The sequence below is a fragment of the Setaria italica genome, chromosome I, assembly GCF_000263155.2.
Source record: "Setaria italica strain Yugu1 chromosome I, Setaria_italica_v2.0, whole genome shotgun sequence".
Taxonomy (NCBI): Eukaryota; Viridiplantae; Streptophyta; class Magnoliopsida; order Poales; family Poaceae; genus Setaria; species Setaria italica.
The window spans coordinates 7542063-7612272 of record NC_028450.1 but is presented as its reverse complement, the minus strand read 5'-3'; the positions used below and the strand labels follow the sequence as shown (position 1 = coordinate 7612272).

The window sequence follows — 70210 nt, the reverse complement described above, 5'->3', positions numbered from 1 at the left end:
TTTCTAGCCAACTACATAATTCAAGGTCCAAGGCTGTGGTTGACGCACGTGTTTACAAAACTGCAATTTTCCGTTGCGTCGACGCACTGCAGACAACGACTTGCATGATAGCAAGTGATCTTCAGAGTACAAGTGTACGTCGGACTCAACTAGTGATTGCAGGCCGGCTTGTGTTTTGGACTCGGTAAATATCTCCGGAACATACATTTTCTTTCTTTCTTTTGTAAAGCTCCTTTTATTGTGGCCAATTGAATTTGTAAGTCTTGTGCAATTACGGTGGACATATAAAGATCCTTTTCACTCCAAATCTTCAATGTGTCTGCTCTGATAGAATGGTTTGGGCAGTCTGCAAAAATTACTTGTGATGTCAACAGCTCTTCTACCTCTTAATGCGTGCTGCGTGCAGTACCAGGTCGAAAGGTACTTGCCTCCCTCAGTCCCTCCATGGCTCCACCACAACTACATAATTTTTTGGATTGTTTGGATTGCTAAATCACACTCTGAGCATATTTACTCCTCCCACACTCGAATTTTGCCGGTCACCATTCTTGGCCATGAGAGCTTCTTCCTCAACTCCGGTAGGGGTTCGGGGTTAGGGCTCGGGTTGGGTTCAGGGTGGGGTTACCTATCACCTGCGGGCGTAGAGGGAGCTTCGGGTGGCTTGATGGCCGGCAGTGGTGGTGGTGGTGGTTGAGACGGCGGCGGAGCGGAGGCGGCGAGGCGCTGCCTGAGCCGGACGGTGGAGGATCCCCGGTTGGGTGGTGGAGGCGGCGGGGGCGTTGGGCTTCAATTTTTTAGCGTTAGCGGCAGCGGGGGTGAGACGCGCCTCGCGAGTCTGCGCTACGGGATAAGGTTTCACGTGGGGGAAGAGATAAGGGATGGAAGGCTTCATCACGGCCATCCGTTTTGGGTCCTGTGGTAAAAAAAATCGAGTGCTAGGAGGCTCTCCAACACTCGAGTATTCCATAGATAGCCTTTTTTCCCTACATGATGGAGATTGCTAAAAATTTCAAAGGAAAAGGTCTATAGTCCCCTCAAGTATAGTGAAATTTCGAATACCCTCTAAACTATTTATTGGTTCAATTTACCCTCTAAACTATATCATTAGGTTCAATTTATCTCTTAATATGATTTATATTTTTTATTTTCTCCATGTGCAAGTGGAATCTCAGGCAATTCATGATATAAGGGAGAGGGATTACAAAAACGTGGCCGGTTAAGCTGTGAAAAAAGAAGTACCACGATCAGTTAGTGGAAGTAGTTCTTGTGAAAACCATACATCTACTCTGTACTAAAGTAAAATTATAATGTACTTTACTCTATGTTGACTGAATTTTGTATCCTCAGGTTGGTGTCTATGCTGTCCAGGCAAGAAACTACTTCCTGTATAGTTGGCCTCATGGAAGGATTACGGTTGACACACTGGCAAGCAGTTTCAAGCATCTTCAGCATTTGCTCCTCGTACCCTGTGCCCCGGAGTGCTGGATCCAGAACTTCAATCTGCTTTCCTTTGGATCTCATCTCCCATACCCACTGGACGAGTTCTTTTGACACAAATGAGATTGGAACAGGCCGCTGGCCTGTGAGCAGTTCAAGCAGTACTACCCCAAAACTGTACATATCACCTCTCAAAGTAGCCACCCACCCTTGGCCATACTCAGGGGGGACGTAACCGAGTGTACCAACCAACTCGATCGTGACATGAGTTTTGTTGGGAAGGATCAATCTAGATAGCCCAAAATCTGCAACATAGGCTTTGAATTCTTTGTCCAGTAGGATATTGCTGGATTTGATGTCACGGTGAACAATGTGAGGCTTGCAGACATTATGGATATAGGACAGACCCTGGCTTGCTCCTTGCGCGATCTTTAGCCTCATTGGCCAGCCAAGAAATGAGCTGGCGCCATCATCCCTGTTGTGAAGCCAATCATCCAGGCTGCCATTCTCCATGTAGGAATATATGAGGAACCTTGAATTTCCCTGGATGGAGTAACCCCAGAGTGGCACAAGATTGTCATGCTGCGCCATGGATAGTGCATGAACTTCTGCAGTGAATTCTCTATCCATTAGGAACATTTCACTACTTAGCTTCTTGATGGCGACCTTGGAGCCATCAGGTAGAAAAGCCTTGTAGACTAGCCCATACCCTCCACAGCCTATGATATTCTCTTTGTCAAAGTTATTTGTAGCCTTCACAAGATCAGTGAATGTGATCTTATCCTTTTCTCCCTTGCCTGGAACCATTACCAAGGATTGTTCCAATCTGAAGCTGGATGGTATTTCTTCTATCATATCCTTGCTGTTACTCCTGTGTCTAGTCATGAAACTAGTACTCCTGAAGAAAATGATGAAACAAGATACCAAGAATAGGATAGCGATCCCTCCAAAAAATACACCAATTGCAAGTGCAAAGATGGCTGTCTTTTTGCGTTGTTTCTTTGAGGTCGATGGTGCTTCAGCTGAACTGCAATGGTTTACAAGCATAGGACCACATAATTTCAGGTTGCCATCAAAGCTAGAATTTGTAAAAGTGCTAAGCTGGCCTCCAGTTGGAATTGTCCCTTCTAGGTCATTATTAGAAACATTGAATCGAGACAGGAAATGTAGATCATTCAGTGCAGCTGGAATTGTACCAGTGATATCATTGCTTGACAAGTCGAGCACCTGCAGGTTTGTGATGTTGCAAATCGCTTCTGGGATCTCTCCTGATAATTTGTTGAAGCTCAAATTCAGTGAAAGGAGCACCTTCAACTGACCAATCTCTGCGGGGATCACACCAGTGAAATTATTAGCAGCCAGATTCAGTAGTTTAGGAATAGCACTGGGCATGCGATATTGAAGTGCTGGAGCTGCATAAATAGGGAGCTCAAATATCTTTGGGGCTACATTATCAGTCTTTAGCATCGGCATCTCCATCAAGGCTGTTGGAATTTCCCCTGTAAGGCTGTTGTTTGATATGTCTAAACAGAAGAGGGACTTTAGGTTATTCATCCAGTCAGGTATTAGCCCGGTTAGCTTATTACTATGTAAGTCTAACACCTCCAAATTTGTGAGCTTGGATAACCAAGGAGGCACTCTTCCAAGCAAAGAACACTCATACATAGAAAGAACCTGAAGATTCTCAAAACCATCAATTCTGTCATCCTGTGGCATGATCTCATGCTTGAAGTTGAGTCCAATTAGCAAGGTGGTCAGGTTATTGCAACTCCTAAGGATCTGAAATGCACTTGTGATATTTGTAAGAGAGATGTCAACAAGTGATAGGAATGAGAGGAACTTCAAATTGCCGATTTTTTCTGACAACTGACCGTGGAAACTATTGAAGGATAGTCGCAGTGCAGTTAGGTTGTTGCATGAGTAGATGCTTTCTGGAATCGCGCCACTGAATTTGTTCCCCATAAGATCTATGGTTTTTAGATTGGGAAGGTTGGAGAAATTGACCTTGGTGAGTTGTCCGCTGAAACTGTTGCTGTTGAGGTCGATAGTTATGATCTTTGTGCAGTTGCTCAGAGTTGATGGGATTTCCCCAGACATCTGGTTATGATCCAAACTAATCTCCTGCAGTCTCTTGAGTTCACCTATAGAATCTGGGATATTGCCATCAAAAAAATTCCCTCCAAGATTAAGGGTGACCAGATTTTTGAGCTTGCTGATGTTGTTGAGTGATCCTTGCAACTGGTTATTTGGAAAAGAGAGGTGTTCCAATGAGGTAATATCCAAGAGGCCATCTGGAAGAGTCCCGTTGAGGTTGTTGTGTCCAGCACTTAGATATTTTAAATTGGAGCAATCACCAAGCTCTGGAGGTATACTTCCACTTATTTGGTTGTAGCTGAGTTCAAGCAGAGTAAAGGATGGTGCATTGACACAGAGTGTTGTTGGTACCTGCCCGGTAAAGCTGTTATTGCTTACATTAAGGGCAACCAGACTCTTCATCACTTCCCATGTAGTGGACGGAATCTGCCCTGAAAACAAGTTGCTTGAGATGTTCAGTACCTTGAGAGGCCGGGCAGGGGTTGAAGATGGCAGCTCTTGCAGATTTCCATTGAGTTGGTTGAAGCTGACATCAAGGACGATGATACTGTTGGACGACACCAATTCGAGTGGTAGGCCGCCAGACAGCAAATTGTAGGATAAATTGAGGCGCAATAGGCCAGTGAGATTGCCAAGGAACGGTGAGATGAATCCCTGAAGGCTCCTAGAACTCAAGAAGACATCAGTGACCGTCCTGTCTGGACTGCAGGTGATCCCTTCCCAAGTGCAGCAGTCTGTGCCATTCTTCCATGTCAAGGTGAGATTTCCACCCTGCGATAGCCCACCAAGGAACTGAAGGAGTGAGTTGCGCTCCTGCTCAGTGCAAGCGCTTGTGGGAGAGGCCAAGAAGAGGAGCAGAACAAGAGCAAGGCTAAGGAAAGTTGTGGGAAATCTGTTGCTGTATTTCATGTGTGAGAAATGGAGTGCCCGCATGGCTTCTCTCCAGAAATCACTATGGAATGAGAGGCATAAATTGTGTCTTGAGAGTAGGGGCCAGACAGGGTCTGATCTAGAAAGAGCACGAGGACAAACAGGACAAGCTGCTGCCTCCGTTTTGTTTGATCCTTTCGGCCTTTCCGGTCCTAGTTGCCAAAAGAAAAACTGGGTCAAGGGTTAGCTGCTACAGCGTTTTCTCAGTCCACACCACGATGTTTTGTCTGAGCCACCTGCTACAGTATATTTGGTAAGCCTGACAACCATGCGTGAAACAGTTCAATGATACGTGTAACAATCATCCACTATCATTTTTCTTTGCAAATTGTTACAGCCTGCATTATTTTACTTCATCTGACATCACTTCACCATTTAATTCAGACAAAATTTGAGCCAAGGATGTGCTCCCTCTGACGACCAGGAAAAGGCATGATTTCTCAGGAAAGAACTAACACCACAGATTTGCAAGTCTTGAATTGGTGACGACGATGCAAAGCATCCATTAAGAAAAGACGAGTGAAATTCAAAGCAGCCATCGATGCCGCGATCGACTCAGGCTGCAGAAGGGCAAGTGGTGTACAAGAAGATTGCGGATTAATGGAGGAATGGTCGCTGAGTGCTCTTTGCTTCTTCCTGACCCGAGGCGTTTACTTTCTTGCCGTTGTCATCGTGCAGGAGCGGCTGGGGCTGTCTGGCTGATGTATGCGTCTGCAAATTGCAATTTTCCTTTCTCCCTGTCCCAGTGGTTTATTGTGGACATTGGACAAGGACCTGTTGCTAGGAGCAGAGGCGTGTAAACTACAGTATGAGGGAACCAGCTGATGTTTTAGACTAGGCCAACAGCTCGGAAGAAAAAAATATTGCATGGATTTGTTTTTTGGCGGCTATGTTTTTGTCATTATGGATGGTTTTTGTTTGGAAGCTGATGGAATAACTGATACTGTACCTTTTTATTTTGTTCTTGTTTCTGTTGCTATCGCCTTTCGGTGCTAGTGGCTGATATTCTCCGAAATTTGCTGAGCTGGCATTTCCCTTTTGTTTATCTATGTTTCATTTATTTACTTTGCACTTGCAGTTCCTGGACCAATCAGAAAATGATTTCTGCGAAATTAAAGAATGACCCTAAGTCCCTAACGATGGTTCCATATTAGGGGCAACTAAAAATTGGAGAAACTTCAAAGATATCGAGTCCTGTGAGAAGAAATTTACCCTTTAGACAGGCCTAAATTCTTGTAGAATTTTCTATCAAGGGACTTTTGCAAATATATTTCAAAGGAATTTTATAGGAAAACTGAAAAAGGAGAGAAAAAGCGGTGAAAGGAAAAATGGTAACAGCGGAAACCCTTTATTATATAACCTGGGCTAAGCGGGCCTACTTCTCGCCTATGTTCTGGGCCCAATGGTGCCGGACCATGAGCCCATGATGTACTGGGCTCTCTCCAACCCGTCCTCTCCGCTAAAAAAAGGAAAAAGAAAAAAGAAAACTCCTGGCCGGAGCCGGCGACGGCGAACGGCGGCGCCGTGGTCTCTCCGCCGAGCACCCGGCCGCAGCTGCAAGGGTCAGTCTGGTCTCCGCAGCTTATCCGTTCACTACTTGAACCAGTATCCATGTGTGTTCTTAGCTTCGTAGTTCGTACTACTGAATTTGTTCGCCCATCTCTTCTCCATTTTCTAGTTGCGGATTTTAGGGCCTGTTTTCTTCCACTTGCTAAACTTTAGCACCCGTCACATCGAATGTTTAGATACTAATTAGGAGTATTAAACGTAGACTATTTACAAAACCCATTACATAAGACGAATCTAAACGGCGAGACGAATCTATTAAGCCTAATTAGTCCATGATTTGACAATGTATTGCTACAGTAAATATTTGCTAATGATGGATTAATTAGGCTTAATTAGGCTTAATAGATTCGTCTCGCCGTTTAGATTCCACTTATGTAATTGGTTTTGTAAATAGTCTACGTTTACTACTCCTAATTAGTATCTAAACATTCGATGTGACACGTGCTAAAAATAAGACACGGGAAGAAAACGCCCCCTTAGTTCTCCTAGAATTCCTGAAGGGTTAGCTCGAATCGAACTCCCATGCGGGCATTGAGTTTTAAGCATAAAACCCAACACAGATGTGGTCCCTGCAGAAATGCGGCAGAAAAGGGCTATATTAGAACTTGGAAGCTAGCTTCAGATTTTAGTGCCTCTATCGATGCCGTCTGTTTTCTGTAAAGAAAAATCTATGTTGACGTAGCTGGCTAGTCCTTGTTTTCCTTCCCTTTTCACTATCTGTTGCATGATATTTACATATGATAATACTGGTGATATAGCTGTCTTTTCCTCATTTTAATGACTTGTGTTGAGATAGCATTAGCACAGCAGTTTTATGTGATTGGGCATTTGGCCATGCAATTAACTCCTGAGAGTATGTCAGGTCTCACTCTTCAAGCCAATTCTTCTTTGCCATGGTTTTCCCAACATATCATGCTGCCATGGTCTTCTTTGTTTCTCATGCTACAGAATAATTTGGGGAAATGAAAAAAAGGCAATCACTGAATTACAGAAAATTTGCCTAAAATAACAATATGTCAGAAACTGTACAAAAATAACGGACTACAAGCGTATCATGTTTAACTGCGTTCTATCCTAACTGAATTTTGCATCTGCAGGTTGGGGTCAATACTGTCGAGGCAGGAGATCACTTCCTGTATGGTCGGCCTCATGCATGCATTGTAGTCGACACACTTGCAAGCAATTTCAAGGACCTTCAGCATTTGCTTGTCATGCCCCATGCCTCGTAGATCTGGATCGAGGACCTCGATCTGCTTTCCTTCTGATGTCATCTCCTGCACCCACTTCACAAGTTCTTTCGATGAAGTCAAGGCCGTAACAGGCCGTCTTCCTGTGAGCAGCTCAAGCAGGACAACTCCAAAACTGTACATATCGCCTCTCAATGTTGCAACCCACCCTTGCCCATACTCAGGTGGGATGTAGCCGAGAGTGCCAACTAGCTCAGTTGTGACATGAGTTTTGTTGGCATGGACTAATCTTGAGAGCCCAAAATCTGCAACATAAGCCTTGAATTCTTTGTCAAGTAGGATGTTACTGGACTTTATGTCACGGTGGACGATGTGAGGCTTGCAGACATCATGGATATAAGAAAGGCCTCGGCTTGCTCCATGTGCAATTTTGAGCCGCATTGGCCAATCAAGAATTGAGCTGGCATCGTCGTCTCTGTTGTGAAGCCAATCATCCAGGCTGCCATTCTCCATATAGGAATATATGAGGAGCCTTGAATCTCCCTGTATGCAGTAACCCCACAGTGGCACAAGATTCTCATGCTGTGCCATGGAGAGCGCTTCAACCTCTGCTGTGAATTCCCTCTCCATTGGGCACATTTCACCATTAAGCTTCTTGATGGCCAACTTGGTCCCATCAGGTAAAGTAGCCTTGTAGACTAGCCCACAGCCTCCACAGCCAACAATGTTTTCCTGGTGGAAGTTATTTGTGGCCTTCACAATGTCAGCAAATTTGATCTTGTTTTTTTCGCCTTTTCCTCTTGGCACTATTACTAAAGACTGTTCTGAATCAGACATCTGTGAAGTTGCTTCTAAATCTTCATTGTTGGAGGCCTTGATTTTGATTATCAAACTTCTACCCTTGAACGAGGTGAGGAGATATACCAGAAGCAAAAGAAGAACAACTCCAAAGAACGAACCAAATGCAATCCCAAAAATGGCTTTCCTGCTAGGTTGCTTTGTCGAGATTGTTGGTGCTTCTGCTGGGCCACAACTGCGAAGGAGGATAGGACCGCATAACTTTGGATTCCCTTCAAAGCTGTTATTCGAGAATGTACTAAGTTGGCCTCCATTAGGAATAGGCCCTTCCAGGTTATTATAAGAAATATTCAATGCAGAGAGAAAGTGCAGGTTGTTCAATGCTGATGGGATTGCACCTGTGAGATGGTTGCTAGACAAGTCTAGCACTTGCAGATTTGTTAAGTTGCAGAGTTGCACTGGTATATCTCCTGACAAGCTGTTGGAGCTGAAATTGAGTACACTGAGTGATTTCAACTGACCGATCTCTTTGGGGATCTTGCCAGTGAAGTTATTGTAACCAAGTTTCAGCAATTTTGGGAGAGCACTGGTTATCCGGTACTGGAGTGATGGATTTTTATAAACAGGTAGCTCAAATACCCTTGGATCCAAATGGGTTGCAGTCTTTTCTGTTGTTAGCATTGGCATCTCCATTAAGGCTGTTGGAATTTCCCCTGTGAGCTTGTTACTTGATATGTCTAGATGGAAAAGTGACTTTAAGCTTTTGATCCAGGCAGGTATTGGTCCACTGAGTTGATTCGTGTGCAAAAGCAGCACCTGTAGTTTTTTGATTTTTGATAGCCAAAGAGGTATTTTTCCAGACAATGAGCAATTAGATATCGAAAGAACCTGAAGATTCTGAAAACCATCAATTGTTTCATCTTCTGGCATGGCCTCACCCTTGAAGTTGGTCCCAATAAGTAGTGAGGTGAGATTCCTACAGTTCTTTAGGATCTGAAGCGTATTTGTGATATTTGTAAAATTGTTGGAAACAAGTGACAGGAAAACAAGATCCTTCAAATTGCCTATTCTTGGTGAAAGCTGCCCATGTAAGTTGTTGTTAGATAGCCGCAAAGCAATCAGTTTGCTACATGAATAGATGCTTTCTGGAATTGTGCCAATGAAGTTGTTGTACAGAAGATCTAATGTTCTTAGATTGCGCAGGTTGAAGAAGTTGACCTTATGCAGCTCTCCGCTGAAGTTGTTGCCCTTGAGGTCAATAGTTATGAGATTTGTGCAATTACCCAGAGTTGATGGCAGCTCCCCATACATGTTGTTGTGGTTCAAATGGAGCTCCTCTATTCTCTTGAGCTCACCTATTGAGTCTGGGATCTTTCCATTTAGCCTATTACCTCCAAGATCAAGATGAACCAGATTTCTGAAGTTGACAATTTGTCCACTATCAAGTATTCCCTCCAAACCATTGTTGGGAAAAGAGAGGTACTCTAGTGATGTAGCATTGAAGAGTTCATCTGGAAGTGGCCCACTGAGGGCATTGTGACCAGCCTTGAGCACTTTGAGCATGGAGCAATTACCAAGCCCAGGAGGAATGTGGCCACTGAGTTGGTTATAACAGAGTGCAATCACAGCTAAGGCTGGCGAGCTTCTGCAGAGATGGCTGGGTATCTGCCCAGTAAAGCTGTTGTTGCTGGCATTGAGTGCAACCAGACTGTTCATCACCTCCCATGTAGTTGATGGAAACTGCCCTGTAAATAAGTTGGTCGAGATGTTCAATACCTGCAGAGGCCGGCTAGGGGTCGACGATGGCAGTTCATGCACTTCTCCATTGAGGCGGTTGAAGCTGATGTCGAGGACAATGATGCTGTTGGACGACATCAGTTCTGACGGCATTCCACCGGACAGCAAGTTGTGGGACAGGTTGAGGCGCAGCAGGCCCCTGAGCATGCCCAGGGATGCTGAGATTTGCCCTTCAAGGGCCTTCGATGTCACGGAGACATCAGTGACGGTCCCATCTGTGCCACAGGCAACTCCTTCCCATGTGCAGCAATCCGTGCCGTTCTTCCATGACAAACCAAGTCCGCCATCCTGCGAGAGCCCAGCGAGGAACTGGAGGAGGGAGCTCCTCTCCTGCTCGGAGCAGGAGCTTGCTGGTGGGAGAAAGGCGGCAAGGAAAAGCGCAACTGCAAGGCCTAAGAAAGGAACGGGAAATCCATTGCTGAACTTCTTGTATGAGGAATGGAGCTTCTCCTGCATGGCTTCCTGATGAAAGAAACCAGCATGAAAACAGATGCTTGAACCTGATGCTGACCAGATAGACAATGGCCCAATCAGGAAAGAGCGCGAGGAGGAGGAAGAGGAAGGGGACAGTAAGCAGCCCCCAGTTTGATTCTGCCTGCTTATCTATTGCAGCCGTAGGAAAAGAAAATTGGGTCAAGTACTGCATGGCTGCTGCGGGCACACATCCACACCATTTTTCGGCACATTTGCCACAGCAGGTAGCAGCTTCCTAGCTCGTTCACACGGTCAGACCTTCACGTTTGGGTTGAGCCAGCCTGGTATAATAAACCATGAAAAAGTCCAACCCTTTTGCGCAAACAAATGGCTGCTTTGGTACCCACCCACCCATTGATTTTGTGATTATTGAGTCGTTAGATGCTAAATTACTTTAGATAATGATTGCGATTTCATATCATCACCTGTGTTATTATCTTTATTATTTCAGTCTCTACTTATTGCAGCTACTAATCTTGAGTGCTAATGTGGCCACATTTTGGGCCCCCCAATCAGCCTGATGGCTGATACTTTCTTTTCTGGTTCTCATTTTCTCTCATCGATTGTTTTGCTGAATAAAATGTGGTGTGCATGAAGCCATGAATCCATTTAATTATTTCTTCCCCTGTGAGGACCTGGTTACACATTGTTCTCCTTGGATTGACATCAGGTGTCGGCTGCCAGTTTTGAAACGTATGATATCTACTTGTTAGGCTGTTATAACGTACGATGTCTACCAATTGTACAATGGAAAAAAAAATCAAAATGGTGTAAATCCGAGCAATCCTGTTCTCTTGTTAGGTTGCTATAATCTATTGAAAAGTTCAACTCCTTTGTGAAAAAAAGTCTGCTTATGCAAGCACCATTGGTTATGCGACTATTGAGTTCTTAAAAGATACTTTTTTTTAATGATGATATTGATATACCTGCCTGTTTTGTACTTATTGCAGCAGTGCATTTTGGTTTCGATGTGCATGCCTTGTTAGTAATTCCTCGCTAATAATTTTTTTTGTAGAGTTGAATATTGATACTGCGTGCTGGATGGAGATGCCGTTGTTTCTTACTTTTGCATGGTTGGTACAACTCGTGTGATCGTATGGATCGTTCAAAAATGCAAAGCATTTCCAGGTTGAAATTGAAATTCCGGTCAGCATTTCGCGCAGTTTTATCCCCAATTGACAGCAAAACATCCCTATTGCTTTCTGAAGTCCATGCTTGGACCGGACATCTTGTTCCGTTCTCTGTACTTTGAACAAGACTCTTATCCGCTTTTCAGCGGATAACTCATTTTCCTCCTTAATTGGGCGGCGGAGCTCGCCTTTTGATTTGAACGAAAAACAAAAATTTGAAGCAGATATCATTGGCATTCCAAAGAATGGTTTCTGAATTCTGTTGTTCAGAGTCAAAGAGCTGAATGGCAATTGAAAATACCTGAATGGCATTTTACTCTCTTTATGATGAAGGGAGGTTTGCAGGACAGGAGGAAGAAGAAATTGGAGCATATCAGAGGCTGGACAAACACCAGAGCGGAGGACCTGCAAATGCCAGGCATGCGGAATCCCGCGCCGTCGCCGCCGGCAGGCACGACGCGGCAGCCGGAGGCCGCGTCTCGCCCCCACGAGAGCGGCGGATTGGCTACGCGTGCATCGGAGCTGCCGCCGGATCGCGAGTCTCCGGAGCTTGACACGGGAGTAGAAGAGTATCGGTTGGACGTCGCTCTTGCGCTGGACGGATGGGGTGGTGCGGCGGCCGGCGGGACCTCGAGAGAAGGAGAGCGAGGGGTCAAATGACGGAGGAGGAAGAGGGCTCATCTGCAAAATATTGGATCGCGATTAATAGTCGCGATACAGGGGGTATTTTGTAAAATATCGGATCGCGGTTAATAATCGCGATCAAAGGGGGCATTTTGAAAAATATCGGATCCGGTGTACAGGGGTCGTTTTAAAAATCACTGGACACGGTTAAATCTCCTGGCCGGCGACCGCCGCGCTGCCATCGGCGACCGCCGGCAGCCCCATCGCCACACGCCTCGCGCAACCTTCCGCAGATTGGACACACCCAGCCGCCTCTGCTCTGCCCCATGCTTTGATCAACGGTCGGGCCACAAGCATCCCAAGTGAACTCGGCAGCAACCCCTCCCTCCTCCCTCGCCGATGAGTCCACCACCACCACCTCTTGTTCCGCGCTCATGCCGCGCGCGTGCCTCCGCGGCGTCCTGGGGCGGCTCGACGCAATGCTGGTCTCGGAGCTGCCGTCTCGGAGCTTGAGCAGCGCGCTCAAGCTGCTCGATGAAATGCCAGTGGCGGGGCTCGTCACTTGGGCAGTTGGGCTCCATGCCTTGGACGGAGATGATGTCTGTCGTCCTGTCGAAACGCTCGTGTGGCCGGGTGCGCGCGCCGAGCGGGTCGTCGACGACGGGCGCACAGTCGCGTATGCTGCGATGGCATGGTTTGGTTTCCCCACCGTGTCAAACTTCTCCTGCATGGTTGGTACTCGTGTACTTTGGATTATCTAGATTCATGTCCAGATTCATTCGGCGATCATTCTGGTCAGCTCGCGCAGCTTTTCTCCAGCCGCAAAACCAATCATCATACTGCATTGCCATTTCATTTCATACTTGATCCAGACATTTTTTTTATAAGGATACTTGAGCCAGACATTTTTTTTATAAGGATACTTGAGCCAGCCATTATTGGCATTTACTCATTCCGCATCCTAATTTTAAGCTCCAGTGGTTCTTAATTATGTGGGTTAGAGCCAAAGAACTCGGTGACAGCTCCTAAATGCATTAGTGTCACTATATCAGTACTTAAGCTAGTAAGGAACTCAACGAAGATGACTATTATTTTCTCTTGCTTTTGCTTTGTCATGATGCTTCATGATCTAATCAGAGAATATGTTACATACTAATTCTAGAAAAACCAGAGGAGGGGGAGGGGGTAATGGATATTTCTCTTGGAAAAAGAACTTTAAAATGTGCAAGAAACTGTACATGATGCGCTATGTCTGATTCAAACTTATAGTCAAAACTGGTAACTTTACTGAAAATACATCTACTGTATGTCTATATGCACTGAACTACAATATTATCATTTGTAGACAGACTTTTGTGTTGCAGGCCACCATCAATGCTTTCTAGATATGAGACTACTTCCATGACAGGTGGCCTCTTAGATGGGATATGGTTCACACACTTACAAGCAACTTCAAGCATCTTCAGCATTTGCTCTTCTTGCCCTGTGCCTCGTAATGCTGGATCTAGGACCTCAATCTGCTTTCCCTGAGACCTCATCTCCAGCACCCATGGGACAAGTTCTTGTGATGTGGACAGGACTGAAACAGGTCGTCTTCCTGTGAGGAGCTCAAGCAGGACAACTCCAAAACTGTATATGTCACCTTTCAAAGTAGCTACCCATCCTTGGCCATACTCAGGTGGAATGTAACCAAGAGTGCCGACCAACTCGGTCGTAACATGAGTTTTGTTTGGAAGGATCAGTCTTGACAGCCCAAAATCTGCAACATAAGCTTTGAATTCTTTGTCAAGTAGGATGTTGCTGGATTTTATGTCACGATGGACAATGTGCGGCTTGCAGACATCATGGATGTAAGAAAGGCCACGGCTAGCTCCTTGTGCAATTTTGAGTCTCACCGGCCAGTCAAGAAATGTTCCAGGATTATCATCTCTGTTGTGAAGCCAATCATCCAAACTGCCATTCTCCAAGAAAGAATATATGAGGAAGCTTGAGTTTCCATAGATGCAATAACCCCACAGTGGCACAAGATTTTCATGCTGGGCCATGGAGAGTGCTTCAACCTCTGCAGTGAACTCCCTTTCCATCAGGCACATCTCGCTGTTGAGCTTCTTGATTGCAAGCTTGGATCCATCGGGTAGCTCGGCCTTGAATACTAGTCCATAGCCTCCACAACCGATGATGTTCTCCTTGCCAAAGTTATTTGTTGCCTTCACAATGTCAGTTAATGTGAGCTTGTTTTCGTTTCCCTTGCTTCCTGGCATCATCACCAATGAATGCTCTGAATTGGAGTTGAATGATAGCGTTCCTATGTCGTTATCATCGGTGCTCCTGTTTTTGGTCCTGAAACTTGTACCCCGGAACAAGACAAGGAGACGAACTAGAAGGAATAGGATGGCAATGCCTCCGAAAATTATAGCAAATGCAAGCACAAACATGAGCTTCTTGTTATGTTGTTTCTTGGAGGTGAAATGCTCTCCCACTGAATTGCAATGGTGAACAAGTGTAGGACCACAGAGCTTTGGGTTGCCATCAAAGCTAGCATTTGTGAATGTACTAAACTGGCCTGTGGTCGGCACAGGCCCTTCTAGGTCATTGAAAGAAACGTTAAACTTAGAAAGGAAGTGTAGATTGTTCAGCATGGTTGGAATTCTGCCAGTTAGATGGTTGCTTGATAAGTCGAGCACCAGCAAGTTTGTGAGGTTGCAGATTGATTGGGGGATATCTCCATGTAATGTGTTGAAGCTCAAATTTAGCAAAAGGAGCTCTTTTAAGAGACCTATCTCTGGAGGGATCACACCAATGAAGTTATTGTTTCCTAGATTGAGCACTTTTTGAAAAGCATTGGCCTTGCGGTATTGAAATGACGTATCGACATAAATTGGTAGTTGAAAGACTCTTGGATCCAAACTTGCAGCAGTCTTCTCTGATTTTAGCATTGGCATATCTGTTAACGCTGTAGGAATTTCCCCAGTCAGATTGTTATTTGATATGTCAACATAGAACAGGAAGTTTAGGCTACTGATCCAGTCAGGTATTGTTCCAGTTAGTTGATTGCTGTGTAAAAATAACATCTCCAAATTTCTGAGCTTCGATAGCCAATGAGGTATTTTCCCCAACAATGAGCATTCACTTATGGAAAGAACCTGAAGATTCACAAAACCATCAATGCCATCATCGTCCGGCATGGTCTCATGCATGAAATTATTTCCAATAAGAAGAGTGGTGAGGTTCTTGGAGCTCTTTAGTATTTGAAGTGCATTTGTTAAATTTGTAAAACTGTTGCCAGTAAGTGAAAGGAAGGAGAGTGACTTCAGATGGCTTAGTTCCTTCGATAACTGGCCATGGAAATTGTTTGATGATAGACGCAGTGCAGTTAGTTTGTGGCAAGAGTATATGCTTTCTGGAATTTCGCCACTGAATTTGTTCCGCATAACATCTAAGGTTTTTAGATTGGGGAAGTTTGAGAAATTGACCTTGGTGAGTTCTCCACTGAAATTGTTGTTCTTGAGGTCAATGGTTATGAGATTTGCGCAGCTGCCCAGTGATGATGGCAGCTCTCCTGACATGTTGTTGTAGTCCAAATGAAGCTCCTCCAATCCCTTGAGCTGACCTATATAATCTGGGATATCACCAATGAAGTTGTTGCCTCCAAGATCAAGTGTAGACAGATTCCTGACATTTATTATGCGTGTACCATCAAGTACTCCTTGTAAATTATTATTAGGAAAAGACAGGTACTCTAGCGAGGTAGCATTGAAGAGTTCATCAGGGAGTGTCCCGGTGAGGTTGTTGTGGCCAGCCTTGAGCACTCTCAGCATGGAGCAGTTACCAAGCCCTGGGGGAACTGTGCCACTGAATTGGTTGTAGCAGAGATCAAGCACAGCAAAAGATGGAGATATGTTACAGATATGTGTTGGTATCTGCCCAGTAAAGCTGTTGTTGCTGGCATTGAGTGCAACCAGATTCTCCATCGCCTTCCACGTTGTGGACGTAAACTGTCCTGTAAACATGTTACTTGAGATGTTAATTACCTGTAGAGGCTGGCCAGGGGTTGAAGACGGCAGCTTGTGCAGCTCTCCATTGAGTTGGTTAAAACTGACGTCGAGGATAACGATGCTGCTGGATGATAACAATTCCCGCGGCAGGCCACCGGACAGCAAGTTGTAGGACAAGTTAAGATGCTGAAGGCCAGTGAGGTTGCTGAGAGATGGCGTGATACGCCCTTCAAGGCCCCTAGATGCCAGAGAAACCTCAATGACTGTCCTGTTTCTGTTGCAGGTGACGCCTTCCCATTTGCAGCAATCTGTGCCTCCCTGCCATGACTTGGCTAGGCCGGCATCATTCGAGAGCCCTGCAAGGAACTGCAGGAGAGAGGCCTTCTCCTGCTCTGTGCAGGAACTTGTGGGTGTGGCCATGCAGATCAGCAGCAAAAGAGCAAGGCCAAGGAAAGGTATGGGTAATCTTCTGCTGCATTTCTTGTATGGAAAATGGAGTGATTGCATGGCTTCTTTTTGGAACTAGCACGGAAACCAGATGCTTAAGCTTTGTCCTGTCTAGACAAAGTAACAATGGTCGAATCAAGGAAGAGCATCTGGTAGAAGGAGGCTCTTGCTTCCATCTTGCAGATCTCTTCCTAGTCGTGGTTAGCACAAAGAAAAAATGGGAGTCAATGATAAGATGATATATGATTGTATTTTATGCAATAGATAAATCCAGCTTGTTTGTTCACACTTTGACATTTGATAGTTGCAGCAATCATCCATCAAGAAGTCCAACTGACAAAGCTTCCTGACCATATGATTTTTTTTGGGCTATCCTTGTATCAGTAATAATCCTTGTTGAATTTCTTACAGCCTGCTGTGATTTACCTGAACTGAGATCATTTCATTCTCTTACCAGCTTCACACTTGCACTTCACGAAGGCGTAATATATAATCTTACCCTTAATACGGTTATTAAGTACTGACAAAAAAAATCTGAGATACAATAAAAATCACTGCTTGATGCACCTTTTGTTTTTGTAGGATGACGATGCACCCTTTTTTTTCCGTGAGCAGGAAAAGGCGTGTATCAGGTCAAGAGCTGGATTTTCCGTCGGAACAGTGATCTGCGCATTTGCCACGTAAGGTCGCAAGCTTCTTCCTAGCTAGTTCACACGGTCAGGACCTCCACGATTAGGTTGATGCAGCTTGGTATATTATATTGAGACGGAGCCCAACCCTTCAACGCTAAGAACACGGTTGCTTGGTGTAACCAGCGTTCTTACATGTGATTATTTAGTTGTCCAGGACCAGGATACATTTCTTCAAATGGTGATGTGGGGTATCACATGGCACATTTGCTTCTACCTGCTTCGCAATGTCAGCGCTTACAATGCTACCGTCTCCAGTCGATACTTATGACTTGTGACTTGCGGTGCGAGTTTTGAGTTTTTTTTAACTGCTGCTTTTTTGGACTAACTAATGTGCGTGGTGTTTTTATGGGTTGCGAGGAACCCATTGAAAAGTCTTCGTTTTGTTGTTGCTGTTCAACCGATGTGTTTTTTTTTCCTCCTTAAATTTGCATCAGGCGCTACGTATACGCCTGTGTCTGAATTATTCTGCTGCAACTGGAACGGTGTAAAACTGGAGTAAAATGGAGCAGACTAGTAAACCTGCGTGGCTAATGAACTCCAACAGGAACGGGGATACAGCGTGCTGTAGAGGTTGACACTGCGTTCAGGTCTCCTGGGATGCCGTGGTTTCTTGTTGCCTGGTTGGTACATCTCGTATGCCCTACTATGGATCATCCAAAATTGCATCTACACATTTTCAGGTTCAAACTGGCCGTATAACAATGTTCAATTCAATCCAGTGGTTTCTAAAGTCTGTTGTTTTCTACTAGTTCTTAATTGTGTTAGTGAAGTCAGATAATTCAACTTGATTCTGCATTTTCACGGTGCTTTATCAACCTGATGAAGCGATTGTAACCTGAAAAGGATTTCGAAACTTGAGCGTGCAGCCTGTCCTGATTTCTGAAGTGCATGCAGAATATTCACAGGGAAGCTGGAAGGGCAGCGCTACAAGAGGAAGCAGGCTGCAAATCACACGAGAGAGTTTGCCCAAATTCACGAGACATTTGAAAAAAATAATCAGCTGATGATTCTTAGGACACACGAACTATGATGCGCTTCTCTGGAGTCCGGATCATTTGATTAATTCAAACAGCACGCCATTATTGAAGTCGGAGAGAAGAAGAAAGCGCGAATTTTCGGCAGTGCAAACTGCTACACACCGAGCAGAAGATGCTTGGTCTTCGGAGGCCCACACCTCCGCAGCCGCCGCCGTACGTCGCCGGCACGCACGACGATGCCGGTCGGACTTCGGAGGCCCCGGCCCATCGATCGAGTCCGGGGAGGGCGGCGGATTGGCGACGCGTACGTCGGAGGAGACGGCGGATCGCGCGTTTCCGGCACTCGTTGCAGGAGCCTGAGAGTTTCCTTTGGACATCGCGCCTGTGCTGGACGGGAGGTGAGGCGGCCGGCGGCGCCGCCGCGCCGTCGAGAGCAGGGGAGGCCGGAGAGCCGGATGACGGAGGTGGACGGGGGTTTCTTTGCAAAATATTGGATCGCGATTAATAGTCGCAATCTAAACGAGGGGTATTCTGAAAAGTATATGGGTTTATTTGCAACTAATCGGATCATGATCATTAATCGTATCCAAATTAGGGGGTTATTTGTAATATTAAGGGGTCTTTTTTTAAAGTATCAGATTGCGACTAATAACCGCGATCCAAATCAAGGGGCTATTTGTAAATGAATGGTTATTTGTAAAAATCTATCCTCTCCGGCGGTGTGGCGGCCGACGAGGCCGCGCTGCCATCGGCGACCGCCGATAACCCAATGCCGCACGTCTCGCCTCGACCGTCCGGCGACCAAGCGCACGCGGCTCTAGCGCCGGCACCGTCGGTCCCATGCTTTGGTTGCCGGGCGGGGCGCAGGTGTTTTTTTTTAGGGTCAATGGGGGGAGATCCCCACCTGAATTTTCCATTAGGGTCTTTTGAAGGCTAAAATTCTTATACAATAGTTTGTTTAGCAAGAAAAACTAGGGGAGGGGGAGGTTTTACAGATACAACATGAGGTTTACATTGAAGAAAACAAGGAGCACCATGCGTCGGCTACATACTGTTCTTCCTGCTTGAGGTGCAAACTCCAGAGCCGGGCCTCATCCCTACATTGCACCCAGAAACTTGGATGGCTTGGTTGTACGTGCGGAAAAACCAGGGCGTTCCTTTGTTTCCAAAGCAACCAGTAGAAGCAGGAACCCCGAATAGTGACGAGCGGGGACTGTTGTCGGGCGAGCTACACTCCAGCCCGACAACAGTCCAAAGAGCGGTGACAGTTGCGTTACCCATTTGAAAGCCCAGCGAATTCCAAACATGTGACGTGAACTGAAAGTGGAAGATGATGTGATCATAGTTTTCCTCTTGCCCACAGAGGTCACACGATGGACAGGTCAGGATGTTTTTCTTGACGAGATTTAATCGGCACTGGATCCTTTCCTGCACAAGAAGCCAACCAAAGAACTGCACTCGTGGTGGAGCGCGATTGTGCCAGACGAAGGCGGCGAAGTTGGACGGAGAGGAGCCAGCCGCAACTTTGAGCTTGACATAGATATCTGCTGTGGTTATTTGGGGGCCTCGGCTAGCGGGGTAAAGGCGTTGATCATCTGTGTTGCCAAGCAACACTTGTTGCAGCAGGCTGTTTACCTTTGCGAGCTCTGAAGTTGCCTGGGTGGATAAGCGTGCGGCAAGGTGCGGTTCCAAGCCCTCCGTTATCACTTCGGCCATGCTCACGTTATCATTTAGTGCATGACTGAACAATAGGGGAAACAGATCACTGAGGCGCCCTACACTTAGCCAGCGATCGTGCCAGAAACATGTACTAGTCCCACTAGAAACTGCTAAGCAAGTGAGGGCCTGATACATAGGTAGCAGCTCTTGCATCCCCTTCCAGTGGGGGCCTCTGATGTCGCCCTGAAGATCGCAGAGATTAACCATGCTTCGTGCCCAGCGAGCCCACGAGGATCCCTCTGGATGATGGAGCCGGTGCAGTAATTTCAGCAGTAGGCTTTTGTTTTGAGCTGCTAGATCTTTCAGGCCAAGTCCGCCATGTTCTTTTGATTGGCAAGTATTTTCCCACGCTACCAGGCATTGAGCACCACTTACTTTCTCTTCACCCGACCATAGGAACCTACGGCGTTTACTGTCAAGAGCATCAATGGTGCCGGCAGGGAGGAGAAGCACAGACATAGCATACGTGAAGTTGCTATCCACCACGCTGTTGATGAGTACTGTCCTTCTCGTCGCGTTGAGCAGCGAGGCTTTCCAGCCACTTAGCTGCCTGTCCACTCTTGCAATCAGTGGGCTGAACGCGGCGAGCCGGAGTTTCTCATGTGAGAGCGGTAGCCCCAGGTAGGTTTGGGGGAACTTGTCAAGTTTACAGCTGAGGATTCCTTGAAAGAGTGCTGCTAATGAGCTGGGCACATGCATGGGGACCATGGTGCTTTTGTGATAGTTGGTTGATCAGCAGCCCTGTAGCAGCCGAGAACCTATCCAGAACATCCTTGAGTGCTAGCAGACCCCCTGGTCAACGTGGAGCAATATCAGTGTGTCGACGGCATATTGAAGTACTGGACAAGCTTGATCTGCAGCAGCTGGGTGTCTGATCCTAGAGTCGGCCTGGATCATCTGTTGTAGGATGTCAGCTACCAGGAGGAAAAGGTAAGGCAACAAAGGATCACCTTGACGGAGGCCTCTTCCACAAGCAAACCAGGGCCTGGGACCCCATTCACTAGAACTGATAGCTTCGAGGTGGTCAGCAGATCAGAGGTCCAGGTGATCCATTCCTGCGGGAAGCCTCGTGCTTTCAGCACCGCAGCAAGACTTGCCCAATTTACAGAATCAAAAGCTTTAGCAAAATCCAACTTAAGCACCGGTGTAGGTAGTTTACGTCGGTGACAATACTGAACCAACTCCATTGCATAAACAAAGTTTTCAGAGATAGATCTCCCTTTGATAAAACCTGTCTGGTTTGGGTCGACCAGACGCGGTATCTGGCGCTGAAGTCTTGTGGTTAACATCTTAGACACGATCTTGAGCGAGCAGTTTTGAAGGCAGATGGGTCGGTAGTCGTTGGCTTCAAGGGGGGTTGTTTTCTTGGGTATCATGACGATGTATGATCTGTTCAGGCGCTCAAGCTCAGCTGCCCCGGACTGAAACTCCCATGCCAACTGCACGACAGCCGGCGTGACAGTTTGCCATGTCGCTGCGTAGAACGCCGGGCCGAACCCATCTGGTCCGGGGGAGCTCGAACGGTTCATGGCCTTGACAGCAGCGTGTGCTTCAGCCAAGGTGAACGTGGAGATGAGCGGGGCGCAGGTGTTACAAGCGAACTCTACCGTCCGCCGCAGCTTCCGGCAAGGCGGCAAGTTCCTCGCGTTGGGCGCTCATGCCCCTGCGCGCGAGCGCTTCCGCGAAGCTCTGGGCTGTCCGACGCAATGCGCCAATGCCGATCCTGGGGGGGCGCGGAACGAGACGCCGCCGTCTGGAAAGTTTCGCGCTCAAGCTGTTCGACGAAATGCCGCCGGAGGTACCCGTCATTCGGGCTCATGCCTTGGACAGAGACAGTGTCTGTCGAAAGGCTCGTGCGAGTTGGCTAGCCGAGCAGGTCGAGGTTGTGAACAATGTAAGTATTGCACTGCCGCTCCATTTCATAGAAGTATAGAACCAGACATTGTTGGCATACTTGCTCTGCATCTCTACTCTTAATCTCCAATGGTTTCTGAAGCATGTCGATCAGAGGCAAGATCTGGGCTAAATCACCTAAATGCATTAGTATCACTACCTGAGTTAGTAACGAACTGAACAATCGAACCTATTTTTCACTTGTTTTTGCTTGGTCACTGTGCTCCAGAAACTGATCACCGATCACTGTACATGTTACATAGTACTTCAAGGAAAAAGAAAAGGGGTGGAGGATGGATACTTTTCTCAAAAGTAGTTTCAAAATGTTCAAGAAACTGTACAATATGCACGGTAACACTAGCGAAACGCAAAACTAGTACCTCTACTGAAAAATACATCTATTTTATGCACTGAACTACGATATTATCATGTTTAATTGGCTAGCTGCAGCCTGCAGTGCTGAACCATGTCTTGACTGACTTTTATGTCTGCAGGCTATCATCCACACTTTCCAGACATGACACAACTTGCGTGATAGGTGGCCTCATAGAAGGGTTATGGTTCACACACTTGCAAGCAACCTCAAGCACCTTCAGCATTTGCTCTTCATGCCCTGTGCCACATAATATTGGATCCAGGACTTCAATCTGCTTTCCCTGAGACCTCATCTCTAGCACCCACGGGACAAGTTCTTTTGATGTCGACAGGAATGAAACAGGCCGCAATCCTGTGAGCATCTCAAGCAGGACAACTCCGAAGCTGTATATATCACCTCTCAGAGTGGCCATCGACCCTTGCCCATACTCAGGCGGGATGTAGCCGAGAGTACCAACCAACTCGGTCGTAACATGTGTTTTGTTGGGAAGGATCAATCTTGATAGCCCAAAATCTGCAACATGAGCTTTGAATTCTTTGTCAAGTAGAATGTTGCTTGATTTGATATCCCGATGGACAATGTGAGGTTTGCAGACATTATGGATGTAAGAAAGGCCGTGACATGCTCCTTTTGCTATCTTTAGCCGTGTTGGCCAGTCAAGAAATGTGCTGGCATCATCATCCCTGTTGTGAAGCCAGTCATCAAGACTGCCATTCTCCATGAAAGAATATATGAGGAACCACGAGTCTCCCTGAATACAGTATCCCCACAATGGCACTAGATGGTCATGCTGAGCCATGGACAGCGCTTCAACCTCCGCACTGAACTCCCTTTCCATTAGGCACATTTCACCATTGAGCTTCTTGATGGCAAGCTTGCAGCCATCAGGTAGCTCAGCTTTGTACACTAGCCCATAACTACCGCATCCGATGATGTGGTCCTTGTCAAAATTATTTGTAGCCTTCATGATTTCAGAGAACGTGAGCTTGTTTTCTTCAGCCTTACTTCCCAGCATCATGACCAATGCGTGCACTTGACTCGAGTTATATGAAGTTGTTTCGACATCTCCATTTACATCTATTGTACTTCTGGCTGTTAACCTCTTTACTTTAATAGAGACAAGAAGACACCCCAGGAGCAAAAGAATGGAAATAGCTGCGAAGAACGTGCCAAATGCAATTGCAAAAATGGCCTTCTTATTTCTTCCTTTTGTGGGTACCAGAGGTGCATCAGCTGAACTGCATCGACGACCGAGCATAGGGCCACCACACAGCTTTGGATTCCCATCAAAGCTAGAATTCTGAAATGTACTAAATTGGCCACGAGTTGGAATAGGCCCTTCCAGGTTATTGTTAGAAACATTGATTCTGGAAAGGAAGTGCAGGTTCTCCAATTCAGATGGGATTGCACCTGTGAGATTGTTGTTGGATAAGTCTAGCACCTGCAGGTTTGTGAGATTGCAGATGGATGTGGGGATTGGTCCTGTTAAGTTGTTGAAGCTGATATTGAGTGAAACGAGGGCCTTCAACTGACCAATCTCCGGGGGAATCGCACCGGTCAGTTTGTTGCTGCTTAAATCTAGCGTTTTAGGGAAAGCAACCTGTATGCGGTACTGACGTGCTGGACCATTATAAACTGGCAGGTTGAAGATCCTTGGGTCCAAATGGGCTGCGGCCTTTTCTGAAGTTAGCATTGACATATTCATTAATGCTGTTGGAATTTCCCCTGTAAGGCTGTTGTTTGATAAGGCTAAATAGAAAAGGTAGTTTAGGGTGTTGATCCAGGTTGGTATTGGTCCACTGAGTCGATTGCCACCTAGGAGCAACATCTCTAAATTTGCTAGCTTTGATATCCAAAGAGGCATTTCCCCAGACAATAGGCAATCTTCAATATCCAAGACCTGAATATTCTCAAAACCATTAAATGTGTCATACTGTGGCATGAACTCTCCCCTGAAGTTGGCCCCGATAAGCAGGGTCGTAAGGTTTGTGCAGCTCTTAAGGATCTGAAGTGTATTTGTGATGTTTGTAAAATTGTTCTGACCTAGGGATAGGAAAGTGAGGGACTTCAGATTACCTATTCTTGGTGAAAGTTGCCCACCCAAGTTGTTGCCAGATAACCTCAATGCAACCAAATTTCTGCAAGAGTATATGCTTTCTGGAACTGTGCCAATGAAGTTGTTGTACAGAAGGTCTAAAGTTTCTAGATTGTGCAGGGTAGAGAAATTGACCTTCACAAGCTCGCCACTGAAGTTGTTGCTCTTGAGTTCAATGGTTCTGAGATTTGTGCAGTTTCCTAGTGAAGCCGGCAGCTCCTCTGACATGTTGTTATTGTCCAAACGGAGCTCCTCTAACCTCTTGAGCTGTCCTATAGAATCAGGGATATTGCCGGTGAAATTGTTCCTCCCAAGATCAAGGGTTGCCAGATCTCTGAGGTTGACTATGCGTGCACCATCGAGGGCACCATCCAAATCATTGTTAGGAAAAGACAGGTGCTCCAATGAGGTAGCATTGAACAGTTCATCTGGAATTGACCCATTGAGGTTGTTGTCGCCAGCCTTGAGCACTCTGAGCTGGGAGCAATTACCGAGCCCTGGCGGGATACGGCCACTGAATTTGTTGCAACAGAATTCAAGCACAGCAAAGGATGGTGATATGTTGCAGAAATGACCTGGAAGTTCTCCAGTGAAGCTGTTGTTGCTGGCATTGATTGCAACCAAATTCTTCATCCCCATCCATGTTGTGGAGGTAAACTGCCCTGTGAACATGTTGCTTGAGATGTTCAGTACCTCTAGAGGCTGATCAGCGGTTGAAGATGGCAGCTCATGCAGGTCTCCCTTGAGTTGGTTGTAGCTGACATCGAGGACGATGATGCTGCTGGACGACACTAATCCTGGCGGCAGGCTACCGGACAGCGAGTTGTAGGACAAGTTCAGATGCTCCAGGCCGGTGAGGTTGCCAAGAGACGGTGAGATGCGCCCTTCAAGCCCCCTAGAAGCCAGTGAGACCTTTGTGACCATCCTGTTTCTGTTGCAGGCGATGCCTTCCCATTTGCAGCAGTCTGTGCCTTCCTGCCATGGCTTGGCAAGGCCGGCATCCCGGGAGAGTCCGGCGAGGAACTGGAGGAGGGAGGTCTTCTCCAGCTCTGTGCAGGAACTGGTGGGAGACGCCAACGAGATCAGGAGCACAATAGCAAGGCCAAGGGAAGGTATGGGTAATCTTCTGCTGGACTTATTGTATGAAAAATGGTTTAGCTGCATGGCTTCCTATTTAAACTAGAATGGAAACTAGATGATTAACTTGTGTCCTGTCTAGATGAAAGTACAAATGATCTAATCAGGGAAGAGCATGAGGTAGAAGAAAGAAGAGGCTCTCTTGCTTTCATCTTGGTTATCGGGTTCCTAGTCGTAGCCACCTTAAAGAAAAATGAAGTCAACTATTAGATGCTATAGGAAATCATCTTATTCTGAGTGTATTTAACGTAACGGACATAGCATCTAACTTGTTCAACGTTTCATTGATGGCTGCATGATATGATCCATTAAGATGTCCAACTGACCAAGCTTCCTGATCGTACAAAATATATGCCTTTTTTTTTGTCATCCTTGAATCAGTAAAGGTGCTGTACCCAACACTGAAAACTCCCGCCTAACGTGGGGAGATCTGCCGTGATTTCTTGGATCAGGCATCACAGATAATTACGGCCTGCCTTGATTTCCCTGATCTCAGGATCAGGCATCACTTGGCCTACCAGCTTCACTTAACCATCCTGTTTTCTTAACCTTAGCAGTTAGTACATGACAAAATCTGTAGAACACATTCATATATGGTGATATGAGAATTAGATGGGCACATAGGAAAATGAAGGCATCACGATACACGTGTTTTCCCCAAATTCACTAGACATTTCCTGGGAAAACATACGCTGGATTTGCGAAATCAAGTAGTTGATGATTCTTAGGGCACAAGAACAATGCGCTGCTCCAGATCATTTGATTAATCCTTGCAGCATGCAACAAGCACAGGTTTGGGCTGTACACTACAAACGATGTAGAGCATATTACACGCTGGGCACAGAGAGCGCAGGTCTTGCAAATTGTAAATTCTTGTTCAGAGCTCGAAAATGGTTAGTCTTCATAGGCCGACACCGCCGCCGCACGTCGCCGGCAAACACGACGCGGTTGGACCCCGGACGAGGCCCCATCTCGTCCCACGCGGGCGGCGAATTGGCAATCGGAGCCGCCAGCGAATTGCCCATTTCTGGCCCTCATCGCAGGAGTCTTAAAGAGTTTCCTTTGAATGTCGCGCTTGTGCTGGACTGGTGGTGCGGCGGCGGCGGCGGCGCGCCGTCGAGAGGAGCGGGGGAACGGAGAGCCAAATGACGCGGAGGTGGAAGACGGCTTATCCGCATGAATTCGACGAGATCGTGATTATAATCGCGATCCGGATTAGGGGTACTTTTGCAAAGTTTAGGGGGTCTTTTCGAAAATATCGGATCGCGATTAATAATCGCGATCCGAAACAGGGGGGCTTTTGAAAAATAGTATTATTTGTTAAATCTCCTGTCCGGCGGCACGGCACGGCGGTTGCCGAGGTCCCGGCGTCCCGCTGGCATCGGCGGCCGCCGGCAACGCCATCGCTACACGCCTCGCGCAACTTTCCGTAGACCGAGCACACCCAATTGTTGTGCCGGCGCCCGCAACATTGGCTCCATGCTCCGATCACCGGCCGCCCGGCCGGGCCACCACATCTCACAAGGGAATTATGCAGTAGCTCCTCCTTCCTCTGATCACCACCAGCACCCACGCGCCGTGCCCTTGCATTCCGAGCTCGTTCCCTAGATCCAGCCATCATCGACGTCCTCGGGCTCGTCGGTGGAATGCCGATCCTGGGGCCAGGAAAAAGGCGCCGCGGAAGCAGCGCGCTCAGGCTGTTCGACGAAATGCTGCCTGCGGACTTTGACACCCAAGTGGCACTACGTTGACAACAAGGGGGTTGTCCTCAGGTTCGTATTTGTACGGCCAGGCGCATCAAGATCGAGCAGGCTGAGGGACACGTCAGGCTTAGTCATGTGCAGCCGGTTGAGGCTGCGTTCTGCAATTGATTGGATTCTTCACCGTGCTCTACTCCACTTGCATGGTTTGTTCTCTTACTTTGGACCGTTGAAATGCATCTTCATGTTCAGCATGTCATCCTACAATGTTCTACTACACCCTGTTCAGCATGTGGCAGCTTTATCCCAATTAACGACCAGGCACCGTATTATGCTCATTGGCAGCTATACATTCCACGTCCTACTTTAAGCTCCAGTGGTTTGTGAATTCGGTGGATCAGAGCCATAAAGCTGATTAGCACTTAACGCACTTAGGAGAATTAGTGCCAGTACTTGGGTTAGGAAGGTACTCAATGAAAATGGTCGATTTTTTGCTTGCTTCTTTTTTCACAATGACCCAGAAACTGAGCAGGGCTTACATGTTACATACCACCTCAAGAACAGAAGGGGATGGGGGATGTTCCATTTGAATACTTTCTTCAAAAAGTTACATAGGTCTCATATGTGCCAGAAACTGTACAAGATGCACTATAACATTAGCCGAACTCAAAACTATTACCCCTAGTGAAAGGTACATCTACATTCTACTGTATGCATTTAGCTACAATATTCTCTGGTTAACTGCATTGTGTCTTGAGTGACTTTTGTGTCTGCAGGCCAGTATTGATGCTTTCGAGGCATGAGACTACTTCCATGATAGGTGGCCTCATGCTAGGGTTATAGTTCACACATTTGCAAGCAATCTCAAGGACCTTAAGCATCTGGTCTTCATGCCCTGTGCCACGGAGTGTTGGATCCAGGACCTCAATCTGCTTTCCCTGAGACCTCATCTCCAGCACCCACGGGACAAGTTCTTTTGATGACGACAGGACTGGGACAGGTCGCAATCCTGTGAGCAGCTCAAGCAGGACAACTCCAAAACTGTATATATCACCTCTCAGAGTAGCCACCCACCCATGCGCATACTCAGGGGGGATGTAACCAAGAGTGCCAACCAACTCGGTTGTGACATGAGTTTTATTGGGAAGGATCAACCTTGACAGCCCAAAATCTGCAACATAAGCTTTGAATTCTTTGTCCAGTAGGATGTTGCTGGATTTGATATCACGATGGATGATGTGAGGCTTGCAGACATTATGGATATAAGAAAGGCCACTGCTTGATCCTTGTGCAATCCTGAGCCTCGTTGGCCAGTCAAGCATTGTGCTGGCATCATCATCCATGTTGTGAAGCCAATCATCCAGGCTGCCATTCTCCATGAAAGAATATATGAGGAACCTCGAGTTTCCCTGGATGCAGTAACCCCAGAGTGGCACAAGATTTTCATGCTGGGCCATGGAGAGTGCTTCAACCTCTGCAGTGAACTCCCTTTCCATCAAGCACATTTCACCATTAAGCTTCTTGATGGCGAGCTTATAGCCATCAGGTAGCTCAGCTTTGTAGACTAGGCCATAACCACCGCACCCAATGATGTGCTCCTTGTCAAAGCTATTTGTAGCTTTCACGATGTCAGAGAATTTGAGCTTGTTTTTGTCTCCCTTACCTTGTGACATCATGATCAGTTCGTGCTCAGAGCTGGAGTCGAATGAAGTTGTTTCAACATCACCATTATCCTCCCTTCTATTTTTGGATGTTAAACTCTTTACCCTGATTAGGACAAGAAGACGCCCCAGCAACAGAAGAATAGCAATTCCTGCAAAGAACACGCCAAATGCAATTGCAAAAATTGCCTTCCTTTTTCCTTTTTTTGTGGAGACTGGAGGTGCATGAGCTGAACTGCATCGACGAAGTAGCATAGAGCCACACAACTCTGGGTTCCCATTAAAGCTAGAATTCTGAAATGTATTAAATTGCCTGCCAGTTGGAATAGGCCCTTCGAGGTTATTATTAGAAACGTTGAATACGGCAAGGAAGTACAGGTTCTCCAATACAGCTGGGATTTCACCTGTGAGATTGTTGTTGGATAAATCTAGCACCTGCAGGTTTGTGAGATTGCAGATGGATGGGGGGATCGGTCCTGTCAAGTTGTTGAAGCTGATATCAAGTGAAATGAGGGCTTTCAACTGACCAATCTCTGGAGGAATCACACCCGTAAATTTGTTTCCGCTTAGGTCTAGAGCTTTAGGATAAGCAATTGGTATGCGGCGTTGAAGTGATGGACCTTCATAAACTGGCAGATCAAAGACCCTTGGGTCCAAATGAGCTGCAGTCTTCTCGGAAGTTAGCATTGGCATAGCCATTAATGTTGTCGGAATTTCTCCTGTAAGGCTGTTGTTTGATATGTCTAAATAGAAAAGGTATTCCAATGTGTTGATCCAGGCTGGTATTGGTCCACTGAGTTGATTACCTTGCAAAAACAATATCTCCAAATTCGCTAGCTCTGATATCCAAAAAGGTATTTGCCCCGACAATAGGCAATCGTCAATGGCCAAAACCCGAAGATTCTCAAAACCATCAATTCTGGCATTGTGTGGCATGGTCTCGTTCATGAAATTCATCCCAAGAAGAAGGGTGGTGAGGTTCTTGGAGCTTCTTAATATCTGAAGTGCATTTGTTATATTTGAAAAACTGTTGTTTGCGAGCGACAGGAAGGAGAGGGATTTCAGATTGCCGAGTCCTTTTGATAACTGTCCATGGAACTTATTTGAAGACAGCCGTAGTGCAATCAGGTTTCTGCATGAGTATATGCTTTCTGGAATTGTGCCACTGAAGTTGTTCCGCATAAGATCTAAGGTTTTTAGAGTGGGGAAGTTGGAGAAACCGACCTTGTTGAGTTCACCACTGAAATTGTTGCTCTTAAGGTCAAGTGTTATGAGATTTGTGCAGTTGCTCAAGGTTGATGGCAGCTCCCCAGACATGCTGTTGTAGTCCAAATGGAGTTCCTGCAATCTCGTGAGCTGACCTATGGAGTCCGGAATCATTCCGCTGAATTTGTTTTCTCCAAGATCAAGGATGGCCATTTTTCCGAGTTTGACTATATGTGTGCTATCAAGTATCCCTTGTAAACCATTGCTGGAAAAAGAAAGATGCTCCAACAAGGTAGCCTTGAAGAGTTCTTCAGGGAGCGTCCCACTGAGGTAATTGTGCCCAGCCTTGAGCACTCTGAGTTTGGAGCAATTACCGAGTCCTGGGGGGATACTACCACTGAGTTTGTTGTAAGAGAGTTCAAGCACACTAAAGGATGGTGATATGTTACAGAAATGACTTGGAATATGCCCAGTAAAGCTATTGTTGCTGGCATTGAGTGCAATCAAATTCTGCATCCCCTTCCATGTAGTGGATGCAAACTGCCCAGTAAACAAGTTGCTTGAGATATTAAGTACCTGTAGAGGCCGTCCAGGGATTGAAGAAGGCAACTCGTGCAGGTCTCCGTTGAGCTGGTTGAAGCTCACATCGAGGACAATGATGCTGCTGGATGACACCAATCCCAGCGGCAGGCCACCAGACAGCGAATTGTAGGACAAGTTAACCTGCTGCAGTCCGGTGAGGTTCCCAAGGGATTGTGATATGTGCCCCTCAAGGCCTCTAGATGCTAGAGAGACATCAATAACTGTTTTGTTTCCGTTGCAGGTGATGCCTTCCCAATTGCAGCAATCTGTGTCTTCCTGCCATAACTTTGCAAGGCCAGCATCCTGTGAGAGCCCAGAGACGAACTGGAGGAGGGAGTTCTTCTCCTGCTCTGTGCAAGAGCTGGTGAGGGTGGCCAAAGAGATCAGCAGCAGAGCAGCAAAGCCAAGGGAAGGTATGGGTAACCTACTGCTGTAGTTCTTGTATGGAAATTGGAGTGGCTGCATGGCTTCCTGTTGAAAGTAGCATGGAAACCAGACGCTTAACTTGTTTCCTGTCTAGATGAGATACCAATGTTCTGAGTCTAATCAGGGAAGAGCATAAGGTAGAAGAAGGAGGTGGCTCCTGCCTCCATCTTGCTGATCCCTTCTAGTCGTGGTCACTACAAAGAAAAAATGAAGTCAAGGATCATATGCTACTATAGGAGAATCCTCAGTATCATTGTACGTTTTTAATGCAGTATAGAATAGACAAAGCAGCAGTTTGTTGTTCACACTTGTATTGCTTCACTGGTGGCTACCTGCTGTAATCCATAAAAGAAGTCCAACTGACCCTACGAAATATTTGCTTTTTCTAGTCATCCTTGAATCAATCCTTGTTGAATCACTGCCGTGATTTGCCTGATCTGATATAGTGACGTCACTTGTCCTACCATGTTCACACATAACGCACAGCCTGCCTTATTTTACCTGATCACATGATCTGCCATCACTTGTCCTACCAGCTTCACTTAACGAACCTGTTGTCTTAACCATAGTATTAGTACTGACAAAGGATCACTCTGTGATGCACTATTTATTTTGTAGGATGATGCACCCTTTTTGGTGAACAGGAAAAGGAGCGAATTTTTCGAAAGAAACTGAAGATCTGCAAGATTCAGTACACGGAGAGCATCATTTCCAGGAGGCACGTACAATACTTTAGAGCAATCATCGGCGTCGCGGTCAAGGTGTGGACATTGCTTGGAAAATGAAAGGCCCAGGTGGAGGCAAGAAAATAAGAAAAAGGCGCAGGGTAATAGTAGGTGGTGGGTGAGGGTGACCTGGCGCCCCTATTCTTGGTCGTCTGATTCAATTCGTCGACTTTGCCTTGGCCCGAGGCGTTTGCTTTGTGCTTAATCCTTGCTGCTGATGCAGTGACGCGTACGCTCGCAGCTGCCTTCCATGGCCCCGGTTCTTCCACAGGTGCGTGATGGACCTTGGCTCTTCTTGCTGACCGGGAATTCAAGAGTCGATCGAAGAGCGTACTGGACAGCGTGTGATTTCTGGTGGATTGGGAAAGATAAAGATGATTGTGATTTGAAGAGTGGTGTGGATAGCCTGAATGTCTGATCCTGTGAAGATGGCATATCAATCAGATTTATTCAGGTAGTGATGCTAAAAATCTCTCTGTTTCCTTCTTTTTGGTGTGTAGTCATATTCTAGTTATTAGTCGAGTGATTATGTTGATGGTGCTTACTACTTGCTTAGTGGGCGCAGTTGCGCATTTCATATTGGTTTTTAGTGGTGGTTATATGATAGCCTGCCATCACGGGTGTCTGTGTAAGCAATAGAGATTGCATATAATGCGGGGGATATGTTGCCTCTTGGGCTGATTATATAGGAGTACATGGTTTGGAGGGCAAGTAGCCTCTCTAGAGATAAGAAAGGTTATCCCAGCATTACAATCAATCCTAAACTAACCATATCTGGAGTTGTCTAATATACTCTAACATCCCCTCGCAGTCACAACGGGAGCACGCAGACGATGAGACTAGAGAATAAGCCGAAGAGATGACATCCCCTCGCAATCGCAACCGTTAATGCGCCACAAATGTTGTGGCTGGAATAGGAGCTGAAGAGGCTTCTCAAGCAGATGGTAGCCCCTTAGTGCTGAAGTAGCCGAGATCGAGGTGGACGTGGTCGAAGCCGTGGAGAAGGGCACGGGTCCGAAGCATCAGTGAAGGCGCCCAAATACACAAAAGCAGCAGCTTCTTGTCGACAGTGTCAGCAGGACGATGAGCCGAGCGCGATGGTAGATGGTGCAGCTAAAGAGCGCAATTGCATCTTCCTTCAGCAACGTCGGCGGCGGTGTCCGTGAGCGTGTGGCAATAGGTGCGGACTCGGACCGAGAGTCAGCGTGATGAGGACTACCAGCATGGGTGGCGCCACCGTCTAAAAAGGCGGCGTTGCCGACGAGGATGGCTTGATCACGAGCGTTGCCGTAGCAGCCTGAAGGGCGCAACGACAACCTCATCTTCGGGAGTGTCGACGACGGGACAGTAGGCGACGCACCTGATCTTGATCGGGAAAAAAGAAAAGCAGCAGCAGGAAGAGGTCCACGGAGAACCGTCTGACTGGCGGAGAACAGGTCGGATCTGGCGTCTCCGATCCATGCTGGTCGGTGCAGTCGGATGTGTCGGTCGGAGGTGCCGACGGAGCGGTCGGGAGAGGTCGGGGCCGCGGGATGCGCCGGTCGAGGGTGCCGACGGAGCGTTGGGGGAGGGGGCGGTCGGGGGTGGCGCTAGGATGCGACTAGAGGGGCGCCCGCTACCGCCGGGTGCCGCTGAGGCCTGGAGGAGTAGAGGACCGCCCGCCGCTACCGGGGGCCGCCACGGCCTGGAGGAGTAGAGGGCCGCCCGCCGCCGTCGCCAGGGGCCGTCGTTGGGGCGCGGCCTGGAGGGACGCCCGCCGTAGCCGGGGGCCGCCATGGCCAGGAGGAGTGGAGGGGCGATCTACTTGCTGCTTGACCATGATCGGCACGGCGAATCAGAGGGATCGGCCGCGCATCCTACGAGGGTGCTGCTCCCGGCGGAGATTGATCTCCCCGGGGGCGGCGCGAGGGCAGCGAAAGCTGGAGGCCTAGGTTTTGTAACCTAGACTCGTGATACCATGTAAAATTGTGTATAATGCGTGGGATATGTTGCTTGAGCCTTTTGAACGATTATATAGGAGTACATAGCTTGGAGGGTAAGTAGCCTCTCCTAGAGATAAAGGAAGATTATCCTGGGATTGCAATCAATCCTAAACTAATGGAGTTGCCTAATATACTCCTTGAGGTGTTGATCGCAGAACAGCAAAGTGGGTGGCACTAAGCACTGTCCAGGCTCTGAAGAACGAAATCGCAAAAGTTTGATACACTGGGACGAAGCTGCTGAGCTGGCGTTGTATCCCTCTCTGTTTGTTTCTGCACAGTAGGACTCGGTTTGTTTCTTCTCTTCGCACTTGTTTGTTTATTTCTCTCATAATAATATTCGTAATCTATATGTCTTTCACAATTTTATATCAGGTTCGGAGCCAACGGGAGCATAGCAAAAACATGGAAGAGTCGAAGAGACAAGAGACAGTGTGAGGGCGTGTGGGCTTGGGCTTCTGCTTCCTGCAGCCAGCCAGAGCCAGCAGGTCAGTCAGTCGCAGCGTGTGCCGTACGCGTCCGGACCCGACGAGGAGAACGCGAGGCGGCGGGCGGGTAGCAGCCACGGCAACGGCAACGGCGTGCGCGTGTGCGTGGACGCGGGCCCCGCACTCCACGTGGCCAGCGCCTAGCCGCCTGCCTCGGTCTTGGTTCACACCGCCAACCGGCGACGCCAAACCGACGGCGACGAGGAGGGACGGACGGACGGACGGACGCGTTGTCCGTGTCGCGTTCGGGGTTCCCGTCGTGTTCGTCGTCGATTCAGGATTCCAGGAAAGGAAAATAAAAAGGAGAAAAGGCGTTCTCCCTTTCCGTCTCGTATCTTCAAAGTTATCTTCAAAGTCTGAGCTCTGAAAACGGGCTGCAAACGGGGAAGAGCGAGGTGGCGACGTCCATAATTGCGGGTTCAGACTTCGAGGCTTGACCCCCACCGCAACGCAACAGCACGACTCGAGAACAACGCAAGACTTTTGACCCCACCACAACGCAAAAACACGAAGGCGTGCAAATTCAAATACCGTTCCGGGAAAAGTGCAATTCTAAATACGTAGTTAGAATTGCATTATTTAGAATTGCATTCACGGTTGGACAGAGGAATATTACACTGCTTTATCCGTCCGGTCCCGTGGGCGGCCGGAACGGAACGGACAGCTGTTGTACTGACGTGCGGGCAAGTACCGCAGCTCTGGTTTGGTCCAGTGAAAATCGACAGTCATTGCACGAATACAATAGTGTACTCAACTTCCATCAGGCCACGTGTTGGAACGCGTGATCGACGTGTTGTACCGGTGTGCGCGGTTTTCTGTGTTTTCGCGACCGGTTGCTATTTTGGCCATTTGAGCTCACTCTTCCTCATGTTGTTTGAACTTTCCAGAAAGAGCTTTTGGCTTTTGCTCTCTGTAAAGGTGGCTTTCTGAAAGCTGGCAACCTAACTTTTGGAATGGTGGGATAGAGTGTCTATTCTGTAGGGTTTATATGTTAGGCTTTTCTTCAACCTTGTATGGTGGCTGGATTTGTTGGCCTTTGCCATTGCTCGACGGTCGAAAGGCAAGATCAACAGGGAGAGGGAAGGACGGGAGCGGCTGGAGGTGAGACCGACAGAGGAGGGGACGTCGGGGAGCTTCACGCTCCTACGGCGGTGCAGCGCCGGATGTCGAAGGGGCTGAGGAGGGGCGGTGGCGGGCGAGATTTGGCAGGGAGGAGGGGTGTTGCGCCGGTGGGGGAGATTTGGAGTGGAGGAGCTCCCCTGCGGCCCCACCCCCGCCCCCGCGCTCCTTTGCGTCGGTTGGGAGCCGCGGTCAAGCTTGCCCCATCCCCTCCCTGCGCTCCTCCACGCCAGTAGGAAGCCGCCGGGCGGAGCAGATGGGCGTCGCCCAGGCGGAGCAGAGGGGTGTGTCATCAGGGCGGAGTAGAGGCGCACGCCGGTCATGGCTCGGGCGCCACAAAACCGGAGGAGAAGGAGACAGTGCAGATGGAGATGGAGCTGAGGGCGCCACAGTTAGCTCTCTTGCTAGTTCATTTGAACTAAAACGTGTTGTTTTGGTTTTCTCCCGCTAATTCATTTTAATATCGTGCACGATAGTGTATTTTATGTTCTTTTTTCGTGAATACGCAGGAGAGCTGTGTATCTTTGTATTAAGAAGAAAAAGTTTTGTACATCACGGGCCTATCCGGGCGCACGCACACGGGTTTAGGCATGTTTTAGCTTACATTACACCACCGCAACGACAACACAAATGGCACAGAAAGGCCGAAATCAGAAATGCTGATCTAAAACACCTGATGGTATCGGCCAGCCTATGGCAGCTAGGTGTTTTGCACCAGAGTTGCCCTTCCTGAATGATCTCCTGCAGCAGTTGTGAGGCATCCTTTGGTGGTGATCTTGCAAACACCCTTTCATTGCGTTCCTTCCATATTTTCCATGAAACAAGCATAAACGCTGAATCGAAGCCTTTTGTTTGCCCGGAATGGACACCGCTTCTCTTGCTGAGCCACCAGTCTAGCAGTTCGACTTCATTGCCGGGATGGCGTTGTGCAGGTTCAGTACTGCACTGACTTGATGCCACAGTTGCATAGAGAATGGGCACCTGGAGAAGAGGTGATCTGCAGTCTTTGATTCCTGGTCACACAGGCCACAGCACGCATGATCTTGCAATCCTCGCCTCTGCCTCCTAGCAGCTGTCCAGAGCCGATTCTTGACAGCTAACCACATGAATACCTTCACTTTCAATGGTGCCCAAGCCTTCCAAATCGGTTCTGCTGCAGCAAACTTGACGGAGGTGCTGTAGAAGAACTTGCATAACGATTTAGAGGAGTAAGAACCAGAGATATCCCATTTCCAAGTCACCGAATCTTCAACCCCGGGCGTTAACTGAACCTGCTGTAAGTGATGCCATAAGGTGACGTATTCAGTTAACGCAGTTACGGTTAGGTGTCCGACAATATCATGAATCCATTGCTTTTGGTGCATCCCCTGCGCTACTGTCCGTCGATTCTTGATTCATGGCCTGATCAAGTTGCACAATTCCGGAGCCAAGGTACACGACGAGGCCTGACCCATCCAGTTATCGACCCAAAACAACGCTAAGTTGCCATCTCCTACTTGTACCTGAATCGAAGCTTGTAACAGTTTTTTCAGATCATTATCCTGTTCGAAGTCGAGCTGCATATGTTTCCATGGACGACCAGGATCCGTTTTCTTCAGCCATAGCCACCTCATTCTCAAGGCTAGCGATGCGATGCGCAAGTCGGGGATGCCCAACCCTCCATAAGCGAGCGGTCTGCAGACATATGGCCAGGCCACCAGGCAATGGCCACCATACGCTGCAGGCTTGTCGGCCCAGAGGAAGCCCCGACGTCTCTTGTCAATTTCCTGCAATACCCATTCTGGAACTTTCAAAGAGATGAAGGTATGGACTGTGATTGAGCTCATTACCGCCTTCACTGTGGTAAGCCTTCCGGCTTTATTCATTAAAGGTGCCTTCCAAGCTGGCATGCTTGCTGAAACCTTGTCAATCAAAGGTTGAAAGTGACATTTCTTCAGTTTCGTGACTGATAGAGGCAGCCCCAGATAAAGGATGGGAAAATCTAAGATGGGGATCGGTAGGATAGGCTGAATTCTATCGAGCTGTTCCTGTGAACATGAGATGGGGGTTATCAAGCTCTTGCCTAGGTTAGTATGAAGTCCAGATGCTCGTCCAAAGAACCTGAGCACCTCCTGGATAGTGGTGACATCCTGAACACTTGGTGCTGCGAAGAGAATCACATCATCAGCATAGATAGAGCATTGGTAATGTATGGCATTGTCAGCTGGTGGGGCAAGGACACCATCCTGGGCAGCTTTCTTCAGTAGCCGGTTGAGGACTTCCATGGTGAGAATAAAGAGCATTGGCGATAGTGGGTCACCTTGTCTTAAACCTCTAGCATTATGAATTATGGGTCTTGGTCTTCCATTGAGTTGTACCCTCGTAGAGGCTGATGAGATAAGGACTGATATCCAATTCCTCCACCTAAGCCCAAAACCCATGGATTCTAACACTTGCAGCAAGAAGGGTCAGCTTACTGTGTCGAATGCCTTTGCAATATCCAGTTTGATCAGCAAGGAGGGTTTCTTTTTCCTGTGCAAAGTCCTAGCAGCCTGTTCAACAAATTTGAAATTATCGTGAATAGACCGTTGCTTGATGAAAGCAGTTTGGTTAACGTCCACCAGCTTACTGAGTTCAGGGGCTAATCTGTTAGCTAGGAGTTTAGCAACCAGCTTAGCAAAACTGTGTATGAGGCTTATAGGCCTGTACTCTCTTGGTTTTCTAGCATCCTCAGGGCCCCGTTTAACTTGTGAAGTTGTGCACAGGAAGTCCTATAGAAGGCGTTGAAAGCAGCCAGAACGTCAGCCTTTACCACAGACCAAGCAGACTTATAGAATTCTGAAATGAACCCATCAGGCCCCGGTGCTCTCTCATTAGGCATCATTTTAATTGTGCTCCAGATTTCAGATTCAGTGAAAGGAACCTCTAGGTGATGAAGGTCTGTTGGTAGGAAACCCAGGGCAGGCAAGTTGACGAAGTCTGTTCTTTGCACATGGGAACCCAATATTTCGGAAAAATATTTGTGGAACATTAGTTCCTTTTCATCATGTGTGAGTGCCAGGACACCATTGTATTCCAGTCGGGGGATGAACTTTTTCTTAGCTCTGTGGCCACACTGCATATGGAACAACTTGGTATTAGCGTCCCCATCTCTCAGGTAGATCATTCTTGATCTTAATCTTGCCATTGTCCTCTCGAGGGAAGACAGACCGAGGATTTTGCATTTTAGTTCATTCCTCAGATTCGCTTCACTAGTTGTGAGTTGGCGCCCCTCCTGCGCCCTGTCCAACCAGGAGACCAAGGTTCTGGCTAGTAAGAGTTGTGATTTGATTTGGCCGACACAACATTGGCTCCAACTTTGCAACTCGCGCGCCGTGCTTTTCAGCTTAAGGTCAAGAATGGTGAAGGGGTCTGAAACTGTATGGGGGCACTTCCAACCACGTTGCACCGCATCCAAGTACCCTGGTAGCTTGATCCACCAGGCTTCAAAGTGGAATCGAGGCTTGGCACTGAAGGAGGCATTTGTCGCTAGGAGGAGAGGGCAGTGATCAGACATATCTGAAGATAGCGCTTGTAAAAAAGCACCAGGAAACTTCATCTCCCACTCTACTGACGCTAGGACTCTGTCAAGTTTAGCCATGGTTGGGTTCGAACGCTCGTTGCTCCACGTAAAGCGTCGTCCGTGTAGGTACAAATCCTTCAGCTGCATCTCATCCACAAACCTCCTGAAATGGCCCATATTTCTTCGGTTAAGGTTTTCGTTATTTTTATCGGCAGCATTTAGGATCAGGTTAAAGTCTCCTGTTATAACCCATAGCGGCGTAACGAGGTTGCGAACGGATCGAAGTTCGTCGAGGAACTCGATCTTGTCAGCTTCCGGTTGCGGCCCATATACTGTGGTGAGACTCCATTGTTCATCCGTCACTCCCAGGGTGAGGTTAACCGTGACAGAGAACCGGCCAATGTGCACGGTGGTGCAGGAGATTTCCGGGCCTCTACACGCGACGAGGATGCCACCACTTGCACCAGAAGACGGTAGATGGGCGAATTGTGTAAAACGTTGTCCTAGCAGTACTATTGAGGCAGTACTATATTATTTCAAATGTGGAGTTCCGTGGGAGGCAGTACTATTTTAGTTTCTTGATCACGGTGCATTGCATGGTAGAAGAATAGTTTCTTGGCGCTAGTATAATCGCTGAAGTCACGCTTCAAATAATTTATACTCATGAAGGCTTGATGGCCAATGGTCCCAGAAAAAGGAAAAAGAATATGAAAGAAAGAAAAGCTCCTCATGACCAAACTGCTCCGCAAGCGGCCCAGTCCGTAACGAGAGACCACCAGCAGCCCAAAATACTCGCCTCGCAGGCCGAACAAAGATGCTATCTAAAACGGCCCAGTCTGGGTCCCCCCGCCCCGATCGTGGTCCGGCACAAGTTCATCATCGTCTCCCAAGTCCCAACACACAGGCGCCTCCCAAGTCCCAAAGCGGAGCAGCAGCATCGGCGGGGGACGGCGCGGTGAAGAAATGCGCACTCGCGCCGGCGTACGATGGCCGGGGCTGAGGGGGCGCGCGGGGGGTGGGGGGTGGGGGGGGGGGGGGGGGGGTGCTGGGCTCTTGCAGGGCGCCCGATGGCGTGGTACGTTCGGCGACCTCTCCGCTCTGCTCCCTCCCAAGGTAAAGGATTGCAATCGCTCACCGGCAAGATCCTAGCTTAAGTTTTACGTACGGAGATTTACGGTTTGGTACTTGTCTGCGCGATGCTTCCGACCGTTTGTTGAAATTCTCGAGCCAAATGGAAGAATTTGGTTTTATGTCAATTTCCATCTTGCTCGCCCTGCCTGTATAATTGGTAATTTGGTACGATTAAGTGACACACTATACACACCAAACCGGCTGGTTATCTCACGCCTCTACAAATTATTAGGATGATAAGTTTGGATTATAAGCTACTACTAGTAGTCTACACCCAAACAAACAATCTGAGCTACTAATTTCTTTGAGAGTGTACTGTAAAAAGCAACTATTTTCACCTCGATAAGCAATCTGATTAGCACGTGTGTTCCAAAAGTGAAAGTAAACTTTGAAAATATTTACCGTGCTCTGGAAAAGATGTAGATACATATATTGCTCTGTTTACTGACAGTAAACGCTCCATTCCTGAATTTGCTTGCAGGATTATGTTTTTGGAGCAACGAAGTCGGACTTGCTCAAGCAAAAGCACTGGAGATTACGTCATGTTTCTATATGAGTATTAACTATTACAAAGTTCCCGTTGTTTGCTGAGAGCTTCATTTGCATGATTACATCCAGTGCCTATATTCATTCTTCAATCCAGGACACATTGCTGAAGCAAGTTTTTCCTAGCCGAAGTATCTGGATAGTACCATCTGATCATATAGCACTCCTACTCCAATGAAAACACTGAAGGATACAGCGAAGACGATGTCACCACCACACAGTCCTCTGGAGCCAGTGGGCGCAAGACCTACCTCTACCGAAGTACAATGGTGATTAAGCCCAGGTCCACACATCCTTGGATTCCCAGCAAAGCTAGAATTTGGAAATGTATTAAATTGCCTGCCAGTTGGGATAGGCCCTTGGAGATTATTATTAGAAACGTTGAATACGGCAAGGAAGTACAGGTTCTCCAATACAGCTGGGATTTCACCTGTGAGATTGTTGTTGGATAAATCTAGAACCTCCAGGTTTGTGAGATTGCAGATGGATGAGGGGATCGGTCCTGTCAAGTTGTTGAAGCTGATATCGAGTGAAATGAGGGCTTTCAAATGACCAATCTCTGGAGGAATCACACCCGTAAATTTGTTTCCGCTTAGGTATAGAGCTTTAGGAAAAGCAATTGGTATGCGGCGTTGAAGTGATGGACCTGAATAAACTGGCAGATAAAAGACCCTTGGGTCCAAATGAGCTGCAGTCTTCTCTGAAGTTAGCATTGGCATAGCCATTAATGTTGTCGGAATTTCTCCTGTAAGGCTGTTGTTTGATATGTCTAAATAGAAAAGGTATTCCATTGTATTGATCCAGGCTGGTATTGGTCCAGTGAGTCGATTACCTTGCAAAAACAACATCTCCAAATTCACTAGCCCTGATATCCAAAAAGGTATTTCCCCCGACAATAAGCAATCTGTAATGGCCAAAACCCGAAGATTCTCAAAACCATCAATTCTGGCATTGTCTGGCATGGTCTCGTTCATGAAATTTAACCCAAGAAGAAGGGTGGTGAGGTTCTTGGAGCTTCTTAATATCTGAAGTGCATTTGTTATATTTGAAAAACTGTTGTTTGTGAGCGACAGGAAGGAGAGGGATTTCAGATTGCTGAGTCCTTTTGATAACTGTCCATGGAACTTATTTGAAGACAGCCGTAGTGCAATCAGGTTTCTGCATGAGTATATGCTTTCTGGAATTGTGCCACTGAAGTTGTTCCACATTAGATCTAAGGTTTTTAGATTGGGGAAGTTGGAGAAACCGACCTTGTTGAGTTCACCACTGAAATTGTTGCACTTAAGGTCAAGTGTTATGAGATCTGTGCAGTTGCTCAAGGTTGATGGCAACTCCCCAGACATGCTGCTGTACTCCAAATGGAGTTCCTGCAATCTCGTGAGCTGACCTATGGAGTCCGGAATCATTCCGCTGAATTTGTTTTCTCCAAGATCAAGGATGGCCATTTTTCCGAGTTTGACTATATGCGTGCTATCAAGTATCCCTTGTAAACCATTGCTGGAAAAAGAAAGATGCTCCAACAAGGTAGCCTTGAAGAGTTCTTCAGGGAGAGTCCCACTGAGGTAATTGTGCCCAGCCTTGAGCACTCTGAGCTTGGAGCAATTGCCGAGTCCTGGGGGGATACTACCACTGAGTTTGTTGTAAGAGAGTTCAAGCACACTAAAGGATGGTGATATGTTACAGAAATGACTTGGAATATGCCCAGTAAAGCTATTGTTGCTGGCATTGAGTGCAATCAAATTCTGCATCCCCTTCCATGTAGTGGATGTAAACTGCCCAGTAAACAAGTTGCTTGAGATATTAAGTACCTGTAGAGGCCGTCCAGGGATTGAAGAAGGAAACTCATGCAGGTCTCCGTTGAGCTGGTTAAAGCTCACATCGAGGACAATGATGCTGCTGGATGACACCAATTCCAGCGCCAGGCCACCAGACAGCAAATTGTAGGACAAGTTTACCTGCTGCAGTCCGGTGAGGTTCCCAAGGGATTGTGATATGTGCCCCTCAAGGCCTCTAGATGCTAGAGAGACATCAATAACTGTTTTGTTTCCGTTGCAGGTGATGCCTTCCCAATTGCAGCAATCTGTGTCTACCTGCCATAACTTTGCAAGGCCAGCATCCTGTGAGAGCCCAGAGACGAACTGGAGGAGGGAGTTCTTCTCCTGCTCTGTGCAAGAGCTGGTGAGGGTGGCCAAAGAGATCAGCAGCAGAGCAGCAAAGCCAAGGGAAGGTATGGGTAACCTACTGCTGTAGTTCTTGTATGGAAATTGGAGTGGCTGCATGGCTTCCTGTTGAAAGTAGCATGGAAACCAGACGCTTAACTTGTTTCCTGTCTAGATGAGATACCAATGTTCTGAGTCTAATCAGGGAAGAGCATAAGGTAGAAGAAGGAGGTGGCTCCTGCCTCCATCTTGCTGATCCCTTCTAGTCGTGGTCGCTACAAAGAAAAAATGAAGTCAAGGATCATATGCTACTATAGGAGAATCCTCATTATCATTGTACGTTTTTAATGCAGTATAGAATAGGCAAAGCAGCAGCTTGTTGTTCACACTTGTATGCTTCATTGGTGGCTACCTGCTATAATCCATAAAAGAAGTCCAACTGACCCTACGAAATATTTGCTTTTTCTAGTCATCCTCGAATCAATCCTTGTTGAATCACTGCCGTGATTTACCTGATGTGATATAGTGACGTCACACATAACGCACAGCCTGATGTGATATAGTGACGTCACACATAACGCACAGCCTGCTAGGGGATGTTTGGATACGAGGTGCTAAACTTTAGCAGGGTCACATCAGATGTTCGGATGCTAATTAGGAGGACCAAAATATAAGCTAATTACAAAACTAATTACACAGATGGAGTCTAATTCGCGAGACAAATCTATTAAGGCTAATTAATCCATCATTAACAAATGGTTACTGTAGCACCACATTGTCAGATCATGGACTAATTAAGCTTAATAGAGTCATCTCGCGAATTAGACTCCCACATTGTCAAATCATGAACTAATCAAGCTTAATAGATTCGTCTCACGAATTAGACTCCATCTGTGTAATTAGTTTTATAATTAGACTATGTTTAATACTTCTAATTAGTATCCAAACATCCAATGTGACAGGTGATAAAGTTTAGCAAGGGGTATCCAAACACCCTCATATTTTACATGATCACATGATCTGCCATCACTTGTCCTACCAGCTTCACTTAACGAACCTGTTGTCTTAACCATAGTATTAGTACTGACAAAGGATCAGTCTGTGATGCACTATTTGTTTTGTAGGATGATGCACCCTTTTCGGTGAACAGGAAAGGAGTGAATTTGTCGAGAAACTGAAGATCTGCAAGATTCAGTACACGGAGAGTATCATTTCCGGGAGGTGCGTACAATACTTTAGAGCAATCATCGGCGCTGTCAAAGTGTGGCCATTGTTTGGAAAAATAGAAGGCGCAAGTGGAAGCAAGAAAATAAGAAAAAGGCGCAGGGTAATGGAAGGTGGTGAGTGAGGGTGACCTGGCGCCCTAGTCGTCGTCTGAGTCATCGCCCTCGGCTTGACCCGAGGTCGTGATGCTAAAAATCTCTTCTTTTTTTGGTGTGTAATCTTATTCTACTGACTAGTCGTGATTATGTTGATGGTGCTTACTACTTGCTTAGTGGGCGCGGTTTTGCATTTCACATTGGTTTTTAGTGGGTGTTGCAGGATTTCGGGTGTCTGTACTTTCCTTGCGACGTTGATTGCAGAACAGCTAAGTGTCGTCTGATGAGGCTCCGAGAACTCACAGAAGAGGATATGATGTTTACTCTACTAGTAGCTGGCGAAGGTGCTGAGCTGGCATTGCATGCATCCCTCTTGGTTTGTCCGTTTGTTTGTTGCACAATAGTGCTCGGTTCGTTTCTTTCTTCACGCTTTATTTTTTAAAAATGTTTTCGTGATACTCATACCTATTTGTAGCATGCGATAACTTACATAAAATTTGTTATCGCTAATCAGGTTCAGAGCCAACGAGAGAGACTGCAGCCAGGACAGGCAGGCAGGTCGCGCACGCAGTCAGGCAACGAGAGAGACTTACATAAAATTTGTTATCACTTAATATAAAAATAAGTTCATTAATACATTTAATGTTGATTTATTCATTTAATAAATAATATAATGTAGTTAAAATTAATATGATTAGTAATATTAAAATTAAGTAAACTCTATCATTTTTTAATAGTTTAAATGGTGTAAATAATTATTTTATTAGCAATATTAAAATTAAAATTATTTGTAATTAGTATTTAGTAATATAAATAAGTTTTAGATGGCTTTGTTGGCTATTTTATTCTTTGCGGATACGGATAACGTAGGATATTTTACATTTTTATCGAATATTTTTTTTAAAGGAAAAAGGCACGAGAGTGTGCCTATTTCATTGATAGAGTAGGGTTACAGCCGGCGAGCCAGGCAAGGAAGAGGGAAAAAGGAAAAAAGGAAAAAGGATAGAGAGGCAGAGTGTTGTGTTTATAAAAGAAGGACCCTCTCGCTCCCGCTGCTACCCACATGTTGGTTGAAGATTTGATTTTTGCTACTAGCGAGGTCGTCGGGGAACCCTGGTGGCGGAAGATACGTGAATTTCGCTCGTTCCATATTTCCCACATAATAAGGAGGGCGAGGCTTCGGGACGCTGTACGCGGGATTCCTGTTGTTGATGTGATATTGGTCCACCAATTTATGGCCGTTATGCTGTGCTTCCATTGATCCGGTTGCAGGCTTTCCTGTGACAACCATTGGGCTACGAGTTTCCAGATTTGCTTTGTGTATCTGCATTCGGCTAGGAGATGGTGCGCGGTCTCCATCGTGCATCGGCACAGGGTGCATGTTGGGGTTTGGTCCCAGCCCCGTTTTGCTAATCTGTCCGAAGTCCAGACCCTATTTTGGAGGATTAGCCAGGCAAAAACTTTGCATTTTGCTGGTGCCCAGGCTTGCCACACTGTTGCAAGATTAGTCGTCTTCACGGTGCCTAGGAGTTGGGCCTTATATGCTGAAGCAGTGGTATACTGACCGCTCCGGGTGAATTTCCATGTGATTTCGTCCTCCTGAGTCGGGTTTAAATGGTATTGTTGGATTAGAGGCCATAGGTCTTTGTAAGGCCTGTTGTGAGCTGAAGATCTCTGATCCAGTTATTGTTGTAGATTGCCTCTCGCACTGTCTTCTTCTTCCTTTTGGTTTTTGCGTAGAGTTGTGGAGCGATGTCTTTTGGTCGTCGGCCTGCTACCCATGCATCCTGCCAGAATCGTGTCCTGTCCCCATTGCCGATTTGGATCGTCGTACATGCAGCGAAAAGCAGTCTATCCTGGTCGTCACATGGAGTTGCGGTTCCGACCCACGTCTTGTCCGGGGAAGCCCATTCATGCCATAGCCATCTGAGGCGGAGTGCTCTTGCGAATTTATGAAGGTCTAGAATACCCACGCCGCCATGCTCTTTTGGTAAAGTTGTCCTTGTCCAGTTGATCTTGCATTTTCCCCCGGTGAGCTCGTTGTCTCCCGCCCATAGAAAATGTTTTCTGATTTTGTCGATGTCCTCTAGTACTTCTTTGGGCGTTCTGAGGGCCGTTAGGGTGTAGACGGGCTGTGAGGATAGGACGGATTTGGTGAGGCATAATCGACCGGCCTGTGTGAGGTTCCTTCCCTTCCACTTTGACAGTTTGCTCGCCACTTTGTCGATCAGTGGTTGGAAATCTATACGGCGTAGTCGTGCGACCGTTAGAGGAAGGCCCAGGTATTTTATCGGGAAATTCCTCTGTGCCACAGGGAGATTGCGGAGCGCTTCTGGGATGTTAGTGTGGGAGCAGCTTATCGGTGTGACGCTAGTTTTTTGGATGTTCGTCTTGAGGCCTGTCGCTTCCCCGAAGTTTTGCAGGAGGTTCTTCAGATTTGTGACGTCCCTTGTAGTAGGCTTAATGAAAATCACCGCGTCGTCAGCGTACATTGATGTTCTCATTTTTGCCGCACGGTTATTTAGTTTTTGAAGCAGTCTCTTTTCCGTGGCGGCCGATAGCAGGTACTGTAGGGGGTCTATCGCTAGGATGAAAAGTAGCGGTGAGAGCGGGTCCCCTTGGCGGAGTCCTCTTCCATGTTGTATGTGTTCTAGGGGGAGTCCGTTGAGTAAAATTCGTGATGTTGACGTGGTCAGGATAGCCGCGATCCAGTCTCTCCATTTTGGTGGGAATCCTCTGCGTTGCATCATGGTGAGGAGGTAGTCCCATCGTACTAAGTCAAAAGCCTTGGATATGTCGAGCTTCATAAGCAGGGTCGGTTGACTGTGTGTGTGGAATCGGCGTGCCAGGTTTTGGACATAGAGGAAATTATCATGAATGCTTCTTCCTTTGATGAAAGCGCTTTGGCACGGTGAGACTAATTGGTTCATGAATGGAGCTAGGCGCAGGGCTAAGGTCTTTGTTATGATCTTCGCAATCGCGTGGATCAGGCTGATGGGCCTGTAATCTGCTATGCTCTCAGCCCCTTCCTTTTTGGGTATTAGAATGATTGTGGCTTTGTTGAGTAGGTTTAAATCTGTGCAGCGAGAGTTGAAGAAGGAAGATATTGCCGCCATGAGGTCACCTTTGATCGTCTCCCAGCAGGTGGTGAAGAAGAGTCCTGTATAATCGTCATGTCCGGGCGCTTTGTTTTTTGGCATCTGTGAGACAGCCCGTCGGACTTCGTCTTCCATGAACGGGTTATCGAGCGTAGACAGGTCGACAGTCGGGAAGGTTAGAGCGGACCAGTTTAAGTCGAGCGTTCTGCGCGGCGGTTCCTGCATAACATTTTGGAAATGGTCTTGCACGATTTGTTGTTTGTCGTTATGGGTGAAGGCCCAGCCATTGTCGTTACTTAGTTTTTGAATGAAGTTTTTTCTCCTCCTGCCGTTTGCCTTTAAATGGAAAAATCTTGTGTTGGCATCTCCTTCTTTTAGATATGTGACTCTGGAGCATTGCTTTTTCCTGGCTCTCTCGATGACTGCCCATCCCATGAGTCTCTGTTTGAGTTTGCCCCTTAGTTGTGTTTCCGCCGCAGATAGTGCGCGGTTGTCTTGTGCCTCATCGAGACGTAGTATGACCTCCCGAGCCATATGCATCTTCATTTTTACGTCCGATAGCATTGATTCGCTCCAGCGTCTTAGCGCCTGCGATGTCACATAAAGTTTATGGCCCAGTCTGTGAAAAGGCTCCGTATGATGAGTCGGCCTATTCCAAGCCGTGGAGACGACCTGTTGAAAATTTGGCAATCGTACCCAGAAGTTTTCGAATTTGAAGGTTGTCGGGCGTCGGAGGGTGGCATGGTTGGTTAGTAGTAGAGGAGAGTGGTCGGAGTGGGCTGATGATAGCGCGTGCAGTAGGCAATTATCAAATTGGAGGTCCCAGCTTTGGTTGCAGAAAACTCTGTCGAGACGGACAAGCGTTGGTGTCCTACGTTCATTGCTCCATGTGAATCTTCTATTTTGCAGGTTTAATTCCTTTAAGCCGCAGTAGTTGATGGTGTTTCTGAACCTGTTCATAAGCCGCCGGTTGAGGTTCATATTGTTTTTATCTCTTGCACGGTAGATTAAATTGAAGTCCCCTAGGATTATCCATTTTGTGTCGTCAGATGGTTTTAGCAGTCGCATGTGTCTTAGGAAAGCTTCTTTTTCGGGTCGTCGCACCGGGCCGTATACCACGGTCAGCTTGAAGGTGGTCATGCAATGCCGGATTGTTATTTCCGCAGATATGGAATATCTACCAATTGTTATGTTTTGAGTTTGTACCGCCGTGTCGTTCCATAGGAGGAGGATCCCTCCTTTCGTGCCTATCGCCGGTTTATATGCAAAGCCGTTTAATTTGTAGGCTCCTAGAAAGGCGGCCAGGCTGGAGTCGATGGATTGCAGTTTTGTTTCCTGAAGGCATGCAATTTGACACGACGTCGATCTCATCAGATCATGTACGGGTAGGCAGCATGCTGCCGCGTTTAGTCCTCGAACGTTCCACGATAAAATGTCCAAGTTGCCGTATGTCATAAAGCAGTTTTCGGCCTCATGTAGTATATGTCGCTGCAGCGTTTTGGTCGATTAAGTTCTTCGGCGGTTATGCAAAAGGTGCTGTTTGTGGTTGTTGTTAGGCGTGGCCTAAGAACGACGTGGGCAGCAGACCCCCCTAGGTGTACGGCAGTTCGTAGGTTCGTGATACAAATAAATGCCCGAAGGTCGAAGCCAGCAGGGCGTGGAAGATAAAGAGCCCGAAGGTCGCAGCCAACAGGGCTTTGCAGTGCAGTTGGTGATACAAACATAAGGACGAACGACATGTAGTGACGGTGGACGCTCGAAGTTGTTGTCGCCGCTCTAAGCTGTGGGGTCCCCATTAATCTGCTGTAGCTCCGCCGCGGCCGTGCCTGCGTGGTTCATGAGTGCGTCTCCTAGCATGTCCGCGCCTTCATCGTCCAACCCAAAGATGGCCGTCAGGGCTGCCACTATGTTCTCCGGGATGGGTCCTTGGAACATTGACAGGAAGTCGCGAAGGACCTCGTCAATTGGTGCCCTTTCTTTAGTGGTTAGTCCCAGCTTGCGGCATAAGTTCCTTTGCGCCTTCTCGGTCACCGGGATGGATGGCTTCCTAGCCAGTCGTGCACTCCTTCGAACCGCTGTCATGTCGAAGGTGCGGCGTTGACGTTGGCGACGCGGGTGCGGCTCCTGGAGCAGTGGTGGAGGTGGATTGCAAAAGAGGGAATTAATCTCCCTCAGATCCTACTCTTCCTCCCTCTGCCCGTTCAGCGGGCTCTCTTGACCGGCTTGCTCGTTGAAGCCCATGTCCTTGGGCCCGACCTGGCGAGTTGCCCGTTCTGCAGAGGTGGCCGCATGGGCCAGCGACCCAGCAAACGGCGGGGAGGGGGCTCCCTGTGCCGCTGGGCCGTCATGCGTCGCCATCTGGATCGGTGTCGTTGGCGAGCGGCCCGGTATGGGGGATCGGCGGACGGAGGCCCCGGTCGCAGTCGGCCCCTCAGCGAAGGTCGCGCCGGGGCCATGTGATGTGGGCCGGTGGCCCAGCTGGGGCGTCTCCTGAGCCGTTGGCCCAGCAGCCAGCGGCCCCCTCTTTTGGTCGTCGGCGCGGCCTCCTGTTGCTGTGGCCTGCTCGATGCCGACAGACATGGCGTCGAGCGCCCGTTCGATGTCTGCCACCGTTGGCGATGGCGTCGCCGGGAGAAGTGCCGCCCCCGGCGATGGCGTCGCCGGAAGGAGTGCCGCCCGCAGGGTGCCGAAGACTTGGGGCAGCGGGATGGTTGCGGACCAGGCTTTTTCCCCCGAGGGTGTGTCGTCGAAGCCTAGGCGGTCGGCGAGCCAGGAGATCTTGCGTGCGTAGTCGTCGGCGTGGAGGTCCCTGTTCCTGGCTTCCAGAGCAAGACAGTTAGTGGGTGTCGTTACCTGGTTGTTCTTCATCATCGCGGTCGCCTGGGCCTGGAACAGAGCTCGGAGGTGGGACGTGTTGTGGATGCTCTGCTCCTGCGCGCCGATTGCATGATGTCGTCCTTGTGGCGGCGCGTAGTTGCGGCGGGGCGGTGACCTGGTGCGGTCGTGGTGCCCAGTATCCGTGCAGCCCCAGTAGGCGTCGCCGAACTTGCGTCCATGGCCTGGGTGGTCGTAGTCCGGGTGCTCATCGTCGTCGTCGCCCCCGCGCCGGGACGGCCAGACAAAATCACTTTTGCAGGATTGTCGGGCCGTCCGGAGCTTGGTGCGGCTCCTGTCGTCTTGGCGAGCGTGTCGTCCCCGCCCGTGTCCGCCGCCAGCCGCATCGCCTTCACCGGAGACTCCGCGCCCGCCGGCGGCGGCACCAGAGGCTCCGTTCCTCCCGCGTCGCTGGTCCTCCATCCTTCTGTCGCCGTGGTCGTCGTGGGTCCGAGAATCAGGCTCTCGCGGTGGCCGCGGCAGCCTAGCCGGGAAGCGCGATCTCGCGTCCGATGGGGCGCCATCAACAAGGCCATACCGCCATTCGTACCGACGACGAATCGGAGTAATGTTCTCCGGGTCGTTGACGGCTTGCTGAAGATTGCGCGCCGCCGCCGTGTAGTCCTCCAGGAGGGGCATATGGATGAAGACCTCATAGCGGGCTCCTTGCTGCCAAGACATTAGAGGAGGTTCGGCCGACACAGAGAAGGTGGAGGATTTGGTTACCGGGTTGTGGACGAAAGCAAGCCAAACCTTCTTCGGGATCTCGCTCGGGTCCACCGTCCACGCCCAGAGCTCGATGTGCCTGGAGTCCGCCGGTTGGATGAGGTCGGTGACGATGTGCTGCAATGCACACTTGTGGCCGATGACGCGCTTGACGATTTCCGGCGTCCAGGCGTGGCTCGGTATGCTGTCGAGGCAAAGCCGCACCCTGTAGAAGATGCGGAAGCCGAGGGCGTGGGAGAGGCTGCGCCATGGCCGGAGGCAGATGTCGATTCCCCCACCAGTGAAGCGTCCGCGGCGCCGTGCTTCCGCCGCCCGTGTCGCACTGTCGAAGCGGACGAGGTACGGTTCCGGCTGGTGAAGCGTGACGTTGACTTCGCCGGGGCGCAGGTGTAGCTCCTTGTTGATGAGCCCCGCGATGTCCCAGGCTCCGGCACCTGGCGGCAGATGTAGCGCCCATGGGATGAGGGCGCATGCCTCCCACTCCCTCGCGTCGTGCTCGAGGTGGAAGGAATCGGAGACGAAGATCGTCTCGACCTCCGGGCGCGTGTGGGGGTCGCCAATGGCCATGTTGCTGGTGGTCTTGCGGCTTGGCGGCAGAGGTGGGGCAGCTGATGTGAGCAAGGTGCGCGGCATGGTGGAGACGGAGGCGTGGTTGCGTGGCCGGGGCTTGGGAGTTGGGCGTGGCGCGGGGGGAACAGGGCGGTGGCTGGTAGGGGTTTTGGGGCGGGATGGGGAGGAAGCGGCGATCCTGTCCTTGCAGTCCCGCTCCTTGTGGCCGAAGCGTCTGCAACGGAAGCAGCGCACCGGGTCACGGCAGGAGGCGGCACGGTGGTCAGGTGCGAGGCAGATGAAGCATCGCCCCGCAGTCACGCGGTTGAAGTCGAGCAGAGCTTTGGTGGGTGGCTTCCTTGAAGAGCTCCTGTAGTGGCGGTCATGTCCGCCGTCTCGTTGCGGCTTCTCGGGCGGCGCCCGCTCCTGCGCCTAACGGCGCGTCACTGGCTGCCACCCTTGATCCGGTTGACGCGTTTGGAGCCCCGGTGTCGTGTCGCGCTTGGCCCGGTGAGCCACTGACGTCGTGGTGTGTTGACTGCGCCGTAGAGCAGTCGCGTCGCCGGAGTAACTGCCTCTTCCTCTGGCAGGGCCATGGTGGACTTCTTTGGAGCGCCGGACGGGAGGATAGGTGGGGGAATTGAAGGCCTCCCCCTTGACAACCTCCGCGTAGGACCTTCGCCTTCCGGGGTGGCACTCCGGCACCAGATCCGCCGTCGGAAGCCGCAGATCAGGTGAGGGGACGCGTGGATCTGGCGAATCCGGCACCCACTCATCGTCGAGGGGCAGTGGTCGGCCGTCGCGGGGGGGTGGAGGCGGGGACGGGGAGAAGAACTTCTTCCAGGACGAACGTGCGCGTGGGGAGGTTGGTGGTGGGGGGCATGGCTGCAGGGGGGCTTGGTGGGGTGGTGATCTGCGGAGGAGGCGTAGGGGCGAGGGGGGTCCGGTCGTCGCCGGCGAGGGGCGGGGTGGCGGTGGGCGGCGGGGCGGCGGTGGGGGGAAGGTGGGTGCCATTGTAGTTCCTCCGCGAGCAAGACGGTTTTTTGAGTTGAATCTGGAACCGAGTAGAGAAAAATACCGAAAATCAAATTCGAATATATTCATTTGATACTCACATTAAAATGAATATTCCGACATCTGTATCCATCCTCGCAAACGGGGAAGAGCGAGGTGGCGACGTCCATAACTACAGGTTCAGACTTTCGAAACTTGACCCCACCACAACGCGACAGCACGACTCAGTCTGAAAATCCAAATGCACCACCATCCGTAATTGCAGCCTGCTTTGCCCATCCGGTCACAGCTGGACGAACGAAACGGGCTGCTGCTGTACTGACATGCGGGCCCATACCTTTGGACATCTTCAGGCTTCCGCCCATGTTTGGAACGCGTGATCAACGCGTTGGACTGTTTCAGCTAACAAGCCATGCTTGAAATGTGGGAGTTCCTATTTTCAAAAAAAACTGTGGGGTTATGTCCTATTTGTATGGCTCCGAATTTAAATTTTAGTCCGGAGTTGAATGGAGCCAGCTAAACAAGTTAACTCCACCACTTTTTGAATAATGTAAGGGTATGTTTGGGACGGCTCCCCTCCAAGAAAAAATAGCTCTACTCCACTAACTCCACCTTTTTTAGCTTCACTCCACCAAATCCAGGAAAATAAGGAGCTATGAACCTGTTTGGCTAACGGTGTAAACTTCAGCTCTAGAAATTGTGAGAATTGGTGCAAATAGTCTTTCTTGCCCTTGGTTGGGGTTGGTGTTTTCTGCATGAGCTACAGTACCTATTTGCTACAGTTCTTCATCTAATTTTTTTTTTTTGCATGAAGATCGAGGTACTGGAAAAACCTATAGAGTAAAAGCTTTGTCGCCGATCGACATGCTTTGCTGCAACGGCACCGCACGATGCTAAGCTGCAGCCGGCAGCAGCATACAAACTCTTCGTCACTCTCCTTGGTCCCTGTTCCTACGTACAAAACCGTATACACAACGTCAGTGTTCGTGGCTGTATCTCTACGACGATACATGTTAACATGCCCCATCCGCCATGGTCTGTTGGTGTGTGTCGCTTTAGGTTGGCTACCCTACAGCACGGGCTCTAACGCCGCTCACGATCCACGGGTGAGCTGCAATATTAACAACGGCAGATTTGTTAGATTCCTGGATCGAACTTGGGGTCGACGCAAAAACAAACGGAGATTGATGAGAAAACCGAGCAGAGAGAGGGGGTTGAGGGGATTACTCATCGAGGACTTGCTCAGCGGTGAACCTCCTCCACTCGTCGCGGTAGATCATGCGCCTCATCAAGTCCTTGGCGGCCGGGGACACGCCGCCGAACAGCCTGGGAAGGAACCGCACGCTACCCCGCATCACGACCGCCGGCACCTCCGCGGCGCTCTTACCGCTGAAGGGGAGCGCGCCATCGGAGAGCAGTGCGTACATCACCGCCCCAGCGCTCCACACATCGGCCTTGGTGCTGTACTCGCCACCAGACACCACCTCGGGCGCCACGTAGTGGGGCGTCCCCATCAGCCCCTCCGCGTGGCCAAGGCCCCCATGCCCACCCACGCCGTGGACTCGAAGTCCGCCAGCCGTGTGCATGGCGCCGCCTCTCCCTCGCCCTCAACACCGTCCTCCTCATCGTCCTTCTTGGCGGCATCCATGAGGATGTCATGGGGCTTGACGTCGCGGTGCCATGATGGGGGAAAGGGGTTGAGCATCATCATCGACGTCCATGCCGCCGGTTTTTTGGGCGCCGGAGGGAGGGGAGGAGGCGGCGGCTGCACAGAACAGTCGCGAGAGGGAAGGGGAGGGGGGTGTCGATGAACAGTCGGGGGTAGGAGGGGGCGTTGATCTATTGTTCCGTCGAACCGGTACGTGCATGTGTAACCAGTAGCATTGGTCGGTAATTTCCACCCAACTTCAAGAGAAGGTATGAAACCTACCAGAAAAACCTTAGAGTTGCCCTTCAGATCCACTTTTTTCTAGAGTTGGGATTGTTGGAGTTAGAGGTGTTTGGCAAGGTGGTTTGAGAGCGGAGCTGAAAAAACTGGAGCGGAGTAGTTCCAAACACGCCCTAACTCCATAGAATTTTTGTGGAGCACCTTATTTGCGGAAGAAAATTCAGTGGGGACAGTGCGCACAGTTCCTCCCGTGCGGACCCACATTGGATGGCTGATGTGTGGACGTCCCAGCGATCCGACGATTTCTATGGACTCGGCTTCCAGCACTCTGATGGACGCGGCTCTATGCAAGGACAAGGCTCGCTCAGCTCTCCAGGTGCGATGGTTCCCCTTCCCTGCATCTCGGCTCCCAGCGCAAATGAGTGATACAGCTCCCGTTCTCCTCAATGGTTGACGGCGGTGATGAGCAAAGCCACGCACTGCTCGCCGGCCTCGCGGCGTGTCTGCCGCGTGTGGCCGCGCCGCTCCTCCGCGGCCTCCCAGCTCTCCAGCACCTCCGACAGGATCACCACGCACCGCCCAATCGCGATGCTTAGGACCTCGTCGTCGTCTGAGCACTCGTCGTCGTTGGAGCACTCGGAGTCGGAGCTCTCGCTTGTCCCCACTGAATTTGCAACTCCAGAACGCTCAAATATGGATCTAGACGCGAAGTTCAGGGTTATTTACCCACCTTTATGGCTCATTACCGATTCGTTCTAATTTCATTCTTCTGACGCCTCCTCTCTCACCCATCCGCCCCCTCGTCTCTCCCGACTCACCGCGCAGGGGGTCAAGGGCACTGCCACCACCCCCACCTGACCAGATTGCTGCTCGAGCCATCCCTCTCTCACCCGCCGTGCATCTGAGGACCAGGGACTCCGCGGAGCCACTATTTCCCCGCCCCTGGCTGGACCCTGGACGCCACCCAGATCCAGCTGCCCACCGTCGCCCTAAGCTCATCGTCATCCTGCCCGACTCTGCCCACCCTAGGCTCGTCGTCCCCGTGCCTGACGCCGCACGGCCCAAGCTCGTCTCCATCGCTGCCCGACTCCGCCCACCCCAAGCTTGTCGGCACGTGCCTTACCTCGCCTCGCTGATGCCCCCGCCGATGCGCCCTAGCCGCGCTGCCTCCTGCCGAGCCCTTCCCGCACCACCGGCGTCCCCATCCCACCACCACCGCCACCCTCATCCCCTAGCGGAGCCATCAAAACCTCGCCGGAGCAGGGTCGCGGGCGACCCTCGAAGGGCCCGACGAAGAAGATAAGCGCAAAAGGAAAAAATAAAAAAGAACAAATTGTGGCGGAACCGCCCTAATTAACTTAGCTAAAGCACAATTAAGTCGCCTAACACGCGATCATGTGCTTTAATCAAGTTAACTCGGCAGTCCGTCGGATTTCATCTGATAAACCACTTCACAGGACCGAGAAAGAATAGCTCACACGAAGGTTAATTCTCTTTTGTGAAGCAAAGAGCACCATTCCAGCCTATGGATAGCAACGGGCACATTACCCGCAGGCAGAGGGTTTACAAACTCGCGTCAGCGAAGCAAATCCTGTGCCCGTGACCCGTCACGGGAAAGAACTTGTACCCGCACCTGTTACCCATGGGCACACCGGTACCTGCCAGATCACAGTTCACAAGCCAGTAGCTAGATCACAGATAACCTACACATCTTAATCATAGCCAGATCACATATTCAATTTCTTCTTCAAGCCAGATCACAGAGAAGGAAGAAAACTGAGTGGATTGACCAGCGGTTGGGGCGGCGGGAGGTGGGCGGGCGGAGCGGTGGCAGCGGGGAGCGAGGGCGGGCGGCGGGAAGCGATGGGCAAGGACGGGCGGCTGGGGAACTGGCGGCAACCGCCTGGGTGAGGGCGGGTAGCAGGGGGAACTAGCGGCGGCCACCTGGGCGAGGGCGGGCGGCAGGGAACCAATGGTGCAGGTTTGCGCCTCGGCGGGAGTGGGAGCGGCCGAGCGGAGGCTGCAGGCTGCGGGACAATGGGAGGATAAGGAGTAGACGGAACTCTAGAAAAATCCATTATATACTTGCACATGGTCCACATGGTAGGCGGGTTTGCGGGCACGAGTAAGATATTTTTATACCCGCTAATTTTTTACCCGCAAGCACAAACTCAAACCTGGATCCGTACCTATAGTTACAAAATGGCACCCGTATCCTCACCCTACTAGATTTTTGCCCACGGGCACACGGCTCCAATTCCACTCGAAGCAAGCTCAAGTAGAGTTTGACATTGGAGAAAAAAAAATTGTGAAGTTGAAGTTATACCCAACATAGCCTTAATTTCCTCGCGACGACGCGTGAGGAAATCGCCACGCACGCCTCCGATGGGACCCTATCTGGGCGCAGCGCACGAGGAAATTACGGTTGGTGTGCGCGGATTTAGTCGTAGGGGTCGAGTGATGCGTGTATCAGTTTTTTCACCCGTAATGTGTTTCGAAGAAAAATTATTAAAAGTACTAAATCAAATAATATATACTTATGAAGGCTTGATGGCCAATGGTCCTAGAAAAAGGAAAAAGAATATGAAGAAAGAAAAGTCTCCTCATGACCAAACTGCTCCGCAAGCGGCCCAGTTTGTAACGAGAGACCACCAGCAGCTCAAAATACTCGCCTCGCAGGCCGAACAAAGATGCTATCTAAAACGGCTCGGTCTATGTCCCCCCGCCCCGATCATGGTCCGGCCCAAGTTCATCATCTCCCAACACGCAGGCGCCTCCCAAGTCCCAGAGCGGAGCAGCAGCATCGGCGGGCGGCGGCGCGGTGAAGAAATGGGCACGCGCGCCGGCGTACGAAGGCCGGGGCTGGGGGGGGGGGGGGGGCCGGGGCGGACCCGGCTCTGCAGGGCGCCCGATGGCGTGGTACGTTCGGCGACCTCTCCGCTCTGCTCCCTCCCAAGGTTTACGTACGGAGATTTACGGTTTGGTACTGTCTGCGCGATGCTTCCGACCATTTGTTGAAATTCTCGAGCCAAATGGAAGAATTTAGTTTTAGGTCAATTTCCATCTTGCTCGCCCTGCCTGTATAATTGGTAATTAGGTGCGATTAAGTGACACCAAACCGGCTGGTTATCTCACGCCTCTACAAATTATTAGGATGATAAGTTTGGATTATAAGCTACTACTAGTAGTCTACACCCAAACAAACAATCTGAGCTACTAATTTCTTTGAGAGTGTACTGTAAAAAGCAAATATTTTCACCTCGATAAGCAATCTGATTAGCACGTGTGTTCACACATGTGAAAGTAAACTTTGAAAATATTTACCGTGCTCTGGAAAAGATGTAGATACATATATTGCTCTGTTTACTGACAGTAAACGCTCCATTCCTGAATTTGCTTGCAGGATTATGTTTTTGGACCAACGAAGTCGGACTTGCTCAAGCAAAAACACTGGAGATTACGTCATGTTTCTATATGGGTATTAACTTCTTACAAAGTTCCCGTTGTTTGCTGAGAGCTTCAGTTGCATGATTACATCCAGTGCCTATATTCATTCTTCAATCCAGGACACGTTGCTGAAGCAAGTTTTTCCTAGCCGAAGTATCTGGATAGTACCATCTGATCATATAGCACTCCTACTCCAATGAAAACACTGAAGGATACAGCGAAGACGATGTCGCCACCACACAGTCCTCTGGAGCCAGTGGGCGCAAGACCTACCTCTACCGAAGTACAATGGTGATTAAGCCCAGGTCCACACATCCTTGGATTCCCAGCAAAGCTAGAATTTGGAAATGTATTAAATTGCCCGCCAGTTGGGATAGGCCCTTGGAGATTATTATTAGAAACGTTGAATACGGCAAGGAAGTACAGGTTCTCCAATACAGCTGGGATTTCACCTGTGAGATTGTTGTTGGATAAATCTAGCAACTGCAGGTTTGTGAGATTGCAGATGGATGGGGGGATCGGTCCTGTCAAGTTGTTGAAGCTGATATCGAGTTTAGTGAGGGCTTTCAAATGACCAATCTCTGGAGGAATCACACCCGTAAATTTGTTTCCGCTTAGGTATAGAGCTTTAGGAAAAGCAATTGGTATGCGGTATTGAAGTGATGGACCACGATAAACTGGCAGATGAAAGACCCTTGGGTCCAAATGAGCTGCAGTCTTCTCTGAAGTTAGCATTGTCATAGCCATTAATGTTGTCGGAATTTCTCCTGTAAGGTTGTTGTTTGATATGTCTAAGTAGAAAAGGTATTCCAATGTGTTGATCCAGGCTGGTATTGGTCCACTGAGTCGATTACCTTCCAAAAACAACATCTCCAAATTCGCTAGCTCTGCTATCCAAAAAGGTATTTCCCCCGACAATAGGCAATATTCAATTGCCAAAACCCGAAGATTCTCGAAACCATCAATTCTGGCATTGTCTGGCATGATCTCGTTCATGAAATTCATCCCAAGAAGAAGGGTGGTGAGGTTCTTGGAGCTTCTTAATATCTGAAGTGCATTTGTTATATTTGAAAAACTGTTGTTTGCGAGCGACAGGAAGGAGAGGGATTTCAGATTGCCGAGTCCTTTTGATAACTGTCCGTGGAACTTATTTGAAGACAGCCGTAGTGCAATCAGGTTTCTGCATGAGTATATGCTTTCTGGAATTGTGCCACTGAAGTTGTTCAGCCTAAGATCTAAGGTTTTTAGATTGGGGAAGTTGGAGAAACCGACCTTGTTGAGTTCACCACTGAAATTGTTGCTCTTAAGGTCAAGTGTTATGAGATTTGTGCAGTTGCTCAAGGTTGATGGCAGCTCCCCAGACATGCTGTTGTAGTCCAAATGGAGTTCCTGCAATCTCGTGAGCTGACCTATGGAGTCCGGAATCATTCCGCTGAATTTGTTTTCTCCAAGATCAAGGATGGACAGATTACTGAGTTTGAATATATGCGTGTTATAAAGCATTCCTTGTAAACCATTGCTGGAAAAAGAAAGATGCTCCAACAAGGTAGCCTTGAAGATTTCTTCAGGGAGAGTCCCACTGAGGTAATTGTGCCCAGCCTTGAGCACTCTGAGCTTGGAGCAATTGCCCAGCCCTGGTGGGATACTACCACTGAGTTTGTTGTAACAGAGTTCAAGCACACTAAAGGATGGTGATATGTTGCAGAAATGAGTGGGAATCTGCCCAGTAAAGCTGTTGTTGCTGGCATTGAGTGCGATCAAATTCTCCATCCCCTTCAATGTTGCAGATGTAAACTGCCCTGTAAACAAGTTGCTCGAGATGTTAAGTACCTGTAGAGGTTGGCCAGAGGCTGAAGATGGCAGCTGACGCAGGTCTCCGTTGAGCTGGTTGAAGCTGACGTCAAGGACCATGATGCTGCTGGAGGACACCAACTCCAGAGGGAGGCCACCGTAGAGGGAGTTGTAGGACAAATTAAGACGCTGCAAGCCAGTGAGTTTGCCGAGAGATGGTGTGATGGACCCTTCAAGGCCTCTATATTCCAGAGAGACCTCAATGACCGTCCTGTTTCCATTGCAGACGATGCCTTCCCATTCGCAGCAGTCTTTGCCTTCCTGCCAAAGCTTGGCAAGGCCGGCATCCTGCAAGAGCCCAGCAAGGAACTGGAGGAGGGAGTTCTTCTCCTGCTCTGTGCAAGAACTGGTGGGGGTGGCCAAGGAGATCAGCAGCAGAACAGCAAAGCCAAGCAAAGGTATGGGTAGTCTATTGCAGTGTTTCTTGCATGTAAATTGGAGTGGCTGCATGGCTGTGCTCTGCCTTAATTTACTCTTTCTGGTGAAGCAGGAAAAGGCAGGTATTTTCGAAAGAAACTGAAGATCTACAAGATTCGATTGACAAGAGAGTATTTGGAGAGTATCATTTCCGGGAGGTGCGTACAATACTTTAGAGCAATCATCGGCGCTGTCAAAGTGTGGACATTGTTTGGAAAAATAGAAGGCGCAAGTGGAAGCAAGAAAATAAGAAAAAGACTCAGGGTAATGGAAGGTGATGGGTGAGGGTGACCTGGCGCCCTAGTCGTCGTCTGAGTCATCGCCCTCGTCTTGACCTGAGGCGTTTACTTCCCGCTGATCCTTGCAGCTGATGCAGTGACGCGTACGCTCGCAAGCTGCCTTCCATGGTCCCGGTTCTTCCACAGGTTCGTGATGGACCTTGGCTCTTCTTGCTGACCGGAATTCAAGAATCGATGTAAGACACTACGGGAAAGACTAAATTCGCCGAGTGTAATTTTTTCGCCGAGTGCAATAATGCGGGCACTCGGCGAAGGTCCCGTTTGCCGAGTGTATTACTCATAACACTCGGCAAACACAATGCACTCGGCGACAAAGAGATTTGCCGAGTGCCAAATAAGAAAACACTCGGCAAAATCCCGTCGACACTCGGCAAATATAATACACTCGGCGAACTATTGAGCACATGACCTGCACGTGCGCCGTCCGGTCAAAACCGTGAAGGATGTTAGTTCTTTGCCGAGTGTCGACGGTTGACACTCGGCAAAGCTGCGAATATGCCGAGTGCTAGGGGGAACACTCGGCAAACTTTAGTGTTTGCCGAGTGTTTTTTGACACACTCGGCAAAACTAATTTTTTTTCCCTCCTCCACCCTCCAAACTTTTTATACTCCACATGTATGGCATTTGGCACTGCATGGTAGAATGTGGACTATTTATTGACCTGTTTGCTATATTTAATCAATTAATTTTATTTAGAGTAATTTGTTGATTTAAGTCAAATTTGAACTGCAGGTGATTGGAATAATGGAATAATATGAGTGGAAAAATCATATTCATGTGCTTGTGGAAGCTTCCCTATTTTGATGACCTTCTTGTTCCACATAACATTGATGTAATGCATACGGAAAAAAATATCGCCGAGACAATTTTTGGTACAATAATGGACATTCCTGACAAGACAAAGGATAACGTTAAGGCTAGAGTGGATCAAGCGACGTTGTGCAATAGACCACAGCTAAATATGGCGCCTCCAAGAGCTGGCAAGTCGTGGAGGAAGCCTAAGGCCGATTTCGTTCTGACGAGGGTCCAAAGGAGGGAGGTTCTTGAATGGTTCCAAACGTTAATGTTCCCTGATGGCGATGCAGCGAACTTGAAGAGGGGAGTGAATTTAGCAACTATGCGAATCAACGGGCTCAAGAGTCATGATTACCATATATGGCTTGAGCGCCTACTTCCGGTGATGGTTCGAGGCTATGTCCCTGAGCATGTGTGGCAGGTGCTAGCGGAGTTGAGCAATTTCTTCCGTCGGCTTTGTGCGAAGGAGTTATCTCATACCGTGGTTGCAGAAATGGAAACAATGGCGCCTGTGTTGCTCTGTAAGTTGGAGAAGATCTTTCCTCCAAGCTTCTTCAATCCAATGCAGCATATGATTCTACACCTCCCGTATGAAGCACGAATGGGGGGGCCTGTGCAGGGTTGTTGGTGCTACTCAATTGAGAGATGTCAAAAGGTTCTTCGAACTAAATGTAACAATAAGTGCAAAATTGAAGCATCCATTGCAAAGGCATACATTCTGGAGGAGGTGTCAAACTTCACATCGAAATACTACGCTGACAACCTTCCTAGCGTGCATAATCCACCTCCTCGTTACAATGCCAGCGAAGATGAATTGAGCATTAGCATTTTCCGAGGGCAACTCGGAAGTGCAAGTGGTGCGACCTGCAAGACCCTAAACCATGAAGAGTGGCGCTCTATCATACTATATGTGTTGACCAACCTATCTGAGGTGGAGCCGTACATGATGTAAGTTCTCAACAAACTTGTTTCGACGTAGTCACCATTCTCTTGCCTAAACGTATATTTCTCGTTGCTATAGGCAATTTCATCGTCAATTCTGGTGTAAATCAAGGCAACCGTACCCGCACGAAGCTGGGATTCTTCTTAAAGAGGGTGCGGGAAATGGAATGCCCGATTTCATTTCTTGGTTCAAACAGAAGGTACAATTTCATTTCTTCGGACATTCTCGTTCTCGTACATACGATTAATATAACGAACCGCCCTGTTTGAACTTGCAGAGCCGAACCGATGCGTCTATGAATGTCGAGTTGAGACAGGTTGCCGATGGCTGTGACTATAGGGTCAGGTCGTTTGCCGGTTATGACGTCAACGGATATCGTTTTCACACAACAAGGCACGAGCAGAGTCGGCCCAATCGAAGAACCACAAATACCGGAGTTTTCACGCCAGGCTCTGATGGGGTCGAGTACTACGGAAGAATTGAAGAAATATACGAACTCACTTTTCATGGGTGCAAACCTCTTAATCCAGTTATGTTCAAATGCCATTGGTTTGATCCATCTGTCGTGAGATGGACCCCTAATCTTGGGCTAGTCGAAATTCGACAGTCATCCAGGTTACCAGGAGACGATGTCTATATTGTGGCTCAACAGGCCACGCAAGTTTATTATTTGTCATACCCGTGCCAAACTGACAGCCGTTTTAAGGGTTGGGATGTTGTGTACAAGGTATCGCCACACAGTAAACTACCTGTACCAAACAATGAAGATTACAATATAGACCCCGACACGTACGAAGGAGAGTTATTCCAAGAAGATGGGCTCAAAGGGAGTTTTGTGATAGATTTAACCGAAGCGATCGGAATGGAAGTAGACAACGAGAGGGTTGCTGCAGAGGACGGTGGAGACGAGGTTCAGAATGTGAAGGACTTAGAATTACTTCAACGATTACAGTTAGCTAATGACAGTGATGACGACATTCCTTCTTCGGAGCACGGGCTTGACTATATCGACACGCGTGATAGTGATGATGAGACTTATGATCCAGCTAATCCCGATCATGATGATTATTTCTAATACATGTATGATTCGTACTAATTTAGTTATAATTTAATTATAATTTGTATATCTTTGTAATTATGTTTTGTTTGTCTATGCTGACTGGTGTACTCTTTTTAATTGCAGGTCATTGAGCAATGGTGGGCGGTATGAGGAAGCTCACGTCGATTTGCGAGAGACTGGCCGCGTCAAGGATTGGTTCAGGGTAAAGGTGTTGGGATACGAGGTAGGCTACGCTAGCGCAAATCAAAATTTCTACCGCGTATAACCAGGAAGAACTGCTGTATAAGGATCACGGGATTACCACTCGACGCACTACTGGTGCGGAAGATGTAGATATGCGTCGGTGCAGTGAAGACGATCACGTAGTCGTACGTAGTCGAACAACGTAGTCGTACGTAGTCGATCACGTCCAGCGGCTCCTCAGCAGCTCGTCCACGTGCACAGCAAGATCGCCTCCGGTGCCGCGGCTCGTCGTCGGCTCGTCGTGGCTCGTCGGCGGCTCGTCGATGGCTCGTCCAAGTGCTGCAGGCGCAACACCTCCAAGGTATCCACACGTGCAGGGAGGAAGCGTCGCAAGCCGGATTGCTAGATCCGCGAGTTGCAACAGGCGAGGGCGTGGGAGGCGCGGCAAGTGTGTTCAGCCAAAAGGTGTGTAACCCTAGGGCGCCCCCACCCCTCTATTTATAGGGGTTCCTGATGGGCCTCTGGATCCGAGGCCCATTAGTACTCCTAAACCTAATCCAACTCGGATCAGATCCGAATTGGGCTTCCAGCCCCTTAAGTGTGTGACCCTATGGGTTCGGATACGTATAGACATGGCCCGAGTACTCTTACTCGGCCCAATAGTCGGTAGCGGCCTCTAGCAAGACGTGCCAACTCCTATACGCATACGAAGATCATATCAGACGAACCATCACAACATAATATACATGCTATTCCCTTTGCCTCACGATATTTGGTCTAGCTTCAGCCGACCGCTCTTTCTCGATCCTGTGATTCGGAATCCCTTTGTAGGTTAACTCTTAACCGTACGTAGCATGGCCATGCATTTTCTGATCCGATCACTCGAGGGGCCCAGAGATATCACTCTCAATCAGAGAGGGGCAAATCCCATCTTGATTGACCATGTCTCATAGCATGCTTCTTGACAAACCCGAAAGCTACCTTTATAACTACCCTGTTACGGCGTAGCGTTTGATAGCCCCTAAGTAGGTCAATCCACATCTAGAATACATGCGACAATCTCAGGTCTAAGGACAAAGCGTATATGTTGTTTAAAGAGAGAACTACTTCTCGTGTTGGGTCAGTCCTAACACATGTCTCCACATGTGTCCACATTATTAGTTCAACATCTCCATGTCCATGACTTGTGAAACATAGTCATCAACTAATACATGTGCTAGTCTAATATTCATGTGTGTCCTCACATGAACTCCGACTAGGGACAACTTTAGAATAACCATACAAGTAAAGAGTTTCACATACAATTCACATAATTGCAAATCAATTCAAGTAGCCTTTAATGGATATTCAATGAACACAATATACAAATCATGGATACAAATGGAATATCATCATCTCTATGATTGCCTCTAGGGCATACCTCCAACAGTCTCCCACTTGCACTAGAGTCAATCTAGAAGGTACCTAATACCCATAGCTCTTACATGCGCATCATGCTTAGCCTGCGGGAGTGGTTTTGTCAACGGATCAGAAATGTTCAGATCCGTGTGTATTTTGCATATCTTGATCTCACCCCGGTTAACGAAGTCTCGAATGAGATGAAATCGCCGCATTACGTGTTTGTTCTTCTGGTGGTTCCTTGGCTCCTTTGCTTGCGCAATTGCCCCATTGTTATCACAGTAGAGATTCAATGGGCTGGACGCATTCGGGAACACACCAAGTTCAATGAGGAAATTCCTTATCCAAACACCTTCCTTCGCGGCTTCCGAAGCCGCGATGTACTCGGCTTCTGTCGTAGAATCGGCCACCGTCTCCTGCTTGGAACTCTTCCAACTAACAGCACCACCATTTATCGTGAACACAAATCCTGATTGTGACTTTGAATCATCTCTGTCGGTTTGGAAACTAGCATCGGTGTAACCTGTTACAACGAGCTCCTCCTGACCTCCATAGACGAGAAACATATCTTTAGTCCTTCTCAAGTACTTAAGAATGTTTTTCACCGCTGTCCAGTGACTCTCACCTGGATCAGATTGGTGTCTGCTTGTCATACTTAGCGCATATGAAACATCTGGGCGAGTACTTATCATTGCATACATGATAGATCCAATAGCCGAGGCATATGGTACTCTACTCATGCGATCCCGCTCATCAGCAGTCGAAGGACACTGAGTCTTGCTGAGATGTATGCCATGTGACATAGGCAAGAACCCTTTCTTTGCCTCTTCCATGCTGAACCGCTTCAACACTTTGTCAATATAAGTATCTTGGCTCAAACCTATAAGCCTTCTCGATCTATCTCTATAGATCTTAATGCCCAGAATATATGCCGCTTCCCCTAAGTCTTTCATCGAAAAACTATTTTTCAGTGAAGTCTTTACGGACTCAAGCATAGGAATGTTATTTCCAATCAGTAATATGTCATCCACATATAAGATTAGAAATACTACAGAGCTCCCACTAACCTTCTTGTAAACACAAGACTCTTCTTCGTTCTTGGTGAAGTCAAACCCTTTGACCACTTCATCAAAACGAATGTTCCAACTCCTAGATGCTTGCTTCAATCCATAAATGGATCTCTGAAGCTTGCATATCTTTCCAGCATTTTTCGGATCGACAAAACCCTCGGGCTGTATCATATACACGTCCTCAGCTAGGTTTCCATTCAGGAAAGCTGTCTTGACATCCATCTGCCATATCTCATAATCGAAATATGCAGCTATAGCTAGAATAATCCGAATGGACTTAAGCATCACTACGGGCGAGAAGGTCTCGTCGTAGTCAACTCCTTGAACTTGTCGAAAACCTTTTGCGACAAGTCGTGCTTTGTAGATGTGAACATTTCCATCCATGTCCTTTTTCTTCTTATAGATCCACTTGCACTCTATGGCTTTAACACCATCAGGCGGGTCAACCAAGTTCCAAACTTGATTGTCTCCCATGGACTCTATTTCGGATTGCATGGCACTCTGCCATTTTTCGGAGTCTGGGTCCATCATTGCTTCTGCATATGTCGCAGGCTCATCATTGTCCAACAATAATATTTCTCGCATTTCGCGGAGCCTTGCCGACCTTCGTGGTTGTGGCGGTGCTTCTCTTGCCATGGGTATCTCAACTTGTTCTGCTACGTTAGCATCACTCATTGATTCTTGCCCGATTGGCTCATCTTGAACTTCTTCAAGATGCACTGTCTTTCCACTCTTTTCTCCTTTGAGAAACTCTTTCTCTAGGAAAACCCCGTTCCGAGCGACAAACACTTTGCCTTCTGATCGGTTGTAGAAATAATATCCCAAAGTTTCCTTTGGATATCCCACGAAAATGCACTTATCCGACTTGGGTGTGATCTTGTCTGAGTGAAGTCGCTTGACAAACACTTCACATCCCCAAATCTTTAGAAAAGACAAACTAGGAACCTTTCCAGTCCACATCTCATATGGTGTCTTAACTACGGATTTAGATGGTACCCTATTAAGTGTGAAAGCTGCTGTTTCTAGAGCGTATCCCCAAAATGACAACGGTAGGTCCGACTGGCTCATCATTGATCGAACCATGTCTAACAAAGTTCGATTACGTCGCTCGGACACACCGTTTCTCTGAGGTGTTCCAGGCGGCGTAAGTTGTGGAACAATTCCGCAACTCTTTAGATGATTGCTAAACTCATGGCTCAAATATTCGCCTCCACGATCAGATCGTAAGGCCTTAATTTTCTTGCCACGCTGATTTTCAACTTCGTTCTGAAATTCCTTGAACTTTTCAAAGGTTTCGGACTTGTGCCTCATCAAGTAGACATAGCCATATCTACTAAAATCATCAGTAAAAGTTATGAAGTATTGGAATCCTCCTCTAGCCGTCGTGCTCATTGGTCCGCATACATCACTATGTACGAGTTCCAACAAGTCTACTGCTCTCTCAGGAAATCCTGTGAAAGGCGTCTTGGTCATCTTGCCTAGCAAGCAAGCCTCACATGTCTCGTATGATTCAAAATCAAACGAAGTTAGAAGTCCATCAGAATGGAGCTTCTTCATGCGCTTTTCACTTATATGACCCAAACGACAATGCCACAAGTAGGTAGGACTCAAATCATTAGGCCGAGGCCTTTTAGCACTTACATTACAGACAGGTGAACCATCAAGATTTAAAACAAATAATCCATTCACAATGGGTGCAAAAGCCATAAACATATTATTCTTAGAGATCACACAACCATTGTTTTCACTCGCAAATGAATAACCATCCCTCATCAAACATGAAGGAGACAAAATGTTTCGACTTAAACTAGGAACAAAATAACAATTATTCAACTCCATAATAAATCCTGACGGGAGGTGGAGTTGCATCGTCCCGACGGTCAAAGCAGCAACTCTTGCATTATTGCCCACGCGGAAATCAACTTCTCCTCTTTCCACGCTTCTACTTCTTATCATTCCCTGCATCGAATTGCAAATATGAGCAACCGATCCGGTATCAAATACCCAAGAATTAATAACTGTATCAGCGAGAAATATGTTGTCTATAACATTAACAACAAGCGTACCTGAGGTAGAAGTACTCTTACTTCCGCCGTTCTTCAACGAAGCTAGGTACTGCTTGCAGTTTCTCTTCCAGTGACCAAGTTCATGACAGTAAAAGCACTCTTTATCTGGAGCAGGTCCAGCTTTAGCCTTGGGCGGTGGGTTTGGCTTGGACGTTCCAGCCTTGCCCTTCTTCTTCCAAGAATTGCCCTTCTTCTTAAAAGTAGGCTTGTTCTGTACAGCCATCACATGGCTGGTACTAGCGCTTTTCTTAATGTCTACCTCTGCTGTCTTGAGCATACCACACAGCTCATTCAGACCCTTCTCCGTCCCATGCATATGGTAGTTCGAGATGAAGTTCCCATAGCTAGGCGGAAGAGATGAGAGAATGAAGTCAGTGGCCAACTCTTTGCCCATTGGGAAGCCCAGCTTCTCCAATCGCTGAGTGTAACCAACCATCTTGATTACATGTGGTCCTACTGCTGCGCCTTCTGCTAACTTGCACTCCAGAAAGGCTTTGGACACATTGAACCTTTCGGTCCTAGCCTGTGTCTGGAACATGTCCTTGAGCGCCACGATCATATCGTAAGCCTCATGATTTGTTTCGAACTGCATCTGCAGCTCGGGTTCCATGCAAGCAAGCATAAGGCAGCTTACCTCAAGATTAGCATCAAATGCCTTCTTGTAAGCAGCCTTAACGGCAGCAGATGCATCATCAGCAGGTACTGGTGGTAGTGGGGTGTCTAGAACATCTTCCTTTTTCTCAGCCCTGAGAACAATTCTCAGGTTACGGATCCAATCCGAGTAGTTTGTTCCATTCAACTTGTCCTTCTCAAGGACCGAACGCAAAGCAAACGATGCGGTGGTGTTGCTAGGTGCCATTTAATCTACAACAAAAGTAATGCAAAATACACTAAGACAAATGTATCCATGATAGAGCAAATTACATTAAACTATTTTAACAGAATCTACTCCCACTAAAATCAATATCCCTCTATTGAAACTTAGTGATTCAGGATCCACAACTAACAAGTCTACTAGTGAGCTTTAGCATCACCGCTAGCAAACGAGGTAGATCGGTAAGCAACTTTTGCTAATCATATCACATATGACTCCTGTTGTTGGGTGACATCTCTATGTCTCGGCGCCCAACCTTTATGCCCCAAGGTCCTTAACCGTTAAGATAACCTTGTTAAGCAAACCAACCCTTATGCGTGTAAGTGTCCGACACAAACCCGTCTAGTCAAGGAAAACTAGTGGCACCCTAATTTCATAGACCCACCACTGATTGTACAAGACATGGGACGGCGCAAGTTTTAGTTGGGAGGGCATACTAACTTAAACTTTGTGAGGGATCGTTCTACTTCTAACATCACAGCATGCAGAAAGTAAAACATAAAACAGAATAGCATTCACACAGTTGTGACACAGTATGGCCCGTTTTTCTTATGGTGATCTCCATCTCCATAGAACCTGTTCACCATGGTGATCTCCATCTCCATGTTCCATGTGCGCCATCCTCCTGGTGATGAGTCCTCCAAGAACTAGAGCATGCTATTACGCCTAATAGCTAGTAAAGAATCTAGTAATGAAGCTTACATAGTTGCTTGGATCATCACAGATTGGTACGCAGACCATTAATTACAATAAAGTGACAACACATATGGCTCCTGCCGTGTTGCCGTACGCGCGACACGCAGGTCACGAATTAGTTACACACATGCATCACATACACAAGTGGGCCATACTGATCACAAGATATATACATACATCCTGCAAAAGAGAGTTAGGCGTCCTAACGTTCCAAACTTGGGAGGCCCGAAACTCCATCTTCCAAGCCGAATTTGGGAAATCTAATTTTGCCGAAAACGGCAAAGCTGTTGAAATTCACGTGTAACTTTTTCTGTAGATCAATTTTCGTATAGAAATCGCCCCGATCCGAGATCGTACCGAAAAGTTACGGCTGATTTACCGAAGCATGCGCATACGGCAAAATCCCGACCCCGGCAGTAGATCACATCTACTATTGCACATCTAATGCGCCTGGCGTATGACCCTGGATCTCGATTTGACCAATCATATTGATCTTCCCTCACTGCAACTGGATTTACGTGTATCACTTAACTCCGATGGCGGAAACCGACCGGTAGGAGTATGTCGTTACACTACCATTGCAGCAAGGGCACGAAATCAGGACATAGATCAAACAGAAAACTCGCATATCTCCATATGCACACATCCCGAATCCAAAACTAAGCAGCTAAGGCTCTTGATACCACTGTTGGGATACGAGGTAGGCTACGCTAGCGCAAATCAAAATTTCTACCGCGTATAACCAGGAAGAACTGCTGTATAAGGATCACGGGATTACCACTCGACGCACTACTGGTGCGGAAGATGTAGATATGCGTCGGTGCAGTGAAGACGATCACGTAGTCGTACGTAGTCGAACAACGTAGTCGTACGTAGTCGATCACGTCCAGCGGCTCCTCAGCAGCTCGTCCACGTGCACAGCAAGATCGCCTCCGGTGCCGCGGCTCGTCGTCGGCTCGTCGTGGCTCGTCGGCGGCTCGTCGATGGCTCGTCCAAGTGCTGCAGGCGC

General features: G+C 48.2%; 7 protein-coding genes, 1 long non-coding RNA gene and 1 pseudogene across 8 annotated transcripts in view; 1 reads left to right on the top strand and 8 right to left on the bottom strand.

Annotated features, from left to right (window-relative positions):
* LOC111258365 overlaps positions 1-358 on the top strand; it is a 1045-nt gene extending 687 nt beyond the window's left edge. Inside the window, exon 2 of the long non-coding RNA XR_002678980.1 lies at positions 1-358. This exon is cut by the window's left edge and continues 157 nt beyond it. This is a non-coding gene — a long non-coding RNA (uncharacterized LOC111258365).
* LOC101774625 (tyrosine-sulfated glycopeptide receptor 1) overlaps positions 1-4696 on the bottom strand; it is an 8749-nt gene extending 4053 nt beyond the window's left edge. The window contains exon 1 of the mRNA XM_004951754.4: positions 3038-4696. Coding sequence (XP_004951811.2) covers positions 3038-4464 — 1427 coding nt within the window. The 5' untranslated portion in view covers positions 4465-4696. The remainder of the gene's footprint in view (positions 1-3037) is intronic.
* A 2315-nt stretch (positions 4697-7011) lies between these two features.
* Positions 7012-10707, bottom strand: LOC106804198 (tyrosine-sulfated glycopeptide receptor 1). Its single transcript, XM_022828787.1, has one exon. The coding sequence runs from the start codon at positions 10266-10268 to the stop codon at positions 7089-7091; it is 3180 nt and encodes a 1059-aa protein (XP_022684522.1). The 5' UTR covers positions 10269-10707; the 3' UTR covers positions 7012-7088.
* A 1520-nt stretch (positions 10708-12227) lies between these two features.
* On the bottom strand, positions 12228-17052 carry LOC111258043 (tyrosine-sulfated glycopeptide receptor 1-like). Its single transcript, XM_022828773.1, has one exon. The coding sequence runs from the start codon at positions 16540-16542 to the stop codon at positions 13351-13353; it is 3192 nt and encodes a 1063-aa protein (XP_022684508.1). The 5' UTR covers positions 16543-17052; the 3' UTR covers positions 12228-13350.
* Positions 17053-22152: 5100 nt separating this feature from the next.
* LOC105914642 (tyrosine-sulfated glycopeptide receptor 1) lies at positions 22153-25398 on the bottom strand. Its single transcript, XM_022825868.1, has one exon. It carries the CDS (start codon positions 25396-25398, stop codon positions 22246-22248), a length of 3153 nt encoding a protein of 1050 aa, XP_022681603.1. The 3' UTR covers positions 22153-22245.
* Positions 25399-26711: 1313 nt separating this feature from the next.
* Positions 26712-31128, bottom strand: LOC111256955 (tyrosine-sulfated glycopeptide receptor 1-like). The gene has a single exon (XM_022825709.1). The coding sequence runs from the start codon at positions 30983-30985 to the stop codon at positions 27809-27811; it is 3177 nt and encodes a 1058-aa protein (XP_022681444.1). The 5' UTR covers positions 30986-31128; the 3' UTR covers positions 26712-27808.
* A 9840-nt stretch (positions 31129-40968) lies between these two features.
* Positions 40969-42920, bottom strand: LOC101776236 (receptor like protein 3). The gene is given in 2 exon segments (XM_022825713.1): positions 40969-41242; positions 41245-42920. Coding segments are annotated over 2 exon segments (1671 nt in total). The 5' UTR covers positions 42755-42920; the 3' UTR covers positions 40969-41081.
* Positions 42921-53278: 10358 nt separating this feature from the next.
* On the bottom strand, positions 53279-53925 carry LOC105914053 (annotated as a pseudogene).
* Positions 53926-58030: 4105 nt separating this feature from the next.
* Positions 58031-60253, bottom strand: LOC101776638 (receptor like protein 3). The gene is given in 2 exon segments (XM_004951759.3): positions 58031-58338; positions 58341-60253. Coding segments are annotated over 2 exon segments (1671 nt in total). The 5' UTR covers positions 59851-60253; the 3' UTR covers positions 58031-58177.
* Positions 60254-70210: the final 9957 nt, after the last annotated feature.

Excerpts from the sequence above, each read along its gene's own strand:
- LOC106804198 (XM_022828787.1), bottom strand. The coding sequence starts at position 10,268 with ATGCAGGAGAAGCTCCATTCCTCATACAAGAAGTTCAGCAATGGATTT.
- LOC111258043 (XM_022828773.1), bottom strand. The coding sequence starts at position 16,542 with ATGCAATCACTCCATTTTCCATACAAGAAATGCAGCAGAAGATTACCC.
- LOC105914642 (XM_022825868.1), bottom strand. The coding sequence starts at position 25,398 with ATGCAGCTAAACCATTTTTCATACAATAAGTCCAGCAGAAGATTACCC.
- LOC111256955 (XM_022825709.1), bottom strand. The coding sequence starts at position 30,985 with ATGCAGCCACTCCAATTTCCATACAAGAACTACAGCAGTAGGTTACCC.